We start from the raw sequence: 72089 nt of genomic DNA, 5'->3' as shown, positions 1-72089 counted from the left end.
TTAGATTGCCCTGAAAAAGAGACAGAAGGCAACTGAGCTGAACCCCTTTGTCTCTTTGGTGATGACTAGATTCAAAGAATGAGCAAACAGAGGCCACCCATGCTAAAAAGAAAAGCTGCCTCTGCCGTTAAGAAGAGCAAGAAGGCTGTCTTAGATACAACACTGCCCAGTGGAAAGGGAGCAGCTGTGGTTCTCGCGTGCCCAGTGTTCTTTGTGTGCTTGTGTGTTCTTTCCTCCCATTTATTACAGTGGGAAGAAGTGGGTCTGCTTGGGGAATGAAGCAGCTTCAGATCTACGAGGTCCCCCACTGCCCCGAGGCAGGCTGGTCTGCCCTCCCACCACATGGAGAAGATCTGCCCAAGCAGGTGCTACGTTTGGCACCAAGACTCCTCATTATCATGGTTCCTCACTTGATCAGTTCAGTCCATGAGCAGTCAGATCTCAGCTTTGGGATCTTAGCTATAAAGAACTGGTCATTTTTGTTCAGGAAATGGCATCTGCACGAGAATGGGAACTTGGTTGCTTATCACTAACCTACAGGTCCCAGTGACGCATCTGTACTTCACACTATAGTTGCTGTTAGTTACTTTATTCACTGAAGATGGCTATATTTTCTCAATGGAAAGGATGATGTGGACCTCAGGAAATGTCATTTCTATATAACATAAGGCTACCTTGAGGACAGTCAGCTAACATATTTTTCTATGTCAAATTATTTGGAATCCCAAATCTATACACTTTCATGAAAAAAATCCAGCAAAGAAAATAATAAATGGAGACAATAAATTCAAACTGAATGAAGACTTGAGGATTACAAGAGCCCATTTATCTTTCTTGCTTATTAATTTACATTCTCCTTTCCTCCAGGAGTTCTAGGCAGTATACATAGCACTGCCTTTTCCAATGTTATCCCCACAAAAACCACCCTAAGAGCTACCTACCTGACCACTGACCTAGGTTTTCCCAATTACACAGCTTGACCTGCCTCAAATTGGTTAACTGGAGATATCTAACATAGATGATCTAGCATAGGGATGGGTAGATAATGATGCTTTACATGCAAAATATCCGAGATTCAATCTCTATCCACTGCAGATCGGGCTAGGAAAAATGTTAGATTTATAATTTGGAGAGCTGTCTGTCAGTGAAGAGGCACCCTGAACTCAATGGACTAGTGCTAAGCCATGATGTGGCTTGCTTGTGTTTAGAAAACCAAGTATGGCATGTAAGCCATGTTTTATGGCTTAGTATGTTCTGCAAATGGAGCCCATTGTGAATTATTTGATAAATTGCAAAACAAACCATGGCTTAGTATGATGCATGAACCCAGTTTGTATAAGACAAATTGTTCTTTTATTTGGGACTTCATTCAATGGAAAATAGCATGATGGCCTGCAATGTTGGCCAGGTAGGCGGCAATGATTCCAGGGGAAAGTGACAAGCCTTCCACCCTCAGTCAGTGGTACGATTGCTGGCTGCTTGTGTTGGACACAAAGGATGGTGTCATTGGCCATCAATGTGCTGGCCAGCATGCTTCCTGACCCACACAGGGTGCAGGAAGTTATTATTTGTAGCCCTGACCCCACTGACCCCCTGCACCAAGTTCAGTCCTTGTTTTCATTTTCTGTTTTCGTTCAGGATGTTGCCAGGTTTTGACTTGCTGACCTTTTAAATCAACAGAGGGCACAGCTATTGCAAGCTATCACCTTTGGGATGCAAAATCCTCTCCCTGCCCCCCTCCAGCTCTGGGAAGAACTTTTCCTGTTTGGAAGGGGTGGGCTGACTTTGGTGATGAAAGAAGATTACTGCATTTATCAGGAAGCAGCACTTATGCAGGGAAATGAAATAGCCCCTGCCAGGGACGGGAGCACATCTTTTCTGATCAAATAATCTTACCTACCATTCTAGGTACTAACTCTCCATTCCTCACAGCAACACTCCAGATCCTATGCTGCTGGGTGGGGCAAACTGCAGGTGCTGGAGATTCGTGTAGCAGTTAAGATTTTGTAAAGGCTTGGCTTCACTTGAAATCAGCCTTCCTGAATCATACCTTGTTGTCAGATTCAACTCCCATCATCCCTGGCCATGAAACAGATGAGATTTTGAGTTATAGTTTACAACTGCATGGCCAAGTTTGGAAAAGGCTTCCAGCATTTTCAAAAACATTTGGCCAGGTTTCCTGAAACCCATAAAGCTTTACCCATATCACTGGGTGGGAGAAGGATGCTGGCGAGGACCCAGGAAGCACCAGGGCACTGAAATTAGAGGAGATAATTATGATGAGTGTTAATAAATGCTGTAGGTCAGTGTTTCTCAACCTCTGCAACTTTAAGATGTGTGGACTTCAACTCCCAGAATTCCCCAGCCAGTGCTGGCTAAGGAATTCTGGGAGTTGAAGTCCACACATCTTAAAGTTGCAGAGGTTGAGAAACACTGCTGTAGGTGAAATGTGAGGCAATTCCTGGGCCCAAGTCAACCTTTGTTTTTCATTTTAGACTTCAGCCAGCAGATGGCAACATTGGTTTTATTATGATTTTATTTATTTTTCATTATTACTATTATTATAATTTACCTTCGGATTGTTGTAACTTTGATCAGTTATTGGTTACTTTAATTTATTTATGTTTACTGTGGATGTGCTAAGTGTTATGGATGACTTTATCAGTTGTTTGGTAAACCGTCATGAGTACACAACAAATGTTATTTCTTGATGTCAATACTGAATTTCCAGAACTTGCCCCATCAAGTAATTTCATATGCACCACCATCACTGAGGGAACATAAAGTAGAAGCAATTAAGCATTATCAGATTATAACCTGGGTTAAAATATAGAATTCCAGAGAAATGGCTGTTAATGTAATCTGTTGGGGGTCAATTCAGTGGCACTCTAGCGGCACTCTGGGCTACAAAAGTCAGAGATATGATTCAGGAAAGCCCCAGTTGGTAACATCTCGACCTGTCAGTCCCCAGTGTTGGCAGTGACAAGCACAAGTTGTACTTACTGCTGGTGCCAAAAGAGGTAACGTTTTCATACTGAGCTGAGCAAAACTTCATGTGTTTTTCTGGCCACAATAATGCAGTAAATGGTTTGCCTCTGCCTTTCTCCAGGATGCCTTTTTGGCCTGCTGTCTAGCCAACAGCCTGGCATTTCCTGGATTCCTACTGCACAGTTACAACTACTGTAGCAACCTGATGGAAAGCCTCCTGTCTTATATGGCGGCCGGAGCTTTGAAGGACTGGTGATTTTTTTTCTACTTTAGTGATTTGTACTACTATTTGGACCTGGATGTTACTCTGAATTATTTTAAAAATATTATTTTGGGATTCTTAATATATTTCTGTCATCTTTCAAATCATTTTATATTTTAAATCATTTTATATGCAGCTGCTTTGTAGGTATCTAACCCATCCCCCTTTCAGCACGATTTTTAAACTTGCACATCCTCCTGGGCATATAGTCACCCCACCCTCCACAAGTCCTGTCATCCTCGAGAGAAACCATTTACAAAACATACCAGTAAAGCCATCGAGTCGAATTAGGGGGCTTCATTAATGGAGGGGAACGGGCATATTCTGCATGCCCAAAGCTGTTAGTTCAAGCTTTGGCGTGTCTACGCAAGAGGCGATGGCCAAGATCCTGGAGAGTTCCCCCCTGAGAAGGAGCAGACGCAGGGCAAGATCAGCAAAGAGGCGGCGCAAGGCTCATTCTGGAGTAAGCAGACTGACGTCATCGCTCCCGTAATACACAGTCCCGCGTCAAAGTCAGAAGAAATGCGTTGACGCAACATCCGAATAAGTAGGCTCCGATCGGCCCGGCGCAGGAGCGTCCCCTTCCATCCAGCCACAGAGCTCCGGGCTTCCGTGGGCCCTTCCGGTGTGGCCACCGGAGAGAGCAGAACCTGCCGGGCGACCCCTTTTTTTTCTGGGCCCCGAGGAATATTGACTTTGCGGAACCCCTTCCCCAAGGCTGCTCTGCCTCCCGTAACTGCTCGCGCGCGGTGGTCAAGGGCCCCGCTGACTACGCCCAGGCAAAGCCGCTGCGGCTGCCGAAGGAACGGGGAGCAGATCCTTCTCTGCCGCCTGGCCCAGCGCCGCCCTTCGCCTTCCCGTCCCCCTGCGCTCGCGGGGAAGAAGCGCCGCTCGTCCCACGGCCAAGCGTGGCTCCTCCAAGGCGCCTGCTGGGTCGGAGCCGCGCCGTTGCTTTCCAATAAGCGCGGAAGGGAGGTGCGGTGGTTTTGACGTCGAGGCTGTGTGGATGAGACCTTACCTACGCTTTCTCCCTTCTTTTTGGGACTCTCCTGGAAGAAGTGTGGAAATTGCAATTCTGGAACTGATGAGGGAGGGGAACTCCCGTTAAAAGACCTTTTTTCTCTGATCTTCAATTAACCTGTTTCCTGACAGTCTGACCAAAGACACATCAGTGTCTGAGGGGTTCTTTGAGTTGGTTTATTACTGATGTCCCCCTTTGGTCAGCTCATTGAGAAGGCAGGCCCGTTGCTGGAAAGAAGGCTAACGGGAGGCTGCAAGCCAGCCACCACGAAGGGACAAAAGGAAGTTAGTTCCACTGTCATATAGACAGAGAGAGAGAGAGGAGCAAACTAGGTCCTTGGCAAAAGCCTTTTCCGAAGATCCTTCTGACTGATGAAATGTTGCCTTAAAGAATTACTTGGTCCATCCAGCTTGAGTTTATCAAACACAAACACACACACACACACCCAAGTTTAAATCACTACTTTAACGTTCTAAAGGAGCTACTGAGGATCTGTGCTCTAAACCCAGGAACGTGCTCAAAGCACAGGCACCCTCTGGATGCTGCCCCCTCAGCGGTTTTCCTCCTCCTCCTCCTCCTGCTGTGGCTTTTGTACAGCAGCCTGGCCAGCCTGCCCTGATCTCTTTTGAAAAACCACACAAGACAGAGTCCAAGAGGAGTTGAAATGAAATAAATATAGGAGACTATATTTATCCCATGAAACAGAATTATATAAATTGGAATTGTACTTCCTGATTTATTTTGGCCACTTTTTCCCACTTGTATTTATCTATTGCAAATTCAGCCTCCAAGGCCATAGGTCATTTAAGAGATTTATGGCACAATCCTATGTATTTTTCTTCCAAAGGAATAACTAAATTTTCACTGGGGCTTACTCCCTGGCAGTTATGCATTGCATAGCATTTGCAGAACAGTGGTGGATAAACTTGTGGAATCCCCTTTGCTTTTACTAGAACTCATTCATCAAACAGAGCCTGGTAATACAATGGTTCAAAGGGGCAAATATATATTAGGAATTTAAGGTAGGAATAGGGTATTTCTTTTGTTCCAAGGGCTGAGTTAACTCTGAGAAAGCATGTTGGAGACCCCAACATCTTACTGCAGGGATCCTGCTGCCAATGCTCCACCAACCACATACAAACTCTAGCACATGTATAAACCAGTTCCTGATTTTCTTTCTCACCATGCCTCCCCCAGTGTCATAATGTGGCTTTAAAATAGCTTCCATTGATAAGAACAGAAGCTAATCTAAAAGCTTTTTGCAGAATGGAAGGTAGTGACACATCTCTGGATAAATACTGTAGCTTTAATTAGGGTTAATTAAGTGAAGTAGTTAAGCACATTGCAGTTGCTGTTTTAATTACATCCTTAGTAGTCTATTTTTGCTAAAACCTATGGTTGCAAATAAATGTATATACAATAGTAGTCTATCTACCTGCAGTTGAGTGGAGTACCTGATTTGAGGACTTGTAGCCTGATGTCCCAACATAAGGTCAAAGCAGCTTGTTTCAAAGAAAAGATGAAGATGGGGACATCAGACACATACACGCACAAAAACCCCCCAAAAACAATGCTGGGTGACATTTTGCTGTGGTTAGGTAGAAGAGGAGGACAGGCCAGTTGTCATAGAATAACAACTCCCTCAGAAGAGAAAAGCAGAATAATTAGCGTGAATGGTGTTATTTATTTTATTACACTCTTGAAAGAATGTAGAAGTGCCTTTCTAGCATCCAAGGTTCTGGCTGAGTACATGTAGCACCTTACCCAGGTCAATTAGGGAGCTGTTCACATGACATGCTTATCCAGATCAGGTAAAGATCTAGCCAGCTTCAGAAATCAGAAGTCTAGATTTGCCTTTCAAAACAGGAGTGCTTTAGCTATCTATAGCAGGTAGCGTGTGTATATGTCTGTGTGTTTTTTAAATTAATCCCCTTCTCCTGTAGGTGTGGGTTGTATATGCAATGGGGGCAGAAAAAAGTGGAAGAAGCTAACCCCCCTCCAGTCAGTGATAGCTCCAATTCTTATTAGGCGATTATGGATTTTTCAGGGAGTGTTTTCCTAAGAGTACCAAGGGAGAAAAGGAACTGCCATTTGCAAACAAGACTGAGATACCACCCGAGATGGCTGCTCTCCATTTAACTAGGGAAGCCCAGAGTTTTTTCAGTTGTTTCTTAGCAAAATAACAGGTAAATCTCTTCCTGTCCAGTAGCCTCGGATCCAGCTAGCATTTTCATATAAGCAGGGCCTCTGTTCCCCTCCTGTAATCCGTGGCATGGTAAACTCTGATCATGGAGACAATAAACTATGCTATGCTACGCTATGTTATTCTTTCTTATTCTTCCATTCTATCTCAGTAACTGTGGTTTGTAAACTATGATATGTATCTCATTAGATTATGTTACATGCAGCCAATTCTGATTAGTTCAGTAAATGGTCTTTAAAACTATTGCTTATTCCAATATGCGAAACTAGTTTGTGGCTGTGTTCAATGACAGACTGGCTGTGTTCATACAATACAGCTGCCCCAGACTGTTGCTGCCTCCCAAGCTGCCTCCCTGCAGTCAGGGATGCCTCAGGCAAAGGAGGCGCAACCATCTTACTTAAGGCTGCTACCACGAATTGCCAGATCCAGACAATCACTAGTGGTCATCCAGATGTTTGCATTCCAGACCTGGGAGTCCTAATCTTGCAGGAAGAGGTTCTTACTTCCTGCATTTTTTAAAATTAAAATAAATCCACAGTGACCTTATTGGGGTCAGAGTCCTTATGGAAAGAGTCAAGGGAAGGTTATCCATCCTGCTGCACCCCTTTCTGGTCTTGCTTCTTGGGGGTGTGTGAAAAGGAAAATAGAGAGGAGAAACTTTTCAAAAATCCCTGTTTGGGCTGAAGGGGGCAGGGTGCTGCTTTAGGCACTTGGTTTTGTACTGGAGAGTGTTATTCTTCTCTTCACAGCTGAACAGAGGATGTTTATTTACCTAGGCTGTTTTGGATTAAAACTGACCCTCTCTAACCCAACAGCTGATTGGGTTTAACTGTTCGCAGGACACAATAACCTTGCCTGTGAGCCAATTAGGTGTGTCATGAGAACACAACTGCTGAATTTCCTTTCTAAGTTAATGGAGACTTTGTGTGCCTCCATTTTACTGCCCCTCCCCAAAATGCATGCATTATTCTTCACTTAACTTCAAAGGCTTACCTGAGGCTAGATATTGCAATGACAGCACCTATCATTGTTGGTTTGAGAAAAAAAGGAATATGAAGCCAAGGTTTGTGGAAACCAACAATGGTGACTTATGTGATATACACAGCCATGAATAAGTTTCCAAGTTTGCTGTGTGATGGTGTGGGAGGAATGCTGACGTACACAACCCATTAATATATTACAGAGATGGTAATATAGCCAGCATAGGGTTATATAGCTATTTCAGAATTGCTCAGTTCTATCCAAACTGTTTCATTCTGGGAACAGTAAGACTGTCAAACTTCACAAAGTCACATTCAATTCTTTTTGGCTCCCAACAGCACACCAGTGGCAGATGGGCAATGGGAAGTGCATACTGTCCTTAAGAAGCAGCCAGCCTCTTGCTCAAGAAATTGGGTGGATCAACTTTGAGTCATTGAATTATGAAACCATTCACATCCTGTGGTTCTGGAACTTGAGTGGTTGAACCTAGCCTGGGAAATCATTCTGTCTGTTGACATGCCAGCTCTCTTCTATCTTGACATTACTAAATGACTAGGCTGCACCTCCCCTTCCATTACAGAGCAGTTCTGTGGGGGTGTGAGTGGATGGTCTGATCTCACCGCTGAGTGTGTGCTGAGGACTACATCTTTGGTGACAGCCTGTATTTGATGGGATCTGGATGTTGGCATGACACAAGCCAGCTGGCTTGGCTTCCAAGGCCACAGTAGGTCTCCTGCTGACCCTCCCCTCCCTGTACTGACCTGGAGGGCTTCAGAAACAGAACTTAAATCCCATCGATTCCCAAACCTTTGTCACTCAAAAGGCATGAGGAAGCTGGAAGTGATTGCCAAAATGAGTATGGGAAGAGTCTCTGGAAAAATATTGCAGGAGAAAATATTGTATAAAGTAGGATCTGAATGTTAGGTAGATACAGGACATGCCTTTCAGAATGGGGTAATTATAAGATCACACCCCAGCATCATTAGTAGGGAACACTCACTCCTCCTGTTTTTGCTCTTGTTACTCTTTAGAACATGCCCAGCTAGGTGGTAGCATTTAGTGACCTTAGCTGATCTCTAGGGAATTCTGGGAGTTGAAGTCCATATATTTTAAAGTTGCCAAGGTTGAGAAACACTGGCTTAAGGAAGTGGTTGGGACACTATCAGGAAATACCAAGGTGTAGGCTAGATGAGAATTAAGAAAAAATGCTCCTGAAAGAAGGCAATAAGCAAACTATTCCATACAGATGTTAAGAAAACTTTAGGGATGTGTCCCTGAACTCACCAAAAGTCAATCTCAACTTTGAAGGAGACGTCACTTTTTTTGGTTTGGAATAACCAGTTCACAAGGCCTGGGCAAGTGGTACTGATTATTGTCCTAGAGCAGTGTTTCTCAACCGTGGCAACTTTAAGATATATGGACTTCAACTCCCAGAATTCCTCAGCCAGCTATGCTGGCTGGGGAATTCTGGGAGTTAAAGTCCATATATTTTAAAGTTGCCAAGGTTGAGAAACACTGGCCTAGAGACTAGATAAATCATGTGATGCCTGGTGGTGGCAGGCTGCCTTGCCTTAGGCTCACCCCTTTGGAACTTCCACAAGAAGGCCTATCTTTCTTTTGCTCTTCATGGATGGTTGTCAGTCCAGTTCAAGTCAAGAGAAATGGGCCCTGGAAGGAGTTTTCCAATAAACGCAAGAGTTTCTTTAAGACTTTTGGATTAGTTTACTCAAACCAAGGGGAAATGTGTGGTTATTGATGCCTAAAACTGAGTCGGGTTTCCCATAATTGAGATAGCAGGTTATATGTATCAAGTTCCTCTTTATATTAGGAATGGATGAGCATAGCATGACTTCTGAGGATGAAATAGGCCTGGCAGGTCTTGGGAGAATGGGCATGGGCAGGGGGGATGTCACAGGAGGTGCCCCACTAAAGGTGGTCACAGAGAGAGGGAAGGCAGGATGCAGGCTCAACTGACTCGCCTGCTGGTACCTCCTGATGGTTTATGTCTGTGTTCTCATCCATTCTTTTCCCAGCCTCCCCACAATCTCTCACAAGCCGATGCAAATAAACAGTTCACACTAAACCAGTGAACCCTTAAATATATATAAGGTGACCTTTCTAATAGCAGTTAGTCATCGAATGACATGGATTTCTAAACCTTTTTCCCTCACATGAGCCTGGCTTGCACATTGAATCATAATGCAGTTAACTGGTTTTGGTTTAACATATTTCATGTACACGTACAAAACATTGTAGTTGATAAAACATAGTTTATGTTACAACATGTTGTGTGAATCCTGCCACTTGTGATCTAGTCAATAAATGATGGCTAAACAAACTCTGGCTTAGCCTGGTGTGTGAAACAGTCTTTTTTTGCTGAAAATTACTCCCCTGGAAAAAAAATACCAGTTCTGGTTTTTTTCCCCAATGGGAACTGGAAGGAAGAACTTTTAGAAGGGGGAAACAACTTGAGAGGAAAGGTTTAAGAAGACTTTTAATGGCATCATTGTATAAAAAGAAACAAGAAATCCATTAATTAAAGAAAAAGACGTGCAATTTATAGTTCTCAAAGTTCAAGTTCTTCAGTGAATAGAGAAATCCCAACAGGCATTCACTGATTTTGGAGTCATATTTTCCCCCATCTATGGTACTGACTAAATATAATTCAGTAGTGCAAAAAAGCACATGGGCTGGCTGCATGATCAAAGTCCTGAAATGCGTTGCAAGCTGATTGCTATAGTAACTAATGCATGTTTGTTTAGGAAATACATGAAAATTAGCGTACTTTAGTTCAATCAACTATTTAAATAGGTTTTATTTCATGGTGATTAGATTAGTGATGCAAAATTGCTTTTAGATGAATCCATTCTGTTTCCTTTGCAGCTTGAACTGCTTCATACTTCATTAAGAGGAACTCTGTGTGGGGGAGTTCCTAAGCACATAAACCCGCGTTGGTTGGGGTTGGTCTTGGATGGGATCACACGTTCACTCAGTGCTGTAGTTTCTTTTGTTTTCATTTATGACGATACCTAGCCAGTTACGCCCTATTCAACAAACCATGGCTAAACATGATGTATAAACCTAGTCATAGACTGATTCATACACCATGCTAAAATATAATGTGATTTGTTTGTATGTTTGATTGTGGTTTAAGACTAATGCATTTTGGAAAATTCCTTTGTCAAGGGCACTATAAAATGAAAACCCTATACGTAGCTTGCATATCTTTAAAAATATTCACATGTAAGATTTAAAAAAAACACAGTGTTTAGCATGCTATGTTGTTGGGAATTAACAGCAGAACAAATGTAATTTAAAAGTTATATTTTTAAAATTATACATATTTTACCTCTTTAATAGTAAAATCAAATTGGGAAGAAACACTACAAAAAATCAATATATCAAATCTCTTGGAGCTATCAAAAGCAGCCATTTCAGAGAATGAAATACCTAATCTGGGGGGAAGGGGAGAAAAATTCACTGATTTAATCCACATTTAAAATAGTTTTATTGGTTCATCTTCTTTAATTACTTTTTTTTTGGTTTTCATTCTCATATAAAACATGGTGGCCCCACAACATGCTGGGTCCCTAAAATACCTAAGTATTTTTGTGATTATTAATAATATTGCTTCTAGAAAATGTAAGGATAAATTCCTTCTTTTAAGAAACAGAATAAAGCCCCCAAAGGGAAATTTTTATCTCTCTCTCTTATCTGTGATTACTGGCTAAAATAGGCCAATTAAAGGATACTAACAGTTACTTTGAGAGAGAACTCAGCTGTTTTATCTTCTAGCACTGAGGGTTTTTTTTAAAGGGAGGTCAATTTCATATGATTAGTTCAGTGTTTTTCAAACTTGGCAACTTTAAGATGCATGGACTTCAACTCCCAGAATTCCCCAGCCCACTGGTCTGGAAACACTGGTCTGGCTGGACAAAATAACAAGGTTGGGAAAGCGAATTAATGCTGTGGGGGGGGCGGCAGTGGGGAGTGAAAAAATATTCTTGGTAAATACCTGGGGGGAAAAGGTGGGGAGAGGAAAGTTTTATTAGTTCTATTTTGTGAAGGCACATTGCTTGAACTAAAATCAGTTCTAACAATATATCCTTCAGATTCTTGGTTCTTCTATATGTAGAACATGGTAGTGTGTCAGATTCTAGTATAAGGATTTAAGCAAAGGTCAATGCCTCTTTATACTGTACTAACCTGCAAAACATGGCCAATGTCACTACACTGTATGTGATGTCCAGTCACCCTGTTTTTGTTCTCAGGTTATAAGAAGTTCTTCATGTAATCTATTTGCTTTTTCAGAATTGGCATTCACCTCTACTTAATGGTTTCTTTAGAGTCTTAGATTGAAATTGAAAATCTGCCTCTAAGGAGCAATTGTGTTCCATTTTTAAAATATTGTATAAATAGTAAACAATTCTTGTCTTGCTTAGGATGAGAACTATCATATTTATATAATTAGTTCCTGTCATGCTTAAATATTCTTGTTTTGCTTAAACATTCTTAGACCCCATACATTAATCTGATTCTCATCATATTATATATTAAACTGTATATTGGTATTCCATCTCTTCAATCATATATACAATATTTTAAATGTCAGATTCTTATTTTCTAATAGCAAAAGCTTCATCAATATTATTTCACCACCCTCCCAAAAGTATTCATTATGGGTTGGTAGTAGATCTGTACTCTTTTTTTGAAGGAGGACATATATAAATCATCTACTTCAGGAGCCATAAGTGAAGCCCATAGCTATCCCTTAGATTTGCCAATAATAGCTGTTTTCAAAAGAAAAAAAAATCTTGAATAAGTAATAGTGATAAAAAAATGAGTTGGAGAATGTTTATTTTCTCAGTTTTTTGCCACTGTTAGGTGAAATAATTTGTTCAAGAATTTTCATTTTGAAATTAAGTTTTATTAGGCTCCACCATGGCTGTTTCCATCTACAACGGTTGTACTATTTCTATTGCAAAATTAAACCATTATAGGATTTTCCAATCCATAAGAATGTTTATTTGCAGCAGCCACTGTATTTCATCCAGGGGATAGACAGAGACATCACTTATGGAGATTTATTATGTGTAATTGTATATATAATGCAATGTCCATATCACAAAATGTATGTGGTTAAGATTATTAAAGCCCTTAAAGTCGAGATTGAGGAAAAATTTGTTTGTTTGTTTTTTTAAATAGTAGGAGTCTCTTTAGTAAAGCATTTTATGGGGAAAAAAGATATCAGATTTCATTTTATGGGGAAAAAAGATATCAGAACTACATTTTTGGGCTATTCAACAAAGTAAAAATGAATTTTTTATTAAGAAATAAAATGGGTATTGTTATTAATTAGTTCAATTTATAGAGAACTACATTAAGACACCCAATATTTATTATTATTTGATCCTTGAAGGCTATAGTTTTCTTTCTCTTTCCCTGTTCTCCCCCTTTTTTCTCAAAGCTTTTACCAAAAATATTTTTCTTTTACAACATCAACAAAATGCGTTCATTTTCTTCCTGACTTTATTATTTTGTTCAACTAGGTATTTCAAGTCAACTTCCCTCTAAGAAAAGAATAACATTTTTATAGACTAAAAAAAACCACCCTTGTTAATGTCAAAAGATAAAACAGCTGCTTTCTCTCCACTTCTAATTTTTCTAATGTCCTTTAACTGAAATATTTTAGCTGGTAAAAAGATATAAAAACCTTTCCTTTTGTGGCTTCATTGTTTCTCTTACGTATTTTTTAAAAAAATCTGAAACCAGCCTTGTTAATAATGACAAAAATTGTAAAAATGTAGACATTTTCAGCAACTTGGTAGATACAATGTGTTTTATAAGGGAATGTAAAACATAAAAAATAATTATGGAGGATGAGCCCATAGGATAGGTTTAAATGTGGATTTAGTCAGTGAAATCTTCAAAAATTAAGCCTTTCATTCTTTAAATTAGTTGGTTTTGGTAGCTCCCAAGAGATGTGATGATATTACTTAGTATGTTTTCACTAATTTGATTTTAGTGTTAAAAATAAAAATATGTAGAGTTTTAAAATATTGCTTTTAAAATGTTTCTTTAGTTGTAATTCCAGACAATATGGTGTGATAAATGCTGGGTTTTTTTTCATCTTATACAATCATTTTTAAATTGTACAAGATGCTTATGTGCTTTTGGCTTTGTAGTGCCCTTGAAAAAAAGGATTTTTTTGAAATGCATTTGGGTTTCATACAATAAATATTTTTGTTACATTTTGGACATTCTCTCCTCCCACCCCCACCCCCTTTTTGGCTTTCAGTGCCTGCCTGTATGTTTGTTTTGTTTATGTTTTAGCATGTTGTGTGAATCCAGCCACTGTAGTTTATTCATCAAAATGTGATTAGGCAAATTATGAGTGAATACGATGTATGAATCTCAGCAGTATCTCATAAATGCACAATATATGAGTGATAAAAGAGAGGAAACAGAATCCCAAAGTCAGGAACGAATTTCTTAGTAGAGTTACGTGTTTGTTCCAGATGCTTGCTTATGACATATCTTACAAACAGATGATGTTGATATGCAAGACTCTCAGCCTGTATGGGACAGACCTGGTGCAATAAAGTGAGTGCTCTGCCCCAGTGAAAATAAGAAATCCACTGTAAGCGGCTGGCACGAAGCAACTTGAGAGTCCCCAAGGAGTGCTATTTACCGTTCTTTACCGCAGTGTGCATTTTTTAAAAATAAGGGACTGGTGCTTTCTAATTTTCACATCAAGTATGAACTTTTCTAAGATGGTGTGTGTATTGGTGGTTCCGAGCACCTTTAAATGGATACTCACTGGAATCAAAATAGGAACAATACGGTAGAAAATAGATATAACATTCAGAACAATGTTGATAGATTAGAGAAATCACAGGATGATATTTAACAAAGTTCTTTACATAAAAGCAGCCTATTCCAGTTCTGTATTCTATACTCCTACCGTGAGCCATCCTTACCTGTGGTTTACTCAACCCAGTTTTCTGGACTTGCACAATGTGCACTCAATACATTGAAAGGACTAGATTTACACAAACGCTTGTCTAATATATAGCCACCAGTTTGTAGTTCAATGTGTCATGCAAACACACCTTGGGTCAGTTTTTTAAAGATATATTTATAATTTTATTGAAAATTTTAAACACAATAAGACTAATACAAACTAAAAGAGAGCAAAAGAGAAAAAGGAAGAAATGGAAGAAAAAACTAAACGTGCAAAAAGAAAAAGTAGCAGAAAAATAGAAAAAAAGAAAAAAGATATAGAGAAGTGGCTTCTGATCTTCTTTACAGCAATTATAAATTGACCTCTCTCTCTAAAATTACATCATGACTCTCTTCTTTCTGTAATCTATCCTATCATCAAAACCATAAATCATAAGTTCACTTTTTTCTTTTTTATGCAAAAAGTCCATAAGAGGTTTCCAATCACCAATTAACATAGATATTGTCTTTTCTCTAATCCAACGAGTCAGTTTGGCCATTTCAGTGAGTTCTGCCGTCTTCACCAACCATTCTCCTGTCACAGGTATTGCATAAAAGTACTTCAAATTTATGCTGGAAATGTGAACAACAAGAAGGGTCATTTTATCATGTTTGGTGGACATGCAAAAAAGCTAAAAAAATTTGGGTTCAAATACATACAGTGATTCAGAGGATTTTAAAGATTAACATTCAACTGAAACCAGAACTTTTCCCCTTGGGATTATGGATAAGCAGTTGCAAAAAGGTCATGGAAGATTGTCTTTATAAATGATAATTGCAGCGAGATTATTGTATGCCCAAAGATAGAAAGATTTAGCAATTATTTCTGGTAATGTTTAAGAGTCTTTATTTTTCTGTAATGTTTAATTGTTAATTGGGATTAATAATTGGTTGCTATCTCGAGTGATGATTAGTGGTTAATCTTTTTATTCATTTGTAATGTTTAATTGTCAATTGGGATGAGATTTTGATTATTAAGAGAGGGATTGGGGGATTATGGAAAGGGGGATTAAATGCTTATGTTGCTAGTTATGTCCTTTACACCTTTGGTTGATTAATAAGGAAATCTGAGGATTTAGAGATGGGTTTATAGAAAATGGGGTGAAGTATGGAATGAAGATGTATTTGGTAGTATTTTAAGAGACCGATAAATTGTTAATGTTGTATATACTTGCTGGGGCTGAAGGGGGAAGTTTCTCCTTTTTATTACTTTTTTTTGGGTAGGGGATTTTTTTTTCTTTTTCTTTGCACTTTCTTATACTATTTTTAATGTATTTTTGTATTTACTTTTTGTATTAGTTTTATCTGTTTTATATAATCTTCAATAAAATTATTTTTAAAAATGTATAACATGTTTCTATTCTTTTTATTTTTAAAAGCCTATTGATCCTTTGGTAGAAGATCTGGTGTATGGGTGTGTGTATATACACATAGATATATAGATATAGATTCATTCTTACAATATGTATGTGAACCCTGGGGTCAGGACTATCCAGCAACATTGGTATTTTATTACAGTTTAAATTGTTCATGATGCAAAATGAGCTGATTCAGTCAATTGTTTTGGTTACAGGTATTTTGCTCCAATCTATTTGTTATTTTTAAAAGGGATTGGGAACTGTGTGGGGGAGATAAACTATACTCTACAAGGGCAAGAAATAAAGATGGAGAGCAATGGGGTCATTCCATTCCATTCAAGGTTCAAGGATAGAATAACTTACAATAATATAGAATGATTCTAGATAAATGTTAAGACAAAGGAGAAGAGAAAAAGTGATTAAATAAGTATTTCATTATAGAATTTAGGAAGAAGAAAGAAATGTAAGAAACCCTGGAAAATGAGTTCGTGCTTAAATATTTGTGTTACGTTCATTATAATCAAATGTTCTTGTCTTTATTTGCCCATCTATAAAGCCAGCCATCTCAACATGGTGTCATCCAGATCTTTTGGGACTATAACTCTCAGAAATACAAGTCAGTTTGAAAAAAGACCATTCTGGCTGGGAATTCATGGACTTGTGCTAGTGAATTTTGGGGATACCCATGTTAGGAAATGCAAATTGAAAAGAATAAATTGAGGAGAGGATATGAATCTGGCATTAGTAAATCTGCTATCTCTCAGCTGAAATACTTTCTAAAAGAGATCTGTATCAGTTTCCTTAGGAGCCTGGCATATATGGAAAGACAGGATACAAAATAAATAAATAGTCCAATACTGGTGGCCGTCCCCAACCTGATTCCACCAGATGTGTTGGGCTACAATTCCCAGCATTTCCAGCTAGCATGAGGGCACCATTTTTTGTATATCACTGTAGCCATGAACTACGGAAAGGCCACTTAGAAGGAACTGAGAGACACCAAGAGAAGTGGGGAAAGGTTTCTTTAGAGTGATGGTGGCCCCACTCCAGCCCCTCCAGCTATGAAAACAAAAGTGTCAAACTGCAGTGTTTTGACTGAGGGGTAAGTCCTGGGAATTGGGCTGGGGGTTACCTGCCCAAAAGAGGTCAGCAAGCCTTCACTCATGTTTCAGGATTTAATTATTTAATAGCCCATCTCTTTCCTCCTCATTGAACACTGAAGCGGGATTAACTAATGCTCTGCTGCTGAAGCAAAGTGACGGGATGGGTGTCAGAAGCAGAACTGAAGCAATCAACAGCCTGTTGTCCCAGGTGCTGCCCGAGTTCAAATTTCTGCACTGGGAAAATAAAGCACTATTTCCTTAGATTAATGGTCCTGTCCCCCCCCCTTCCTCCCCTCCATTCCCAAAGAAAGCAACACAACTGCACTCCTTCCTCCCTTGCAAGATAGACTCCTTGGGATTCAGGTTAATTCTCCCCTGGCAGACACAGGAGCTCTGTAGGGTTCACTGCCCGAGAAGCCAGTAGGAGGCACCTCCTTAAATGTGATGAGGCAAAAGGCATAGCTCTGGGGTAGGAAAGGGGAACTGGTTTAGGCACATGCTTAGGCTAATTACACGACAGAGCGGGGAGCGCAGGTTAGGGAGACGTTCTTGTTTGGATGATGGCTGCCACAGGCCTAGGCATATCCTGTCCCTTCCTTCCCATCTATGTGTGTGTGTGTGTGTGTGTGTGTGTGAGAGAGAGAGAGAGAGAGAGAGAGAGAGAGAGAGAGAGAGAGAGAGGATGATGTGAAGTGTGGAGCTGTTGAGACAATGGGCTTATTCAGTGACCAAAGGCTCTGTGGAACTGTGTGTATATAAACTAGACAACCTCGTACAGGCATCTGTTGCCCCAGCCTCTGCCCCCAAATTGCACTTATACCTCAGACGAAGTACAGAAAGGAGCCAGAAGGAGTCAATAACCTTGCTCAGTGAATGAGAAGTTGGCCTCCACAGAGGCTTCACTTGGTTTTACTTGTAATAAGAGGCTGGGCCCTTGATGCTGTTCCCTGTATTTTGTTTTCTGAAAGAGTATAATTCTGTACAGATTGTGTCAGGCTTGGCCTGACTCAGCTAGGCTTTGATCAGGGAGCAGAATTGCTCAGACTGCAGTCCCGAGTCCCATCTTTGTCTACAGTTCAGATCAGGAAAAGTCCCTTTGTCTGTGCTGTAGCTGCTGCCTTCCAGATATCGGGACTGAGGGCGCTAAACAGAGAAACACTACCACTTAGCCCAGTAACGAAGCACGGGTTGTGCTCTATCCAAAATGGGCATCAGCAGCAGCCATATCATTTCTTGCCTACCCTTTTTTTATTTTTTCTTCCTGAAGGAAAAGAAGAGTACAGTACATGCAGAACTTGGAAGAAGGAGAAAAGGGGCACAAGGAGGGAGAAGAGACAGAAAATGAGATGGTCACAAATGGTTCCGATAGGTAGATAAATTACCTTTATTCCAAGCTGGGGTAAAACTGGGTTCTGGTTCTAGAAAGGTGGAAGATTCCTACTCTGGTTGTCCCTTGCCTCCATAATGGGAACCCCCCCCTCTATTGAGCATTTGGATGTTAGCCGCTTACATACCCCCATGTAGCTTATACAAGCATACATGTATGTAGATTTTAAATTTGTTGATTGTGCAAGGAAGAATGAATGTAAACATTGTAATCCAACTAGCTTTTCCACTGCCTATGTATTATAAATGACAAATTATTTTGCAAGCTTTGCTGAAGGGCAGTCTAAACACCTTTTAAATAAAATACCTTATTGGCTTTTATCGCCCACGCCAACACGCAGTGCTCAGAACTAGTTAAGAGACCTTTGCAATTTCTTTCCTTCCACCTTCCTTCAAAGTAGGAAAGAAGCTGAAGTGACCCAAAGTTCTTGTCTTAACCTTCTGACAGCCACTTCACAGATGATATTTTTCATAATATGAACTTGGCTCTTCTTGTGTGGACATCACATGTTTATTTTGTCCTAATGACTTATGTGGAAAACCAGAGACAAGTAACTGGACAAAATGAAGACAAATGCATTTTTCTTATACAATTATCCTAATATGTTATTTCTTTTCCCCATAGAAAAATGCCATTCCCATTCTATGCGTACACAAGCTTTGAGTGACTTTCCTTGGCATTCCATGTTTTGGAATGGGGTCTGGCCTCAGCAAGCTTCTGCCAAGGTACTCCACTTCCGGCTGACAAGGGAGCAACTTTGATTGACTCCCCAAGAGCAGAATGATTGTGAATTGAAGACTGTGGCAATAGAAACTAGCCCCTGAGTCCAAAGATTTTCCTCCCTCCCCACTTAGTGAAACTTTCATAAGACCTCTGAAACTGTCAAATTCAGTCTATTGTATCCAATGATCCTGTCTTCTATGGGTCTAAAAGGGCTGCCTGGCCATTTCTCCAAGATAAATTAGCTTAAAAAGAATGGCAGTTGCTTTTGAAGGAACAGATGTGGGAAGGATCAACTGGAAGAAAGAAAGACATACATTATATATCATATATACGCATATATTATATACACACACATATATATATACACACACATACTCTGGACACATTCAAAAAAAGCCTGCAGTGTGATACAGGGCTCCATAAAGCCCAAACCCTCTTGCTTTAAGAGGGTCTTGGGGGAAGGGAAGGGTCCGTGGCCACTGCTCAGTAGGGCAGGAGAAGAGGGCATCTTCATAACCCAAAGGGTGGGCAGGACTGGCAGCTGGGAGAGTGTGTGTGTGGGAACCCCAGCTCAGGAAACTAGATGGATTTACTGGGCTACTCTCTAAATCCCCCCTCACAAAAGATGCCTGTTCAGTGGGAACAGGATTCAGCTGCATTTGTTTGGCCAGTAGAGCTGGGTGGATTAGGGACAATTGGTTCAGCCCTGACAGAAAATATCAGGAATGTTAAACAATAAAACGGCCTCCAGTTGTTGTGGGCTTGGAGGAGGCCCCCCACCCCCCACCCCAGGCTCCACATGTGCCTCTGGTTAAGAGTTTTTTCTCTCGGAAAGCAGGGCTGCATTTGCTCTTTTTGGTTTACTGATTATTTTGTAGAGTATGGGGCTGCCCCACCAACCATTCGATGGTCAGCCTCCAATAAATCAGTATATTCCTGTGCAAAGGATGGGAAAAGGGCTGTTGCACACCAAAGTTTTTCTTGGTAGGCATTACGTTACGTTGCAAGGAAAGAAGAGGAAGCTCCATCTCCTGCTAATCTGGGGAAGTTTGAGGAGAGCAGGACAGATTTTCTCCCTGGACTAGAGGATAGATATTTTCCTGTAACTGACAGAGAAATACGCTTGTTTTCATGTTAAAGAAAGGGCTCAAAATATAAGTAGCCAATGAATCTGGAGGCACCTTCCAAAATATAAGCTTAAAATGTTAATTTTTAGGTTTTTTTCAATTCAAAGAGCAAATACTCATATGTATGCATGTATGTACATTATGTCATATATAATTCTTCCACACAGTCAGGAATATTAAACTGTTTAGAGATGAAAAATTCAGTACATTTTTATTAATATCTGTTAGTTTTTAAGAGTCGGTACAAAATTATGAAAGTGATGCCCAAGTTACAAGACTTATACTACCAGCCAAAATAATACAATTCTTAGGTTAGTGCTAATAATGCTAGTACTTCCAAATATAATAGTGTGTTCTATATACAGAAGTACTGCAAATATTAATTATTAAATATTCAACGAATGCAAAATGAGCTCACTGCTTTGTGTATGTTTTGCACACATAGGCTCAGAATTCCTGGTTCCAGTCTTGGGAATAAGAAGGAACAGAAATCTCACCTTTTGCTTTGTAATCATAAACTTTCTAGGTTACTTATATTTAGGCTGCAATCATTAACCCAGTCAGACCCCCTTACCAGGGTGTGCAGGAGGGCACAGCCTTATTAATTACATCAAAGATCGCCATCTGGGGAAGACAGAGTCTCCACCCACTTCCTCGGGAAGTGCCAGGTATCCCTTGAGCCCTTCCATCAGGGCATCACTTTTGATTGATTACGTGTCATCGAGTCGCTTCGACTTCTAGCGACCACATAAATCGATTTTCTGCATGATGTCTGTCCCTAACTTGCTCTTTCAAGTCTCCCAACAGTGCACTCATTGCCACTGTAACTGAGTCCGTCCGCTGAAAATAGGCGCATGCAGCATGCTCAAGCAAGCTCAACCAAAATATAGTTTGTAGTTTAGTTGTATGGATCTATCCAATTTTGGTTTATTCAATAAGCTATGACTGAAACATGTTGAGGGAACACAGCCACTATATGACAGTGAGAAAGACATCTTAAAATACATGCTATTTCACTAAGCAATTGTAGCCTTAGACCCCATGGCTCTAAAAGTAGCGCACACATTGAAAGAATGCGAATGAACCTTACCATATTTTTTACATATAACATATAGTTAGCTTGTAGAATTTGCTACCGCAGGATATAATGATAGCAATCGCCATGGATAACTTTGAAAGAGGATTAGACAAAATAATAGAGGATAAGGTTGCAACAGCTGTTAGTCATGATAACTGTATTTTACCTCCAATATCAAAGGTAACATGTCTCTTAGTAGCAGATGCTGAGGAATAGGATTGGGAGAGCTACTATTCTTCTGTCATTCTTGCAGGCTTCCTAGAGAATTTGCTTGACCACAGTAGTAGAGAAAGCTGGACTTGATAAACCTTTGGTGGCCTGTCTTACGCTTTTAAATGAATATGGATAGTATACCACTATGAGCATTCCGTCCTGTTTGTCTACTAGCAAAACCCCACAAACAGACTAGATTAGATCCTGCTCAAAATTTGGCAGCATTAAATATTCAAGATATTTTTTAGCTGACTTCATAAATTGTCATTTTTTTCTTGACTCCTGACCACAGTAGCTGTTCAACTTGGAGTGATGAGCTTTGAGGATAATTGTATAAAATATATTGGTAAGATGACACAAAACTGTGATACAGCTTTGAAAGCAGTAATATAGTAAATGGATGAAACTATTTATTTAACAATTCATTTTCTATTTCCTCAGTTGAGATGGATAGTTACCATAGAGCTTATTCATAGCCAACACAGATCAAGAAGATATATTAGTCTCCCAAGCTGTGAGCAACAGATAATCTGCCTTGGACTGGGAGATAATTGTGCACTTACTAGTAAATTATTTGTGGACTGTAACAAGTTAGGTCTGTTTGGAGTCAGTGGTTTCATGGGAAGAAATTCCAGCTGTGTTGAGGCAGAGTTTTTCTAGCAGTCATTCATACCAGCTAGTCATTAATCATTTGTAGATTCAGCCTGGTGTCTTCTGGCATTATTTCTGCTCCTTGCTTCTGCAGAGAATTTAGGAATAACAGAATGGCAGGCAGTGCTATTTCAAGAAGGAACTGAATCACTTGGCAAACTTTTCCAGTCTTAGACTTACATAGCTCTACCTAAGCCTTTAATTTTCTAAAAACAAAAATAGGTCAAAGAAGGGATGGCAAAGGATATTAAAATGGAATGAACAGAAATCATATCAGCTGATAGTCTAGATTTTTAGACTACATTCTTCAGAATACCAAGTGTTTTGCAAGTGTTCTGAGAGCATCTTGAAACCATTGAAGGTCCTCACCCACTACAGCCAAGGCCAAATAGCAAAATAGGCTGAATGTTACACCAACATCGCTGGATGAAAGGTGGTGGGTGAGCAGGATCACATTCTTGCTAACTTTGCTCTTAGCGCCTGACTTCCAGAAGTTGGACAGTTTTTCTGCAGAGATATCTCCCACGCATACAAGCCACACAGGCATAGCCTTTGTACCTGTGTCTTTTCTCAAACTGAATTTACCAAACTCTAAAATGTGAGCAATATGCTGGTAATTCCGTAATTAGCTCTTCAATCCTTCCCCTGCCCCTCCCCCCTTACGCAAGTACTACTCTTATTTACAGAAATTACTGTTCACACCTCATTAATATTCTAAAAGAACTAATTGTTGCCTTGGAGCAGAAACGAAGGCAAAGGGACTTTGAACAAGGAAGCTAATTAGGTGTCCAGCTTGGAGCAGCTGAGGCTCCCTCTCTTCTGCTCTAGATGTGGCTCAGGGTCAGAGGATTCAGGGAAGGAACATCTGCTCCGTTTTCTGGGAGCTCCAGTGCTGCCCTGCTGAGATTAGGAGGAGCTCTTTCCTATCTCCTAGAGCTCTGCCAACTATTGTAATGTATCCTCTCTAACTGTACCTCTTTCTTAATGAAAGAACAAGCTGCTGGAATTGTTATCTAATGCCAGAATATACTGGCACATTGCTTCAATAATTTGGGTTAGCCTGGGTTCATATCATTCACTTTTCTTAGGAACTGAATCAGGTCTCTTTGGTCGTGGCTGGATTACGCTTCAAAAGCACTTCGGTTTTTACAGTTAAGAAGTTTAGGGGTGGGGTGGGAGATGAAAATATCTGATTTAATAAGAATAAAAAATGAACGTCTGTTTTGTATACTGAGGAAACACAAATATTCAACATTCCAAGACATTTTGAGCATCACGTCATTGGATTTCCTCTTCCCTCCCCCATGGATTCCTTTTTCTTAAGTATACCTATTTTTCGGTGTCATTTTATGTCCTGTTTTATCACACTGAGAGGGCCATACTGGTTTTTCTGTTCCATTTCACTCTTTACAAGCACAAAAAGGCAAAGGATCTCTGTTGCCAAAATCAATACTTCACATCTGTGCACAGGGGGCAGGTTTCATGGCGCCGGCAGGAGCTTCGATAGTATTTCTATTCCTGGGCTGGTGGCAAACTGCCTTCTATTCTGAGTCCCGCAGACACACAGGTTCCATTTCAGTCCCAGATTGTTGCCTTGGGCCTGGGTGGGCTGAGCTGCTCTACCATCTTCAGTGGAGCTCTTTCTCCAACATAGTTCCTGAAAGGCATGGCCTGTGAGGGCTAAGAGGGGTGAATAGAGGAGTGTAAACACACACATCCAGTTGCTCAATTTAGGTGGCCTACAAGTTTCTCACATACAATTTCCTCCTTGTCTTTCTCCACCTGGCTCAGAGCTTGAGTTCAATATTAATGAACTCTCCTCCTTGCCTCTGTAATTGACTGTGGCACTGTTTTCCAGGAGTTTTGGCAAGGCAGAGAGAAAGGGAATGTGCGGGGTAGGGGGGGTGAGAGGAAAAAGAAAGCAGTAACACAAACCAACAGGGTGAGAGGAACAAGCTTCTGAAACCACATCCTTCCCTGAAATAGAGATCATTTATTCACCTGGGCCCACGCAAGGCTGGACAAGACAGCATCACCAGGACCTGCAAAGAGCCAAAGGCACGGGGATACTGATACCTCGTGGCACCAGAGAAGGGGAAGAGGTGTGGGACAAGGTGACGAGCCCTGGGACTAGGATGGGATTTTTTGCAAAGATGGAGTGCTGAGTGAGATGCATACTAAGCTGTCTCCTTCCCCACTGCCTCTCTTCTCGTCATGCATTAGTTTATTTATACAGAAATGAGACAGAAAGCCCCAACTCCCTCCCTAAATCCTGAGTGCCTGAGCTTGGAGCAAGCTGTTTGGAGTGGTTCGAGAAAGCCCCTACTGGCAGCAGGGTCTCCAATTCTGCTCAATGGACTCATTCACTGGCTGTGATGAATTCATTGGTTCTGGCACATTAGCAGGCAGCTGGCCTTTTTCCGTGGGCCACTAAGACTTCTGGAGCATGGTAGGATTCACACCTGCTGGTGGTCTGTTTGCGTATAAGGGGCATTGGGGAAGGGATCTTTGGGTCCAGAGGGAAGACTCTTCAGTCCACAAGGACCCATACTATGGCCCCATTCCTAGGTCGGAATGGCCCTACAGGTACAGATGCTCCTTTGGATGCTCTGAACGGTTGCTCCTTCTTGCCTTTTCTTCTATATACTAGCCTGTTTGCTGGGTTAGTATTTTTGTGGGAATCTGAAATCTGGCAGAGCTACATCCTGGTAGCTATTTACAAAGACAACATACTGTAAAATGCTGATTGTACAATCACTGTAGTAGTGCCACCTTCAGTATTGTTGGCAAAATTCTAGAATCTTTCAGTTTTCTAACACAGGGACTCAATAGGAGTCCACAAAGTTGCATTGTACCTCCCCTCTGCCACTGAACCTGCAGTGATGCAGCAGGAATTGATGCATGCATGAAGTAGCTTCTTGCAGCATCAGTGCAGCAAAATGATTTACACCCAGTCAGAATCTTTATTATGGAACCTGGGAGATGTAGAATCTGGAAAAGATTTTGTTGAGATGGAACAATAAATATTTCAGTAAATTATTTACTGAAATGTTTCATTAAAAATTAAATTATTTGTAAAGCTGGAGGTTCTCTCTTTCTCAGCCACAAGACATAACCATCAAACAAATGAATAAAGCCCATAAGAAAGGACTATCAGTTTTCAAGAACATTTAATGTACTTGGAAGATGTAAGTTCTTTTCAGCTAGATGCATAGGTCTATGACTGAGTGGAAAAAAAATTAATGTGGAATATTTGTCTTGGGGCCTATTAGCATTTGCTCACCTACAGAGAGATCTTGCAATTGGAAATATGTTCCATGTGACTAACAACATGACATAAATACCTACAGTACTGCTATATCTTGCTTTAAGTCTTCAGAGCTGTTGGCGAACACCAGACCTGGATACCACCCAGCTACACAGGTTCAGAGTTCCTGGTGGGTGGCATAAACGTGTGGGTTCTATGAATCAGCTTTGTTGTGCTCTCAGCCTTGGTGATTCTGTGCCATTCTATTTTGGGTTCCATCCCTTCCAATAATAATGTCTTCCAATGCCAATGATTCCCAGGCTTTTAGCCAAGGAAACCCATCAATATATCGTGGTCCTGATTTAGCATCCAGCTGTCAATTTTAAGTATTGGCCCCAGACCAAAGCCCTGTAAATTTCTTGTGTCATCTGAAACACCCACTGCTTGCTGGCAGGTTGACAATCTACCACAACCTATGAGTCCCAGCTGGTCTTTTGAATGGCTTTGTGGTTTAAGGGATTGGCATCGATCAAGCACAGGATGCTAGACTCGCCTTCTCTACATAGGTTTTTGGACCTCTTGTCCCAAGAGGGCAAGAAAGAAAGCTCATCTTTCAGAAGCTCTGTCAATTACATTTCAGATAAGTTATAATGCTTTGGGAGAAAAAGCTATGTAAAAACTGTTAGCATCTGAAGAAAAGGCCTCTGAGGAGTAGTAGAAGCTAGTATGATCCATATTGAACGGGGTGAGAAGAGTCACAGGAAGAGCAACGCTTGCCAGTTGGGTCATCCTCTGCTTATCACAATTATTTAGAAAAGTGCCAAATCTCCTTTGCACCACAACCAGGCAGATGTGTGATAATCTACCCTACTATGGTCTCATTTTAACTCCCAATAGTTGTCTGGAAACCCTTAAAGGAGACCGAATGCTCTCTAGCATTAGCTGTTCCAACTTGGATCTTGCTGTTCATTAAACTGCCCTGAACCGTGATTCTTGTGTTTTTGCTTTTGGCTAATTTGAGAACCTCAAGTTGAGCAAGCTAATTACTAATTGCAGATCTGTATGGATCCAAGGACCTTGCAAATTACCAGTTTTACTAAATGCTGTAACTATTTTTTTGTTCTATTCAAAGATTGCCTGATCATAGGGGAAATGGGACATTTGTCCTAGGTAGCATCTCTCTTGGTCCTATGGAGTTAAGCAAATCCATTCTAGTATTCTGGACCACTGGGTATTGACAAGTGCTAAGTATTCATGCTGCTGCAAATGGACAAGCAAAGCAAATCTTTGGATAGCCCAGGAACTGAATTCTAGTCCTGCCTTAGACACAAAGCCAGTGGGTGACTTTGGGCCAGTCTCTCTCTCTTAGCCATAGGAAGCAGGCAATGGCAAGCCACTCCCAAAAATCTTGCTAAGAAAACTGCAGGGACTGGTCCAGTTTCTGGGAGTCAACACTGACTGAAAGGCAAAACAAACAAGCAAAAACCCCTGAGGTTATAATCATATTAACTGGGATATTTCTATGAGAAAATATTATCCACAGGAGTAAATTAAAGGCCAGTGATTGGACTGCTATAGGTATGTCCAGTTCAGCCGTTAGAAAAAAATCCCCAATATTTTCCCCAGAATAAACTAGGCAATTAAATTTTATTTGTATCAAATGTTGCAACTGGAACGACAGAAGCACAGTCAATTACAAAAGTACTTCATTTATTCTGATCATAATACTGAGAATTTTTCTGATTTTTAAAATTGGGCAAAAGCAAATGATAGGATTATTATACAGGAGAAATATCTGGAGGGCAGGGGGATGTCATAGAAATCTGACTGGATATTTCTTACAAAATCCTGTCTCCTATAGAAAAACGTGTCTTCTATAACGGAAGAAACATTTTCCTAATGTAAACATTCACAAACATCTGTATAGAATGAAGTTGCAACCATGCATGAAGGACAGTAATTGCTATGCAGACTTCTATGCTGCCATCCAATCCAGTTTATCATTGATTAAAGTTGGCTCCGCAGAGCTGTGCTTCTTGGAAAACGAAGTAAAACAAGCTAAAACATCCATCATGCCAGTCTTCATGAATGGGCTAAAAAAAATTATTAGATTAATGTGACTCTGGAAGCTGCTAATAAGAGAAGCCTGGGTTATATTACCTTAAAAGTGCAAGTGGTCTATACTGGTGTACGTGCAGGACTGAGTTTTAAGCTGGTAACAGAGGGAACCGAAAGGATTAGTGGCAACTCATGTCTATTGCACCTGCTGCAGCATCTCTTCTGTCCTTGGAAAAACTCTTGCGCTGCTCTTAAGAGTCTGCAGCCCAAGATAAAGCACCTCTGCCCACCGCAATGACTGCAGCATACAGCCACTTGCCCCGTGTCATTGCTGTATATTACTTTGCAGAAAAAGGAAATGCAGAAGCGCAACAGCTTCTGGAGAGGGGAGGGAGGCTACAATTTCTCATCCCTTCACCCAGCTGGATTGGAATGGACTACAGCTGGGAAGGGAGGAAGCAACACTGGGGAAAATGGCCCATTGAAACCCTATCCCCACTGGGATGGCAGGGGCTACAATTCCTTCACAAGATCTCTTGTGAAACTCTAAACCCAGTAGATGGCTTGGGGGGTGGGGAGGAAGAAGAGAGACAGCTGCAGTTACCTCCTGGGGCTGATCCCATGTTTTGGGCCATAGTTCAGTGGTGGAAGGGGGGCACAGAAATTAAGATATTTAATAGGAGAAAGGGGGCACAACCAGAAGGAATAAATGTTTAAATGTTTCTCCAAAATACCTTTGTTCTGTTTTTTGGTATGTTAGATCCTCTGGAATCATAAGTAGGAAAAGGGAGTATTTTGATATTGATTGGCTTCAGCCAATCACTAGGAAGCAAACAGGGTGGCTGTTTGGGCTGGGGGTGGAATAGTCCCACTGGACTTTGCAGTATCCTGAGACAGATTCCCAGGCTCTGAAAGAGTGGCCAGTTGCTGGATCAATTTCAGGGAGATGTTGGTTGTGGAGTTCATGGTGGCTTAAATGGAACAGCAGCTAATGCAGAACAGATGGGGGGGCGTGCTTTGTGTGTGAGCAAACCAAGTAAGAATGGACACTCCACCATTAGCCTTCCCCATACTATGGTGAAATACACAGGTGCACATGCTATGTGCGCAAGCAAACCACACAGGTGCAGGTGAATGTGTTTAGTCCTTTCTGGTATCCAATCCATTTCTTTATAAAACACAGAAACAGCTGAAACTCTACAGGCTGGTATAAATCTCATGCATCCCCTCAATTACTATCCCTAAACTGAATCAGGGCTTCCTGCTAGCAGAGAGTTTCCAACAAAAGAAAACATGTGAACTCTTCCATGGCACAGAGATGCCTTCTTCGTGCGACCTGGTATCCTCCAGATGTGTGAAGTTGACAATTCCCATAGTTCTCAGCACAATCGTGTTGGCTGTGGATATTGGACACTACAGTAAGTTCCACACATCTGGAGAGTGCCAGGTTGGGGAAAGCTATCACAGGATAAGTTGAGTATGCTATACCCGAAACTTCCTTGTATTCTCCTTTTGTCTTTTCCAGCAAATGATGAACTTTTTGGGAAAATTGCAAAGTTTGGAATAACCATGCTTAGGGATGGCCTGATAAAATATCTGGCCAGGGTGGTGATGCCTGTATGTGAGATGTGAAATACAGAACCTGCTGAACATTACATCAAGCCAGAAACAAAGGATCTTGTGGCCTTTAAGAATAGCAAAATTGTTAGGGCAAAGGATTTGATGAATTATCCTCCACTTCCTTAGTTAAATAGTTCAAGATAACAATTCCTTCATTAGATGAGATGGGCTATGCTCACACAAACTCATACTATAATAAACATATTGAAATTTGAAGTGCCACAAGATTCTCTGTTGCTTTAGCTGCATAAGACTAACAGTGCTCTGCCTTGAAAATCCAATCAACTTCTCTTCTACAGATCATGGGGGTGGGGGGGGGGGGAAGCACTCAGACTAGGCCAGCTGTTAAAGAGGAAGTTTAGACACATAGTCCCTTCCTTTCTAAAGTTCCACCGATAGACAAAAACCAAGTTAAATTGCAACATTTGACCTTCGCATGGAGATTTAGGCATACCAACTGAGGCCAAACTAGTCTGAGCAGTCATTCCAACCATATGAACCGGAGAGACACAAGATCTATTTCCCCAGGAGTTGCAGGCAAAAAAACAAAAACAAAAAAACCACAAACCTCCAGGCAGAGGTTCTACTCCAAAAAATAATTTATGGGTGTGGGTAATTCATGTGCATTAGAATTGATATGTACATAAATATTTCTCTCTAGGGTTATGTACAGAGGACAGCAGGAGCCAGAAGGAAAGGTCCATGTCCTACGTAGGACATCCTTGTGATTGTGTGTCCAGATAAGGATGAGACTGCCTGAGAAAGCTGGCTGACTCCTGCCAAATCATGAAGTCTCTTTAAAGTATTATTAAACTGGGAATGGTATCAGAAAAATAACCAGGTTACCCTGTGGTGCTCCTAAGAGCTCCTGCAGTTAGAGAGTGCCTCTCTCTCTAGGATTTTACTGGAGTTAACATTAGTCCCTATTTATCTGGTCTTACTTGTCTTCAGACAGCTGGTTGCATCGAAGGCTCAGCTAGAGCAACAGCTTTGAGGGGACCTGAGATTACGGGGTGTAGAAACATCAGTATTAGTGCCTGGAGCATCTGCATACATGTGTGAAGAAGGCATCCAGTCCTTGCCAGTGAACTTTGGGCAGCAGATGTCCAGCAGGCTCCAGAAGCTTGATGAGACTTTCAGTTCTTGCTAATATAGCTCCCAGTAATTTCTTCCACCAGGGACATTTTGAGAACTTCAGTTCTCAAACTATGTAATCCTCTAGGAATGAAGAAAAAACAAAAACGCCACCTTCCCTGGTGTCCTCATGTCCTCACATTGTGATAAGGGAAGAGGCAAGGGGTAATTGGCAACGGGTCATGGGTGAAGACGGAATCATCAGAGGAGCAGGTGCTGGTGGTGTCTTCACAGGATGGGGAATACTGTTCAAAAGGCATTGACAGGTCCAGATACTGAAAAGAAAGAAAAGATACCCTTCAGCATTCATGGGGATGAAGGCCCAATTCCTAACAAACCCTAACTTTGGTTGCCAATAACTAGCTGTTTATATATCTGCATCTGAGCCATCCCCTGGGAGTTCAAACTTACCTCTTCAGAGACAGCAACCAGGACTTTATCCAGTCCCTCCACTAACTGCTTAAAGGTTGGTCGTTGGGAAGGCACAGCATGCCAGCACTCTCTCATCATCATGTACCTATTTTGGAAAAAGAGAAGCCCCAGGCATCTATTTTCCATTGAAATCTATGAATATGGATGCAATGCATTTGGAAAATAGCAGGCTGGGAAATACGGCTTTAGGAGGCACAGTGCTACTTACAGTTCATGGGTACAATTGGAGGGCTTGTCCATTCGGTGACCTTCTTTCAGGAGTTTGAAAAGTTCTTCCACTGGGATGCCAGGATAGGGGGAGCCACCCAGTGTAAAAATCTCCCACATCAGAATTCCAAAGGACCACCTTAAAGTGAGGAAAAAAGGTGGAGAGAGGGTAAGGAGGCTATAAAGGTTTTCAGAACACATACATTTGGAAAGCAATCTATGTGGCAAGCAAACCTCAGAAAGGGTCCTTCACACTGAAATGTGGAAAACTATTACAGATGCTTACCAAAATTTATTTGCAACCACAAATGTAGTGCACAGGAGATGAAAAGTGTTGACCATGCACAAACCAGGGTGGAGATAAAAATCTGTTTCAGGGAGGAAGTAACTTTATGCTGAATTGATCTTAATTACAGATAGTTTGATGGAAACACTGCTCTGGCTTTGTGATGAAAAATGTGGTTCATCCACTAGGAATGCTAGGGAACTGATAAATAGACTCAAGTTACTGTATTCCCCATATTTCCAGGATATTCAGGCAAGAGTTGCAATATGCTGTGTTAGAGACACATCTGGCATGCAAAAAGGCCCCTGTTCAACCACAGTATTTCCAAGGAGAGCTGGGAAGTAACCTTGCCTGAAACACTAAAATGGGTTACAGCCAGTCAGCGTAGATATTATGGATCTAGGTGGACCAATAACATCACTCCAGATAAGGTAGATTCCTATGTTTTTTTATAGGTGAAAAATCAAAGAGATGTACATGAAATTGTTTGCAATATTTTTCTGTAGCTTTGCAAAGCTTTAGGTTTGATCCCCAAAAGGTGCTGGGAGCACCAACATAGAATCTATTTACTACATCCTACACAGTTGTGCCTCTTTTCCTGAGGCTGTACGGTAGGAGCTGCAATATCCTGGAAGATGTGCAGCTGCTTTAAGGCGTTGCAGACAGGTACTAGGTCTGCATTCCAAAACACTTTTGGGGAGTAGGTCCAAAGTACTACAGATAATTCTCGACTTACGACGGCACTTGGGACTGAAATTTCCATTGCTAAGCAAAGTGGTCGGAAAGCGCAATCACATCGCTTAGCGATGGCAATCCCTGCAAGTCCCAGTTGCCATTGTTAACTGAATCCCACGGTTGTTAGGTGAGGCAACTTCCTGCTGACTTCTCACAACCAAAGCCAGTGGGGAAGCCAGCAGGAAGTTGCAAGACCCAGGTCCGCAGGTAGGTAAGTGGCTGCTGCCGGGTGGGGAAGAGAGCAAGGGGGTGGGTGGGGGTTTGGGGTAGGGTGCGTGAGGATGTGCAAGAGGCACTATGTGCATCAGGGAGGGTGAGCGAGAAGCGCCATGCGAATTGGGGAGGGTGCATGGGGGTGCGCGAGAGGCGCACGGGTCAGGGAGGGTGTGCAAGAGGCACATGTGGGTTGGGGAGGGTGCATGGGTGGGTGTGAGAAGCACACATGCATGTACAAGAGGCACTGAACATGTCAGGGAGGGTGTGAGAGACACCATGTGTGTTGGGGAGGATGCACAGGGGTGTGGTCCAGGTTGGGGATGGTGTGTGGGGGTGTGCAAGTGACTGGTGCGAGCGCAGAGGGGCTGTGGGAGGGTGCGCATGTGGGGGAGACTTACCTCAGTGACTTGCGATCGCTGCCAGCTTTCCCTTTGACTTTCTGGGGAAGCCGCCATGCAAGGTTGCAAATGGCGATCCTGTGATAGCTGGGCGGTTGGCAACCGGTTGTAAGTGTGAAAGGGTTGCCAAGCACCCAGATTGTGATCATGTGCTGGGTCAGTCACAACTTTGAGAATTGGTTGTAAATCTCCTTTTTCAGCACCACTGTAACTTCGAACGGTTGCTGAACGAATGGTCATAAGTCGAGGACTACCTGTACACAGCACCACTGAGGTGTTTTACCTGGCACATTTCTAGCAGGTGATTAGATAGTGAGAATCATCTAATCTTGCAGATTCATACTTACACATCACTTTGGTGTGTGTACACTCTGTCAAACAGAGCTTCTGGTGCCATCCATTTTACAGGCAAACGACCCTGCAGGTAAACATGAGAAGCTGTCAGTTGACTGCTACTTTTTTTGTGGTGACAGAGTGCCTCTTACAAGTTCTCCCCTCCTCCTTCCAATGAACAGTATTCGTACATACTGTGCAACAGAACTGACCACTAAGTGAAGTGGTCACTAAGTGAAAACACGACTGTGCTTATAACCTTATTTCAGCTTTCTTTTGCTTTACAGACCTGCAAAGGTCATAAATGTGAGGGCTGGTTGTAAAGTTACTTTTTCATCACCGTTGTAACTATGAACGGTCGCTAAATGAGGCAGTTGCTAAGAGAGGACCCGTAGAATCAAATAACCTTCACTGATAGCACTCAATTTTCCTACCCTTGTTCCTATTCCTCTTAAAAAAATTGTCAGTTGCCTAGACAGTCAGATCTTATTGGTGGTTCTGGCAGTGGACAGTCACATTAACAGCCATCATTTTTAGAACAGAAATGTCTTCCACAAGGGCATCATAAAGGCATTATAATACATAGTCCTTGCATCAAGAGAGTCCTGGAAATGTTCCACTGCATCACTACACCCGTCTCCATTGGCTGGGCAGGAGCCAATGGGCGTGGCATGGCCATTCCAGGCAGTTGGTGGTCTGTGCTGCTGGGGCTCGATGGTGAGTTCTGTAACGGAGAAGCTTGCTTTTTCAGCCATTCTCTGTCTTTTTTTTCTTGCGGGGCTATGTAGACAAAATCTGGCAGTTGACTGGGTTTTAGTGTTCTAATGGCATGAGTGATTGGATGGAACTGGTTTAACTTTAGGTAAGACTGGTTTGTTTTAGAATAAATACATCTGGAATTTAGGTTGGGTTGGACCCTTGGGTTTAGATGACTGGGTGACCCCTTCTTGCTATTCCCGTAGTGTGCTGTTGTGGGAACAGAGGCACTTAATATCCTAGTTTGCCCATATTCTTTCCTATGACGCTTTACATTTCCAAAGCACCTCAGCAGGATCCTGTCCCAACCCTGTGGCCATCAAATGCTTTTCACTCACATTGCTGGTTTTCTTATAGTAGTCTATATCATGAACGCCACGGGCCAAGCCAAAATCAGCAATTTTCATCACATTCTCTTCAGTAACAAGTACATTGCGAGCAGCCAGGTCCCGATGAATGCACTGGAAGGAAAAAGAAAGAGAGATGTATGAGACTCCAGGGACCCCACTCTAACCTCAATGCCAGCATAGATTAGTTTATTATTCCTTCTAACCTAAACATGAGCAGGGGCTTTTCACATCTCTCTAATGCCCTTCAACCCTTCCCTTTTTTAAACACCCCAGGCCTGATATATACGACACTCTGTTTGTCCTTGGGTCTCAGGCAATTCAAAAGCAAACTTGATACGGAGTGGAATGAAGAGGCCAGAGGACTTAGTCAAGCATAGAACCATATAATCTTTTCTGGACCAAGGACTTTTTTTGGTCTGAGTCTCATGCTAAGGAATGGTCTCACTCCCCAAAGTGGTTGGATCCAAGTCAGAGAACTTAACTGAATTTAAATTTAGAAACAAATAATATGATTACTCCTTATCTATTTAATAATTCTCCTCTGCCACAAGAAAAATGATAATTTGGTCACCACTTTGGGAGGAACTTTGTGGGCCCAATTCAAAGCTTTTGTGGCTGAGACTCAAATTATGTATCTCTGGATTAGAGTTCACTGATACATTCAAGGGGCTTTACTAAGGCGGCATCATGACAGATGGCAGTGGTCACTACCTGACCAGATCCCTCTTACCCGCTTGGACTCCAGGTACTCCATGCCACGGGCCACCTGGTAAACACAAGAAACCAAGTCTTTGAAGGAAAGCTGCTCCTCTGGCATCTTGGTAATGTCAAAGGTGTAATCAGGTGTAGGAGGGCGGCGAGCACGTAGATATTCCCGCAAATTCCCCTTGGCAGCAAACTCCACAATCACATAGAGAGGACCTGTAGTTAGATGCCATAAGTCACACTTTGTCCTCAGAAAATGCCTCAAAAATGTCATAACATTTGCTCCCAACTCCACTGAGTACCCATGTTCATATTCAGCATCCTGTTAGATCCTGCCATTGCAATACCCCATTTCCCCCAAACAGTTCTGCTTCATTTCAACTGAGCCACCATTTCTCAGCCCTTTGCCTCTCAACCATCCTGTCCTTTCCAGCAGTGTCCACTATATGTTCTGCCTTCTAGTCAGAAATGCAATCACTTACCATCTTGGGTACAGACACCCAATAGGTTGATGATATTCTTGTGTTGGTCCATCAGTTTCATCATCTCCATTTCTGAAATGAGGTCAGCCAAGTCTTTATCTGTAGCATTATCTGATAAGGCAAAGAAATAAGTGTATATGATTCCTGGGATTATATGAAGATCCATGGTCAAGAATACCACCAATAATGAAAGGACAGAAGTCAAAAGGATGAGGCTTTGGGCCCTATAAAATACATTTACCTTTCAGCATTTTGACAGCAACAGTGATAGGCCGTTCTGGCCGTTCTTGATCAATCCCATAGGCTTCTGCTCTCACCACCTGCCCAAAACAGCCCTCACCTAAGGGCTTGCCTAGGACCAGCCTGGGAAAAAAGGACAACTTCAGAGTTGGAGAGATGTGACAAGTCAACAATGTGCAGGGCTGCAACCTTGATGAAAACCTGAACCAATTTTAGGCTCATCTGTGAGTTACCGAAGTCATGAAGTACCAGCATCCCTGGGGTTTACCATAGATCATGCAGAACATTCATTAACTTTAGGAAACAAGTTCTCAAGAAGACATAGTCCATGCTGTCATTTGAGCTCCACTGGGGATATATAGAGTCACCAAAGGAAGTTTAAACTTCTGAAACCCATAATGGACCTTTTCAGCAGTGGAATATCATTCTTCCAGATGTGAGACAGGTGCTGATATTGACTAGCTTTCAATAACAGGTGGCAACGTTTCATTTTCAACACCTTTCAATTAACAGATGGGCCTATATGCCAGAAAGAAATGACTGAAGGGCATTTTTGACATGGACAAATGTGGTTCATTTGACTGCCCTGGGATAACTGTGACACTTGACTTTTTAGTCTGCTGCACACATTGTTGAGGAGCGGTGTTTCACAACTGAACATCCAGCTGTAATCCAACACATCTGGGAGGCTTTAGCTTGAGGAAGGCTGCTGTAAAATGAGGAGGGAAACATGGGCTCAATTTACACAAATGGTAATGATCTGTGCTTACCCTCCTTTGACTGGACAACACAGATGCGTAATAAAGCAAGTGTATTACATTCCTTGCTTCGTTTGCTGTGACTGGGGTAGCCATTTTGGAAGTATCATGTTACCAATATTTACCAAGTTCTTTTTCTTTATGAACACAGCAAACATTCACAGATACAGCACAGATATCTATGGATATCTGGATATAAAAAACTTGGTAACAGCACAAACTGTAGGAACCAGTCCTTTGTAGTATAATTAATAGCCATCCTGATAAGGAATTATAGGCAAATTTTGCCATTTTATCTTTTAACAGCAGCTTCAGTTTGTTAAGATACTTTAAAACAGCTCTGCTTCCCCAGTGGCAAATGCAGTGAAAACCCACCTCCTAATATGCATACCTGTCCCGTGGGAATTCCCACTTGGAGTCCAATGGCAGTTCCACTTCCATAACTCCAGCTAGCATGGGTGTACAACTTGAGGAGAGGCGAGTAACACGCATTAGTGATGTTGTGGACTTCCCTGAGGAACTTGATTCCAAGGAGAACTATGAGGCAAACCAAGGACACATTGGATTGGCCCTTGAATGTTGTTCTGTTCCAGAGCAGCAACAGACTGGACACAGGTCTGATGCGATTTAAGTGACAAAGTTTAACAGGTCTGGTATAGTAGAATAGATACATCTAAGACCTCCTTACACTGTATAAGTTCAAGGTCCATCTAGTAATATTCTGTCTCTCCAAAACTGGCCTGACTCTTACATGAGGACTACCCACAGGAGATCAGGAGATCTATCTTAATGGATATTGAGAGATCTTTTGGAGCTCCTTCTGATGTCGGGACTTATATTTTATTTATGTATTTATTTAACTTCTAAAGCTGCCCATCTCAACCAAGTGACTCTGGGCAGTGAACAATTCTATCATTTTACAATCATTTGGCGTACCACAGATTCCTATTGTTTACAATCACCTTTTATTCCGAGCTTATAGATAGCTTTACTCATGATTGGGAAACTTGAAAAATAATTCAGTGAGATAATTCTGATTGTCCTGTAACTTCAATAGATCGATGGTTCTGCTACATACCTGTCGGATAAGAGGAAACTTGGAGAGTTTGTGCACAGCCATTGGTTCCAGAGGCTGCTTGCTTGGCTGGATTTGCATCCGGCATAAAACAACAATGACAATAGCCATAGCAATTGCTAAAGACCCTGAAGTGTAGATAATGATGTCAGTGTATCTGATTTCAGGGGTATCTGCATCTTGAGCTTGTTCTTCATCTGCAAACAGCAAATAAATCTTCAGTTAGTTAATTCTACAAATAAGCTAACGTTGACCACTGCCATCACCTGAATATGTTCCTGGAGATGTTGGCACATCTTTATCGAAAGAGTATCGAACTGTATAGTGTGGACAGTCTCCTTCAAAGGCAGCTGTCTGGAGCTGCTATCAAAGTCACATATAATTCCCTTTTTCTCCGAGAATGGGATCTTACTTAATAATTACATTTATAAATCTAAAGAAAAACCCAGAAGTGTGCACACATTCATATACCATTTATTATTGCTGCCAATCATTTCTCTGCTAATGTATCTTAAAATATAAAAGAATGCACCAAAAAGGTCAGCCTTCTACAACAATAATTTATATGCTCCAAATATGACTATTTGCAATGTTTGCTAGGCCTTAGATATACGTTCACATTCAGATTTTATTCCTTTCAGTATCAGGAATGTACCATGCTGGCAGACAAATTCATAACTATATCTATCTATATTGTTTTTCACTTTAAAAAAATATACTATGTATTCATATAGCAACATCATGATTTATCACATTTCCTTTGTTATCTTGATTAGTATTTTTCAAATTCTCTAGCTCTTGAGTAATCCTACACATGTAAAAATTTTCTCTTTACAAAATGATTGGCAATGTTGGTAATTTACAATTTCATTTTAAAGAATTTCTAGGGAAAAAGATATTTATAAAACCATTTTAAGGCAGAAAACCAAGAATCTTTCCTCAATGGAAAGTTCCAATTTTTTTAGCAATTTCATCAATATCTCCTTTCCATTTAATTACATGTGGTTTGGTGACAGCATAATATATGTTTATCAATATCTTTTGTCTTCTTGTTGGAAATAATTTTAGTCTTCTTCAAAATTCTTTAATTTCTTTTTCTTTTCTTTATACATCTACACTGTAGCTATTGATAAATTGTACCCAGTTGCTACTCTCATTTTCATAATTAACTTGTATCATAACAGGAACTGCTACATAAATCCACATAATATTGTTTTCTGTCTCTGAAAAATTCCAAAATGTTAATTTAATTTAATTACAGTAATGTAATACAATTAACATTTTATTCTAATTTTTATAGCCAAAACCAAGGACAAAATACCTTACTCTATATTGCATCAGAATGAATTCTCAGGTAATCTTGATCATCTTATTATCTTCTTTCAAAATGTCATAATTAAAGTGAATATAAAAATAGGTTCTAGCATGCTGCTAGAAGAGTAACAGTACAGAATAGCAGTAAATTGAAACCAACTAATTAGCATCTGGGTACTTTTAAAAGAAAGATGTGGGGGAAAAAAGAACATATGGTTCTTAACTAAGTGGTACTATGAGGTTTTCAGCAAAATTTTTTCCATACTACTTTACACCTGGTAATTTAGTAGTAAACCTCACTCTGTTCAGTGGTGCTTACTCTCAGGATATTTTGCAGCCATCCACACTGGCCTACAATATGTTTACACAATTCAAGTCCAATCTGCTTTATGTGATCACATACCGTAAAGGAGTACTGCATATCGTGAAATATGAAGGAAGAGGAAAGGAGGTTGTATGTGGAAACAATAGATTGTTCTTCATAGTTCTACAATTCATTGTTTGCCACATTGAGAGAACAGCAATTTACTGCAAGTGATCTATTATTTCTCTACAGATTCATCTGATTAATTTTCAGCCTTTTTAGAAAAATAGTTTTAGTGCTTTTAGATCCATGCAGGCATTTATTCTACTGCACTTAGTTTCACACTATGTTGAATCTGTCCTGGTAGATCTCTTTATCTTGTACTTTATTATATTAACTTGTATATTGTCCGTGAACTAGGTTTACTGAGTGATTCAAAAAAAGAAAAAAAAATAGATTGCAGGGGTTATACTCCGACAACCCTATTATACAATGAAATAATAAGTTAGTACAATCTATTAAACACTGTTGCTCATCCCATATTCAACTACTACTTCTCCAAGAGAAAACTGTTGTTTCTCCAGGATGGGCATATGAGTAGTTTCTCACCCTTGGTAACTTTAAGATGGGTGGACTTCAACTCCCAGAATTCCCCAGCCAGCATGGCTGGCTGAGGAATTCTGGAAGTTGAAGTCCACCTGTCTCAAAGTTGCCAAGGTTGAGAAACACTGCTACAGAGAGTGAGCTCCTGGTAAGTTTCCAGGTGTTCTGAAGCAGACACCAATAGTTTACCAATTACAGCAAAATGATCTTTCTTCAGCTAAATTACATTCTCTAATTCCACATATGTGGATGTGTGTGTTTTGTAGTACGTTCCATATCAAGACTTTACTTTTAACAAAGCAACCGTAAACAATTTCTTACATGCCTGCGATGCGCCACCCCTGCTGTTTCTCACCTGGAAGCACGGTAAGCCAGGCTGACTGGTAGGACAGGCCAATGGAATTCCCAGCCAGGCAGGTATATTCACCAGCGTCCTCCGTGGAGACATTGTGCAGGTACAGGACTTCCACCTCCGAGCTGTTAATATCTGCTGTCTACCAAGGCGGATGCCAAGCAGGGGGAAAAGAGAGACAAATATTAGTTGTGGGCAACACAAGAGAGTTGTCCAAGCATGTTTGGTTGAGGAATAACTTACCTGCTTCTAACATAGCTATCATATGTAGGTGATTACCTTAGAAAGTCCACATTTCCGCATCTCTGATGAGGGTACACTCTACATGCATTATATTTGTTGCTAACTTTTATTGCTTATAATGGAGCTTTTTTACGGAAAACCGTGTGAGAATCGAGTTTCCAGCTGGAAAAGTGCTAAACTAATGACAGTATTTTTTGCCACAAAAGGTTTTGTTTACATTTTTCAATACAGCCTACTGACAGTTAATACAAATGAAAATATCACCGTGTCTGTGCTTGGACTCTGTCTCTCTTTTGGAGGATCAACAAAGCTATCATCTCTTTCTTTAAAAGGAAGTCACTGTATCACAATGACTGTATAATTACACACTGCAACCTGGAGTATGCCTTAATTTTCAAGGTTATAGGTCAGCAACCATTTCCAAATTAAAGCCACCGAAATGTAACAACTTCCTTCCATCCTGGCACTCCACGGCCAGCCGTGAAGTGAAAGAGAAGTGGGGGAAGTGACATTTGTGGCAAGAGAATTCTTTAGCATGGATAGAGAGTAAGATCCTTGCCTACAACCCCTCATTTCCTTCTCATCTACTCCTTGAGGAAAACCAATTACTGATTAACATCCAAATGGTGAAGAAGCGGTCTCCACAGCCATGCCAGCTCCATGATGTTATAAATATCAATATCACTGAGCAACATGGTTTATTGTTTTCCATTCCCACTTCCAAGAAAGCTGATCTGGTTACCTTAAGGATCTGCACATAGGGGACTCCATCTGGACCAAAGCTGCTGCCATTCACTTTGATGTGTTTGAGCCACTGGATGTGGGGCTGTGCATCGCTGTATACCTTGCAAAAGAATTCTACATCACTGCCCACCACTGCTGTGGTATTGGCAGGCAGCCCAGCTTGCAAGATAGGTCTGTGTGGAGACCTCTCTGCCAAGAAACAAACAGGAAAAATGTTCAGTTGTCCGGTACAACTGAAGGGTACCAGATCTCTCAGACAGGTTACAGCCATGGTCTCCAGCACATCAACCACTAAACATGAACTGATCATGATTCAGAGTAGGCCAACAGTAGAAAGGCAAAAGCAGCTAAAATACACCAATCTTCTTGGCACGGCACTACAAATGGTCTTGCCCCAAAACTTGGTGGGATCGTACTTCCTTCCCCAACGTAGACCAACAAACCTTGCTGTGCTTCTGATATTACATAATACCACAGGCAGAACGCCCGGCCAGGGCTGGCTCCAGAGTCTCTTTCTGGCGATTAAGAGTAACCTTAGAGAAGACCGGTAATGAAGGACTTGGAGATAAGGAAGCAAACGTTTAAAGCTCTGCCTAGTGATTCAGGCAGGGTTAATTAATTTCATCTGACTTTATGGCCCAAGAGATCTTTGTCTTCCTTTGAAGCTGGCAGACGGTTCAGGGTTTTGTTTTGTTTTTCCCCTATCTGGGGAGTCTGAGGTCAGGATGGTGCCTCTGCCTTCCCAGAGGAAAATGGCAGCCCGCCAATATCTGGGTTTTGGCACCCCCACACAAACCCAGAAGCATTCATCAGCAAAGGAACCAGGAGCTCTGAAAGTGGAGATAGTCCACTTCATTTTTGATTGTGTTCCAGTTTATATCTTTGAATTGGTCTCCCTAATATAGAGTTTGAATCTTTTCTTATGGCCAACACTGTTCCCTTTACTTTGTGTTTGCCCTCCAACTCGCCATTAAAGAGTACTAGAATCCCATTCAAGGTTTGTGGAGGAAGACCTTCTCACCCAGCACATCCAGAAAGTAGCTGTAGCGAATGCTGCCAAATTTATTCTCCACCAAGCAAGTATAGTTGCCTCGATCTGAGGGTACCACACTCTCCATGACCAAACTCCAGTGTTGATGCCTGAGCTGGGAATAGAGAAGATGATGCAAGCTACTGTTACCACTGGATCTTTTGTTTTGCAGGGCTGTCAATTTTTCCTGAACATAACTCTAATAGAATCCCATATTTCAGACATGGCTACTTCAGCTTATGGCAAAGTTAGGAAATATTGTTTTGGGAGATTTAGGACAGGAAGAGTAAAAGAGGGAACAGGAGTAGAGCAAGTATTTAAGACTTTAGTAGTTCTCTTTGTAGAAATGACATCCATAACTACACACAAATGCTAATCCCATGTATGCAAAGGACTGGGAATCTATAGCTAAAACATGGTTCTGCAAGTGGCTTTCATAATGAATAGTTTGGCTTCCTCTTCCTCTATATTACATGTTTCTATTGTTCTCTCCACCCAAAGCCCTAATTCATAAAACCTGGCGGGCATAGCTATTATTGGTCTCAGCCTAACAATAAGCCTAATGGAAGGAGGAGGAAGTGAAGGGGAGGAAAAGTACAGTCCAACATTTAGGCCTTACCCGAATTCCTCCAATACGGTGCTCCCCACGGAATTCCCGCCCATTCTTCAGCCAGCGGATAGATGGGTTGGGACTTCCTGAAGCTGGGCAGCGGAACTTGACGGTATTTCCTGCTGGGACTGCATGCAGCTTCTTGTCCATTCGATGAGGATGTGTCCAGTAGGGTGCTAAAAACAGAAAACTTGACATGATCCATTCAGGTTTTAGTGAAGGCTTAAGTAGTGTTCTGGTCTTGGGAACAAAGGAGGATTTTGTGCTATAGCTGGGACAGGGAGGGGATGAACCATGAATTGCCTTCCAAGAAAAGAAGCAACAATACAATCCAAAGAGTTTAAGGAACAGAAAATGTTACACAGGCACTAAGCAATGTGCTGGAAAGAATGACAGCACTGAACTCATTCTGCCTAGAATACTCAACCTTCTGAAAGACACAAGGGCAGACCATGTCATGCTCCATCCTTGGTAGCAGACTGAAGATAATAGCTGGCCAACACTTTTGGGTTCCTTGAGATTTGTGCAATGGAGGGAAGATATCTGGCTATAGTCTTCCTTGTCTTTGCTTCTAGGAGGCTACAGTCCACAAGACTGAGTACAAGCTAAGTGGCCCCAATACTAACCTCGATGGGCATGTACAGGCTCCTCATTAGAATCAATATGGGCGCTCTCCACATCACTGTCTTCATCATCGTCCCCTGATGCCAGTGAATCTAAAATCAAAATGAGCAGAGATGACACCTTGTACTAAAATACCCCCAGATAACTATGGGAGAGTGAATAGATGCCACATAATAAGATTGTTTTTGACTGTTGTGCCAGCATTCTTCAAGAAGGAGAACAGGCAAAATGTTATCAGGTAGGTGTAGGGAAGTTACAAAGGGCAAATGGAGGGGTTTGGCACTGCAATCCTAGGTTTGTACAGCAAGGGTTACATTGTAGATGTGGATCTGCAAAGGAAGCTCCACCTTCTAGCAATCCTTGTGGTTTGGGAAGATGTCTTCCGAAGGCCTGGGGTTAGTGTGCTTGTAGAGCCCCTGCTGTGTTTTTTAGTTATGGTTGTTTTTTAGTCCTAGTGATTATTATTTTGCTATCATGTTTTGAACTGTGTAGTTCAGCGTTGGAAGCTGCCCAGAGTTCCGTAACACATTTAATAAATAAATAAATACATAAACATCTGAGACAGTATGTTGGTTAAATAGTATGATGTGTGACAATGCACAGCCTCAACCCCTGAGCATCTCTGAGCAAGGGTGGGAAAGGCTCTGACCATATCTGCTGATTATATACTGAGTTCAGTGGTCTGACTGAGCACAGATAAGGCTGCTTCCTATGTTTCTTTGAAAACCTTAAATCTCTTTGAGACATTTTGAAAACGAGTTAGAACACTGCAGTCCTTCCTATCCTTTTCTCTTACCTACAACAGAGATAGTAAAATTGCGCAGACTTTCTCCAGTACTCCGTGCATGGCATGAGTATAATCCGGAATCTTCGTAGATGACTTCAGCAATCTCCAGCAAATTTTGCTGAATGTGGATGTGCTCATTAGGGAAAAGTTGCTTAGCTTCCTTATACCATGTGATAACAAGACTGTGGTTGGTGCTGCAGTAGAGCTTCAGCAGGCTCCCTGGATCCAAAAGCAGATGCTCCTCTTCTGTCTCAACCATGTGACTGTCAAATATCTCTGTCCAACATAAAGGAGGGACAATCAGTGCAAATGACAGGGTTTTCCTGCCCTAATGCCATTGTACAAATACTTTGAGAGATGGAGTGAGCCATAACAAACACTACAAAGCAAAGCTGCTTTTATCCAACATCCAAATCTTACATTCCTAGTGTATCATCAGAAGGCATGATTGTCATGTAGCAGGATTTCCCATTATATGTGCCAGGCTTCTCCAAGCAGGTGCCCTTCAGATATATTGAACCTGACTACTGCTCTCATAATCTTCAGGGAGTGCAGCCAAAAGCTCAAGATGGAAATTTGGATTGTTACAGTCTCAACAGACTCGGAAAGCTCCAGGCTGGAGAAACTCAGCTTATATACTCACTTTTGTTATTTCACTGATTCCAGGATCAAACTTTAGATCTGCAGAAAAATCTTAAGCATAGCTGCGCTTAAAACTGCAGCTTATAACTTCTTTGTCCAGATTAAACATGGTATAGAAGAAAGTTTCAACTGGCTGTATTAGTATGACATGCTTGTCTAGGGTTAACTGAACTGAGATTTACTCAAGGACTCTCAGAACATTCTGAACCATGAACTAACCACATGAGCATCCTAAGTTAAAATGTGGTTAGCTAGTTTACAACTCAATGTCCTGTGTGAACCTTTCTAATGTCAGCACTCTGGGAGAAACTGATCAACAGAGCAAGATTTTGCTCTGGAGCAGATCTAGGAGGGCAGTCCAATGTGGAAATCTGCCCAGCATATTGCTCCTGAAACTGATAACAGGACTGTTGCACAACGCAGCCTCTGACGCCACTGGCTTCAGATTGCTGTCTTCTGTGCTGCAGAATAATCTGATACAAGTTTGAAAATAAGCACAGTCCAAAGGACTATTAAAAAGTAGCAAGTGGTGTCAATCTTCTTCTTTCAATTCATGCAAACCCTTTCCTGAAGTCCACAGAGCTCAGAGTAAAAGTACAAAACAAATTATGCATCTAGAGTAATAGAGACCTGTTTATAGCTTCTCTTTAATTTTTTCTTATTTTTAAAATGGGCATAAAAGATGTACTTAGTGCCTTAGGATGTAACAGCTCAAACTTAATACATATTTGTAGATATTGTTTTAATAAAAGCATTTACCTGACAGCATTGTTTACATGCTAAATTTCACATCATATATTTTGCATTCTTACATTCCATTTTTCTTCAGATCCTTCTGCTCAAATATACTCCCACCCCTGTGCTTGAACATTTGTAAGCATCTTCCATTTTTACTTTAATTTGGAGTATTTCTAACAGATCTGGAAGATAAAATTTGGGATGCAGGGAGCAGACTCACAGGAAGGATTCACACGCAAAATATTCAGGAGCCCATCTTTCCCTTCTTCTACAATCACTATGACTTTAGAGGAAAGCACTTGACTTCTGGCTTGCTCTATAGCAAACCACAGGGTGAAGCTAGCCAAAATGTTAGGTTACACTGGAAAAATTGTCTCTTCACCTTCAACATTTGTGACTATGAATTAAGCACACAAGCCTGTGATTGTGCACAGATTCTACAAATCTGTAATTTGGAAGGAGAAAGTAATATCAGGTGTATGCATGTATACGAGCCGAAGGCTTACTGGGTGTTTTGCTGTTGTTTTTTTATGCTTACAGGCGAAGTGGGAGTTTAAAGTAATAGATGTGAATCATCAACAGCAGGATTGAGGGAAAATGTTGCCCAGTTCCACTCCTTCCATCTTGGGATTCTCCAAATCGTGTCCATAAGCCCTTTTGTTCTGCATTCCCTCCTCTGCCCCAGCAATGATGTCATCAAAAACCCTTTCCTGCCAGTCCTGGACTGGAGAAAGGATCCCCGGGAACACTGAAGCTTGACTTTCGTGCTCAGAACTCCCCCCGCCCCACAGTTCTCTCTGTGGGAGCTCTCAATTGAGTGGTCAGCCCCTGAGCCCAAGGTGACTGTTTTGACAGATTCCAAAATGAACATGTCAGGAAGCCCGGGACCACTGCCCCTTCCCCCATTGTCCCAGCCCCACAGCTCCTTTCCCGTGCTCTCCTTGCCCCAGCTCACAATAGGGGCCAGCCCCTTTTCAGTAAAGGGCTCTAGCTCTCTTCTTAGCTCTTCCTCTGCTTCTACAGCCTGGGAGGTGGGGGAGAGAAGAAATGAGACAGAGTCTCCATCATTACTCCTAGTTGTGTGCATGCACACATACACATGCACGCTTGTAAGTCACAAGGAGGAAAGCCTCTGCTTTAAATCTGCAACTTTGTCCCCAGCTGCACCCATTCCCTCCTGGCCCCTCCCTTCCCATTTAGCTTCCTCCCACACAGCCTTCCCTTGGCCCAGAGGCTTCCCCCCTTTCTTCTATGGCATGAGTGGGAGTGAGAGGTTTCACACTTAGTTGACTCCACAGCTTCCCGCCTCCCTGTTTGTCTAACCTGGATTTGAACTATAATTGCTTTGGTGACCCATCCTCCTCCAACATTAGCTCCAATTGTAGGAGCACTGCCAGCTCCCCCTTCAACCACCTCGTTCCTGAAGCAAGTCTGCTCTCCCTCTCTGAAGCCTGGTTAATGCCAACCCACTTAGCTGATAACTCTCCCCTCTTCTCCTGAGGGGACTGAGCTCCAGGGGTGACCCACCTCTTTAGCTCCAGAAAGCAAGGTACGTGTCTCAGCCTTCTCTGCCAGCAGCAGCTGCCAAAACCTGCTGTTTCCCACTCTAGGTAGCCCACCACTTCCCTCCCCTCCCCTCCCACTAGGCCTCTGAGTCAGAGGAATTCCTGCAAATAGTGTGAATTGCAAGAATGTCCAGTTCTTTCTCCCTCCCATCTGAACTTCAGGGTGAGCTCAAGACTTTTACTGCCTGAGGTAGAATGGCCCACAGTGCCTTCCGTTCCACTGCAAAGGGTAAGGCAGACTACATTATATCAGTGCCTGAGGCAAAAAGCCTTACAAACTGGGAGTAAGAATTACAACAGAAGTAAGTAATCAGTGATTTGCTTCCCCTTCATGAGATTAGATAGATGGTCCATGTTAAAGTCTAGGCCTTTTTTTTTCAAGTTAAGAGGAATCTTAATTCCCAATTAAATGGCATGCCTGTATAAATCAGTCGCTGGCCTTCATCCTCAATATGGGAGTCTGGTCTTCAGCAGAGGGGATATTCCCTTGCAGCTGTTCTTTACTAAAGAATCACTTAAAGTAATTGCCACAGTAATCAAATCATTTGCTATAAATCTTCTGTCCGTCTGAGAAAACCATTCTGATTGGAAAGGAAGGAAAACCCTCCCTTTGGGAGAACGTGATGAAGTCAGTTTGATTAAGACCCTCAGTGGCCAATCCATAGCAAGCAGTGACTCTCCAGAGAAGGGTTTCAGATGATGGAAAACACTGTACAAATTATGTAATTTGAACCTTGAACAAATCTAGAATACAGTTGAAGGACCCAATTATCAAATTGCCATCCTTTCTTTCCTTTTCCAATTCCTAACTGACAGTTTCAGGTTGGGTTTATTAGAGTTTAAGATCTTTCCAAGTGCTTTGAAACACCTCTACTGAGCAAAAAAATAATTCGAAGCTAATATGAATTCTGGTAACCCTACCAACTACAACAATGTCATTTATGGGACCTGAAAAGGTGTCCTGTCATCTTGCCAGGTAAGCAATGGACTTTGATAAGTAGAATCAGTGCTAAACAAATATCTAACACCTTCTACTTGGGAGTAAAGTTCACATTCACTGTGAGAAGACTTATTCAGAAACACTGAGTTTGTCAGTAGGTTCTCACAAACACTATTTCCTTATTCTCAGCTACTATCTACATACATGCAGGACCTAGTACCAAAACTAGATTATCTGAACATAGGCAGAAGCTCCAGATTAAACCAGATTATATAGGTAGAAGCTCCAGACTTCATCTTTATTCTCTTGATCTTTTTTCCTTACAAGCACATATGGTGCCAATCCCAGAAGAGATGGCAAAGAACAAACTCTATGCTAGCCATCACTTTGCTTCCTCAGTCCATTAGCACAGATAGCTGGATAGGTGACAGCAGCAAAGTGCAACGACTAGGATGATGTGGCAATAGCCTCAGAAGCACCCAGGCAGCTGGTTGGCACAAATAACAAATATCCCATCTGTTTCATAGATAGGCCAGCCAGGGAAGAAGTATACTTTTCTCAAGCATGAGTGAAAGTGCCAAGCACCTGGCATGGCACTTTACTCTTATTCCACCAGGGAATCCCGGAAATGCAAACTTAAATGAATTAGATTATTCAGTGGGGTCAGTAAGAAAACCTCCAAGGTGCTGGCTACTTAATGCAGAAGTAACTCCAAAAATTTCAAACTATAACAATATATATCTAATACATGGAACTCATTCTTAAATACATTTGCATAGGCTTTGGTCCCACACCACTGGTACACACCCAGAATTACAATACACATTTCAACAAACATTACATTTTACTCATGTAAGTGATAGCAGTCCTGCAATTTACTCATGTTATGCTTCTGTCAGACAGATCTGCATTTTTCCAATTGACTCAGGTGTGCGTAGTTCTCTCCCACATTACCCACAATTAAAAAACACCTCTTTCATAGTCAAGAATTAAAATAATCAGGAGGCAAAGCGAGAAACAGATGCAGAGATGACTAACTAGTAAGTCCCCATGGTAAAATGGGAAAGCAAATTACCAAGATGCATGACAAAGCAGCAGAAATTTGGTACAATCAAGATCTTGCTTGTGAAGAAAACTTTCCTGGTCCGGCGCTTAAAGAGAGACAATATGTAAGCTGACTTTGCAGAAAATCTGCACGTAAATTTTACACTTGCAGTCAGAATTAGGAATTTGCTATGTGTTAGAACTGGAGTAGAAAACACCTATGGGAGTCTCTCTTAAATTTCAGGGAATGGGAAGACTTTAGGCTTATAGGACCTATTTTGATTTTTGTTTTTACTAGAATTTGAGATCTACCAGCTGGAGCCAGATGGAAAGTAGTCCTTTATAGAAAGCAGGTGAAGAACATCCTTTTGAAATATAGGAACACCACGTCTCAAAGCAATTTGCTTTTAGTACCAGATTATTGCTTAGTTACACAGAAATCCACTCCAGATTTTTCTCCTGAATTTCCTTTCATTTCAACAGCCTTTTTAGAGGATAGAAGTCACCAACTTTTGGCAGTCTAATCACTCAAAGTTTGTAATAGATAGATAGGTTTATATTTCATCTTTCCTTCAGGAACAAAAGGAATGTACATAGCATTCCTTATCCCAATTTTCCCACACAACTACTCTGCAAGGTAGGTTGGGCTAAGAAATGGCAACTGGCCCATTTGCCCAATACTTCCATGCCTGGGGACATAGTCAGATTTGTGTCTCCCTGGTCCTAGTCCAACTCTTTACTTAACTGCTACACCACATTGGTTACTTACCAATAGATTCCAACTTACTTCACAAAGCTCTTATTGTACGAAATCTTCAGAACTAACCTTAGATAATAGATGAAGAATTGGATTTGGATCTTAGAGATTTCTATTTCTTGCCACTGACTCACTACATGCCTTTGAAAACCATTAATTCTCTGTTAGTGGTAACTTACTGCTTTCCATCATGAATTTTTCTTCTCAACAAGAAGAGTCCACAGAACATGAAATATCCTCAATAAGCTAAGAGTGATTAAAGGCCTCTGCTGCTGTCCACTAGTTTGGAGGACAAATCTCAAATTCCTCATAACTGGCCATGATGGCTAGGAGCTTGTAAGGGATGTAGCTCAAAAGATCAGACTGCTTCTTCTACCACATCTTAATACCATATCTCATATTCAGGCACACATATTAACAGCAATAGTTCCCAGTGACTCTCACCTGGCTCTGTGGTTCCTTCTGTGGAAGCAGATGTCCAAGCACATATTGTTGCTACCACCAGGACCCTAAGAAGGTCACACAACTGAACTGTCATCCTATTATCTTTTCTTCTTCACTCTGGCTCCCAACTGGACCTTCAAACACTTAATTGAAAGAGAAAAATGAAGATCACTCTTTTGTCCTGTAACACACGATCAGTATGTCCATAACTACCCAAATTTCCTTCCAAACAGTTTAGAGGTCATGTATGGGTACAGTTATTAGAGTTTCAGATTGTGCAAGTACTGCTGAACATTATCTTGAAAGAAAGAAATGGCAGGGAATGGAATACATTGATTTGCTAATTAATTCAAATTTAAACATTTTCAACACTATATACAAACAACCTATTTATGAAATGCTGTCAAGAAAGTGAACTAATTTTTTTCAGTAATAAATGGTCTATAGCTTATTACAGCTTTAAAATACAATACTCACTTTGAAAGTTAGGTAGATTCTCAGCAATCCTGTCCCCACAATACAGTTACCTATGCTTAACTGAACCCTGCTTAATGGAATTAATCCATTATTTAGGATAATTATCTGACACAACAACCATAAACTAACCAAGCTGGCTTCACATAATACAGTAAACTCTGTGTGTGTGTGTGTGTGTGTGTGTGTGTGTGTGTTAGTTTATTTACAGTTCAGTCTGTCTTGTAGACACAGCCAACAACAGAATTTAAGGTGTTATTCTAAGCTGTAGTTCTTTGAGCTCAAAGTTCACTAGACAAACTTAAGAACTTCTGTTTGTCAGAGGAACCAAGCCACTAAGATCACAACTGGCAATTATCCTGCTATACTGTACACTGAATAAATCCAACTATAATTCCCCTCTTTCACAAATCTCCACAATACATCCCTCTCATGTGGCTATCCAGGACTTGTGCTGAACCGATCTGGGGAAACCGCTTTGGCCCATACCATTAAAGGAAAATATGGACCCCATGCAGTACCTTAGTCAGTATTGGGGGGGGGGGTAAATGGAAGAAGCAAGGGGTTAAGTTTCCTCCCACTGTGAGGATTTAAACTAACATCTCAAATTATGCAGGTTTACTTCTACTGAAATGTACGGATTTAAGTACCACATAGGAACCTAAGCCTCGTTCGCTTAAGTGAGATTTTGGACTATGTTTGTGAAAAAGTTGCGTCCGGCCGCAGGTGAAGCGGGTGTTCCAGAGAATGAGCGCGCTTGTTTGAATGGTGCGGGTGTGCCTTGTCACATCCATGCGGCGCGTGTGGGCATTGTGTACGTTTTCAGCGCATGGCGTGTACGTGGGGCGAGGGAAGAAGTTGTGCTTAAGGATGTCCTCCCGAGAGCAGCTTAATTTTTAAACCGGGGCGACAAAAAAGTTTCTGCGTAGCCGGACGGTTTAGTAACAGATTTACAGACCTTCCGGCCAAAGTCCACCACATCTGCCGCCCCAGAGAGCCTCCCGGGTTCCCCTGGGCAAGATCCCGGAGTTCTGCGCCTGCCTCTCGCACCGCTGTCCGCTTCGGGGAGAGGAGCGCTGACTCTCTGCTTCGGGGCCATCCCCATCCCTGGTGCCTCAAGCCACCAACCCGGGACCCACCTTTCCTCCTCCTGCCGGCTTAGAGGTGTCCCACTACTCCGTGCTTCCCGGGCTCCGTCCCTCGGAGGGTAGGAAGAAAAGGATGCGCCAGTCTCCCGGTTGTTGTCCGCGGCGCTTCGTCCCGCGCAAGCATAAATCCGGCAAGGCGCTGCTGCCGCCTTCAGCCTTCGGCGTTCTCTGGCTCTTCCCGAGCACCCAGAAGCGAAAAACGCGGCCGCGTTACGAGCCGGATTCCCGTTCCCGAGCCTTCTGTCGGCTTCGGCAATAGGCGCTGGGACTTTGTAGCGAAAGCTCTCAAGTTACACCCCCGCGCAGCGCACAGCCGGCCCGCTCCGAGCCAACAATGGGCCGCGAAAAGAGCCAGGCCGGAGGGGGAGGATCAGAGGGGCCCTGCCCCGCCCCCGCCCGGTCCCCTCCCTCTACTGCCTCCCCGGCCAGCACCGGGGCCTTTTTACACTCACATTAGCTAAATTCTCTCCCCCAAAGCTCCGGCAAAGAGATTAAGCAGAGTTCAATCTCGCCAGCCTTTTGCTTCCTCTCTGCTTATAATGGTAACTAGAGATACGACTCATTAAACTTCGGCTCAAGGAAAACTCACCATCTGAAGACAAAAGGTGGGCGGGTGGGGGGAACTTAAAAGCCCGTGGAACAGGGAGGAGAAAGAAGAGAATAGTTTAATCCAAATTATGTAGAATTTTAATTTATTTGAATGCATACATCTGACAAAATGAATATTAATTAAAGAGGCATGATCTTGCATCTGTGGAACTCACTGCTGCATGAAATGCTTCAGATAAAGGAAATTAACTTGCTTCATTTTTCTGTCTTCCGGGTTGTCAGTTTCTAGGATCCAATGAGCAAAGATTCACCAACTAGCTCATTTATATAATAGGTAATTTAAGAAAGAACTTAATGATCTGTCACTGCAATGTCACTACATCTTTGCAGTCAGACTGTGAGACTTCTAAATGTTTTTCCAGGAAAAGACATAAAAATAAGACAAAAAAGTGAGTTTGGTTTGCTGCACCACACTCAGAGGACTTGTCACAGAACATGTACCACAAATGTGGGCCAAAAATCATTAAAGGAATTTACGGGCCACTTCAATCCCTGGGATTAACAGGACTTTATTAAATGAGTCTTTCTGCAAGATCTCTTGTCCTCCTCCTCATCTTTGCTACAATTTTCATCATCCACCAGTTAACACTGGTGGGAACGACAGTCTAATGCAGTGTTTTTCAACCTTAGCAACTTTAAGATGTATGGACTCCAAAGTTGGAGTCCATACATCTTAAAGTAGCTGAGGTTGAGAAACTCTGGTCTAACACATCTGGGGGAGGTTGTCAAATTGGGGAAGACAGTCTAGATTGTACAAGATAAGGTCTGGGGAGAAAATGATGGTAGGATAGTGTGCAGAACGTAAGGCAAACGTGAGGAAAGAGTGTCTCAGAGCATATTCAAAATGGTGTTCAAGTAACGTCATCACAAGATATGTAACTGAGGTAAGTTCTCTTAGAACAGAATATATTTTAGTTTTCCATCTCCCTCCCCCACCTTTTTAAAGTCACATGCAACATCTAATTAAAATTATCTGTGGAAAGTTACCATATATTGTGTTTTTTCAAGTTTTTGTTTTTTCATGAACATGCTTTAACCATATACACATGACGTACCTGAGAACTAAGCTTCACACCCTCTCCAACTATCAAAGTGGGCACAACATTTAGAGAAGCCCAAGGATTTTGGATGGTTTTTACTGTGAAACCTCTCTGGAAATCCTTTCTTCTGTCTATAGCAACCTCCCCCAAACCTTCCCCCCACCACATATTGTTCCTAATCAGTTCTGGCAACTGGGAAAGGAGGGTCTAGGAAAATGGCTAGGAGATTCAGATGTAAGCCTGCTGCAGGAGATAGTGAGATAATGGTGATGGTCAATCCTCCCCATTCTGCACATTTTTAAAAGAACGAGAACAACAATGGCAGAGGTTTTCCCTGAGGCTCCGTCACACCCGACAATGTTTGGAGGAGCCAAACTGTCTGTGCATCTTATCAGGATGTGTGGAAGGTTATCCGCATTGGCCTCATCTCCCTTTCCATGCCATCCAGCAAGAAGCCTTTCATTTTAATGCTCCGTGCGTTATTTTCCTTTGCAAGACGGAACTGATTGGTTCAACCTTGGGAAGAGAATATTTAGGCCATGACAATGGCTCATCTTTCCAAGCTAGCTACTAGAAATACCCTCTCAGGTCTCTTTCTAATATGCTCTGGGCTACCTTGGTGCATTAGCCATTATCTCCTGGCAAAACCCCTGAGTGGACAGATGTGGAACAGTTGGGAAGGGGTGGTGAGCCAGGAAGGGCACACCAGTTGATCAAGGAAAAATGTACGTACAGGCTCCAAGAAGGGCTGATTAATGGAGGGCAGCCGCCTCCCAAGCCAATTTTCCATGCTGGACAGGGGCTATTGAAACTTCTGATTAAAAACCTCCTCCTTCAAATGAAATTGCATCCCAACAAACTCACATTTCCAAAGCAAGCACTGCCTCACCCCTCCTCCAAGCCAGAGCCTCCTCAGTGGAGTATCTTCCTTTCAGATAAAGTTCTCCATATCAATAGGCTCCCAGAATGGGGGATTAGCCTTGGCTCCTCCGTCTCCAAGTAACTGTGGTCTTTGGGTTTTCTCTGTTCATATCCTGTTTTTCTCCTTCTGGAGCTGCAGGACCCTCTTCTCTCTACTAAGCCATATCTCATCATTTCTCCTTCTGTAGACTTAGAAACTAAGCAGAGTGGGGCCCGGTAAGTACTGAAATCAGAGAGCTCCAGGATATGGGAATCCCCAAACCAGATTGGGAAGACAAAAAGCAAGGATGAGACCCAGTATGGTATAGTGATTAAGATGTTGGACTGACACCAGCAACACCCAGGTTCTACACCACTTTCACCAACAGAAGCTCACTGGGTGACTTTGGACCAGTCACTCTCTCTCAGCCCAACCAGTTCATAAGGGTGGTGGCTGCGGGGAATAGCAGCAGGAAGGAGTGCAGTGTAGACTGAACAAAAGGCAGGATATAAAAATTAACAAATAAAATGCATGCCCACATCACGGAAGAAGAAGGAGGCAATGGCAAAGCACCTCTGTAGCCTTGCCAAGAAAATGACATTAAGTCCTTTAAATTTCAATAGAAGAGAATATATGTAGCCCAGGGTTGAACTGTGGAGTCCTTGGTGCTCTCTGAGCTTGGTTGTTTGCTTGCAGAAGGTTCATTACCTGACTAGGTAACATAATCAGTGCTAACTAGCAAGAAGAAAGCCACACCCCCACCAACATTGGCAGGGCAAACTACTGTATATAAACAGGAAGCAAACCCCACCCTCACTCGCACTGATGATGTTACCTAGTCGGGTAATGAAACGTCTGCAAGCAAACAACCAAGCTCAGAGAGACCAAGGACTCCACAATCCCTTAAATTACCAGGAGCTTGGTAATTTAAGCTTGGTTCAATCACAAACTGTCTTGTTTTTTTAAAACGGAGTGATACTTTTAGCTGGAAAGAGTATGGAAGCAAAGAGAGGGAAATTTTGTTTTTCTTTCTGCCTCTTCATATTCTGCTAAATTCACAGATCATATTTAGATAATGCTAAAGAGCACATGTATTCACAGAAGGCACATCTGAGTGTGAATTAGCATGAAACATACAGATTTAATAAATTCCTAGTTCACCAGCAAGTTGCTGCTGTCATTTTGATGCAGTATGTTTGGGGTCAAAGAGATGCCCTGAGACACCAAAGCCACTGGCTTTTCCATCATATATACATGAATCGGCAGCTTTGCGTGTGAGGCTCTTACCACAGTACTTGCAACATCCAGGTTGCCACTATCCCCTTCTTTCACCAATAAGTAAATAAGAACAGATTAAGGGTGCAGATTAAGGAGTACTACTATTGGAGGGGGGAACGCGGTGGCGCAGCGGCTTAATGACGCTGAAAGTTGCCGGCCAGAAATGGTCGACGCTTCAGCGGTTCGAGTCCAGCCTTCGCGTTAGCAGGGTGAGCTCCTGTTTCCTCCCCAGTTCCTGTCAACCCAACAGTTCGAAAACTCACGTGAGTAGATAAATGGATACTCTCACTCCGGTGGGAGGAAAAATGCTGGCAGCGCCTTGCAAAAAAGGAGTCGGGAGCAGTTGCCGGTAAGCGTGAAAAACTGCGCGCGCCCAAAAAGGGCGCGAAGCAACGGAAACCCCGCCTCCTGCGCTCGCCAGCTGGGCTCTGCTCTAGGAAGGAAGCTCTGGCAAACCACTTCCGAAACAATTGCCTTGAAAACTGCAAAAGGACTCGTCCAAGCAGTCACTGCAGAGTCAGTAACGACAGAGCGCAGATTAAAAAAAAAAAAAAAAAAACACCTATTGGAGGAGTGTGGACAAGCATTATATTTTTAATGATTATTTTCTTAAATGAAGGATGGGGACAAGTTCTGCCCTTTTGCTTATATTTCCCTACTGCGTTTATTTCTGCTATTGGCTTTTTCTGTAGATTGTACTTTATTTTAACTGTCCAGGAATCACCAGGCAAATCACTCAACACCTTTCATATAAACTGCTGTTTTAAAATAGAGCTTCGGGGGCCATGTTTAGATTCCATCCTGTGTATCATTTCATTCGCTGAGCACCACTTTGGGGAAGCTTCTAGGAGATTTCAGCGCTTGCCCCACAAAGAACAAAAGTCTCCCAGCTTTCTGGGAGGGACGAGCCTTCTTGATGCGAGTCCTCAACTGCAGCAGCTGCCTGATGGACATGGATCCTAGGCCAGGCGGATGGTGTAATTAGGCTGAGCAGTAACAGAGGCAGAGAAGCGTATAATGTGCTCATATTCATCGCCAGGACTTGTTTGCTTCAGGAAGCTCCATCGTGTCCTCTTCTGCCTTGCTGTTGGCCTGGCTTTTGAATTCCAGGGTGGCTCAGCTCCTCTGGTAAACTGTCCACTCTGGCCAGTGGCCCCAAGGCCACCCGAATTTACAATGTAAATCATCTTGCAGGTTATGTAAATGGTGTTCCCGGAAGGCCAGCTGGATTTGCTCCGATCCCACAGGAAATGCTGAGTGGCCAATCTGGGCCTGGCACTCGGAGATCCGTCCAACCCAAGTTTGGGCTGTACAAATGTACAGATGACATGCAAACATCGCGGCAGCTCCCAGGGCTTCTCCTGCGATTGGCACTCAAGTGGCACCACGCTGAAGTCTAAAAGGGCAGAGAACTACAATAATCAAATCAAGACTGAACAGAAAAAAGGCAAACGTGGTGGGGCTGAATGTAAATTCAGAGGAGGGAGTGAATGGATCAAGGTCAGGTAACCCAGAAGGGCAAGGATGGGCTCCAAAGAGAATTACAGTGGAAACCATGGTAGGAAGACCAGGCTTCCTGCTACTTGGCTAAGTAACTAGGGTGGAAAATCTCAAGTGTATAAACTGTTTGACATTGGAACGACACAACACCTCAGCAAATGCATATTCCTGAGCAAACATTTATATGGAGAGCTATAATTACTTTGAAATTAAGCACCTCTTACTCACATGCAGACATCAGGCGTGCTGCTTGCAAGCTTTGCTCCCTCCAGAATAGAAGCACTATTTAGGGAAATGTTCCAGGCAGGCCCTGGAGTTCAGAGCCTTATCTCAGCAAGCTCTCTGATGGCAGGCAAGGCTGTGTGATCTTTAGAAGCAGGGCGACCTGCACACGGGAAGCACTGGGAGATACAGTCAGTGCTTTGTTATTGTTATCAGACCTTTAGGGTACAGTACAGCCATTTAAAGGGACTATCTGAGCTTGATCATCTGCCAGAGCCTCCGGTGGGCCCTCTTAACACAGAAAATGGGAGGGCATAAATGTCAGCAAACAAACATTTTGAACCTGGCTTCATTCTGTTCCTGCAATGCATTGTCCACTTCTGTCCACATCCAGGACAAAACAAAATGAGCTTCTCAGTGTAAGTGATGCTATAGGATATTGCTCAAACTGCCACTCCAGTTTCTGTTCTATACATCTGCAACTGTTAGCAGTTTGCACCTATGAATCTGATCTGAAGTGCAATGCCACTTCTCTGTTTCCAGGAAATCATGCTCATAGTTCTGAGAGCGTGCCAGTGAATAGCCCAAAGTCACCCAGTGAACCCTAAACTAAGTCCTATGCTTTAACCACTATACTATCCTGGCTTTTGTTCAGAGCTCCTGGAGGGCACCAGACTGCCTATCCCTAGATTGCAGTTGACTTTAGAGAAGATGTGGGCCCCTCCTTCTCATTTGTGGGACCCCAGCACCCTGAGATCGTGCCAAAATGTTGGGTGGCAAATGGCCCCATTTCAGCCATGTGATTTTGGCAGGGTGAGTTTGGCCCATTTGTGGGGGTTGGGGATGGTAGTGATTTGCCTTTCAGAGGCCCAGTTAGAGTCCTGCCTTTAAATTCCCCCACATCCCCCCTCCAAACTAGTTGAAAATTTCAGCCATGCTGTATAGCTTTTTGCAGCCAGAAATCTGAGAGACTGTTGCAGCTCCTAATCCTTCAGAAGTTGCCCACCCCTTCTAGAGTCAAATAATCCAGAATTTAGGAAGAATTTGAGGACTGACAAATTATTTATTCTACTTCAAGAAGTAGGTGAAGCCAGGTGATCTTAGAGTGCTTCCAAAAAGCCATAATACAAGTTCTGGTCTTGAGGGAAAAATCTAGAAGAAATAGCTTGAAGAATAGAATGGAAACTATTTCAGACAAAGTGAGCTACCTGGTAGACAGGCACTGTACAGCTGAGGGGTACAGAAGTACCTTGTCCACCAGAATAAAGTGCTAGAGTCTCCCCCCCAACAAAAAAAAAGTTCTTGAAAGTGGACTAGATCAACAAAATGGCTTGAATGTCAAGGTGAATGATTAGGAATATATCTAAGGTCTTTATATCAGGACAGCTTAGGTGAAGGAACCAGCTGACCCAACAGAATTAACGGCCATGGATAGTCATTCTGGATCGGAGGAACTTTTATGTGCTTAAGGGAACTCCATCTAAATATGTCTGGGCTACAGCCTGGCTTTGAAATCAGGTTATAGGGCTAAGCTGCGATCTAAATTTAGCCATGTTTTCATATGCGTTTACTCCACTTCAGAACCAGTATAATCCATCCCAGTTCTATCTAGGAAGAGCTGCCCCAAGCAGAAGAGCAAGAGGAATGATTTTGGCAGAGTGCACTGTCCACCCCGCCCCCGCCTATTTGCTCTGGCTCAAGGTCTCCCGTGCTGCTGGGCATTGCTAGTGTCTGCCCTGCCTGTCCTTAGCTGAGTGTCCCTGCCAGGGAGGCAGCTTGCTTGCAAATTGCTGCTGTAATTAGCTGAGGGTTATCACTGCCAGCAAGACCATAAAGTGGCTGCCACCCTCATTAGAGCCCTTTAAAGGCTGTCATAAAAAAACAGGCAAATGTGGAAGCCCGGGGTTAAGCAGCTCTAATCCCTTCCCCCAGTCAACACTTCACTGCTGATTTGCCGTCCCCGCGCCTACTGCTAGTGCTCCCTGCTTGGGCTAATTGGACACCGAGGGTGGTGGGCAACCCTTGAAGCCTTTTGCAACCCAGCCCATGTTTCAGTCTCCTCTGCAATGTCTCTGCATGCCGCAGAACAGTTTTTCTCCATCTCTTGCCCTCCAGATGCTTAAGACTTCAACTCCTTCCATCCCCATCCACTTCAGAGAGTGATTGTACTTGAATATGTTTGGAGAGGACCAGGTTAGAAAAGGCCCCTATAAGGTAAAGCAACGAGACAGGCTCACTCAGTACCTTAGCAAATGCTGGGAGCAGATGTTTCAAGTTTCCTGGGTAACTTCTAGGTAAGCTGAGCTGAAGCATACATTTTCTTCCAGGGAGTCTCACTTTGGTCAAGAGATCTTACAGTAGATTCATAATGCCCTTTCACAGATTTGTAGTCTGAAAAGATTAGGCTATTTGCATATCAGCCCCACTAAGTAGATCAAACCAGGGAATCACCTCCACAGGAAGGCTAGAACTACTTTTATTGAGACTGGCTAAAAGAACAGAAGCTTGCCAGTCAGATTGTGCTGGACCTCCTCCTCCTTATAGTTCTGTGAATAAGGGAGGCATCTTCCTGAGGGGCTTCCAAATGTTACCTCATTCTGGACTTAAAAAATCCATCAGCCCCTTTTGCCGAAGTAACAATTCCTGCATATCTCTGTCAAGGTCATCTTCTTTACTCTCTACATTACCTTATTGCCAAGTCTGGCTGGTAAGCTGTTCTTAGTGTTCTGCAGAAATAGTTGACTCATCCATAGTTTAGTATGAGGCAAAGGCAGAGGTTGCTAGAGGAGGGGGAAAATGAGTTTGCTGTGCAATAGCAAGATTTCACCCCTGAATCCCTTGAAGTTCTGTGATATGTAAGGTCCAGAATATAAAAGCAGAGACATTTTGTAAAGAGTAAGGAAGATGACCTTCACTGCAATATGCAGAAATCACTACCTAGGCAAAAGGAGCTGGAACAAGGTTTAAGTCCAGAGAAATGAGATTACATTTGGAAACAGCTCAGGCAAACCCTGCCCTGATTCACTGGAGTATAAGAAGAAAGAGAAGGTAACTTACAAGATTCTGTCATTATAGCTAATCTCAATCAAAGTAGTTTTAGTTTTCCTCTGGAGTTGATTTCCTGATTTGATCTATCTAGCAGGGCTGACACCTTTCTCTGTAGTTATCAATAGATGAGCTTAATTCAAGGGCATCTTTATCTTTATCTCAGTCTAATGTTTTCAAGGAAAACAGCAAAGTCCATTCTGAATGAACAGCAAAGGTCATTCAGGTCATGAAGCATTCTACTGGTTGCTCCTTAGGAGAGGTGGGGTTTTAATATCTTTTTTAAAAATCTGGATTTTGGGTTAACTATCTTTCTCCTCATCCTTTGCAAATAAATTCATTATCTTGGGTTGGGCTGGCTTTTTTGGATGGGTGTCGATGAGTTGTATTTTGTACTAAATTTAATTTTTTTGCTCTTTAATCGGCATCCAAAGAAGAGGAGCTGTGAGAATGAAAGAATGCAGTATGAGGCAGATTAGCCTAAATTGGTAAACGTCTGGTGGAACTGTGATTGTTGAGATGGGGAATTGTTTTCCCAATCTGGTTTGTTCAAACATAACTTCATGATCAGAGATAGCAGTATTTCTTGTGTGCAGATAGGCTATTTTTTCATTGCCTGAAAAGGAGGAACACACTGCACATACACGAAAGATGAAAGAGGAGACAGATCCGAATATACAGTGGGAAAGGTTGTTGTTGAATGATTGTGAACCTGCTCTGTTTGGCACCTAGGTGCTAACTGCAGATGGCATCTTCATCAGCAGATGAGTAACCCTAACTCATCTGCTGATGAAGATGCCATCTGCAGTTAGCCTTGCTGAAAGACAACTCTCTGTACGGTGGCAATGTGTAGGTGTGTGATGGTGGTGGAATTAATCCTCTTGGGCAGGGAATAGCTGGCTTGAAGCTGATAACCACTGTCTGGGAAAAGGACCATAGCTCAGTGACAGATTATATGCTTTGCATGACCTGAAGTCCGTAGGTTTTAGACTGGACTTCAATGAAGATAATACTGAAATCAGACTTTTTATGTTCCACCTTGAATTGTGCATGGCATGAAATCAGCAGCTGGTACACTAAGGATACATGATCCTAAATGTAGGCATAAATACTGGAATGCAACACAGAGTTTGTTTTCACCCAGCCTTTATTCAGCTGTTCCAAACTGGAGGTATCCACTCCTGACATCTTTCAGTGAATAAATAAAAATTACGTTTTTTTTTCAAATTTTGCTGTGTTATATATGATCTTCATCCAATCTCTCCAAGCATTTCCCAGTTTACCCAATGATATAGGGTACCAATTAATAATGGCATCCTCTCTGATTCCCCAGGACCAAGGCCTGAGTAACCTCTTGGCTTAGCATCAAGATCTCTATTCCCAGCAGCATCTAAACTGCAAGGAAATACTCAGGAATTGTTATTCCTGGGCTCCCTGGGGAGCCGCTTTGTCTCTGTCCTGAAACTTTGAAGGGGTTTAAGAAGAACGAGAAGTCTGGGTAGCTGTGTCCAGTCCACTTGTTTAATACCCCTCAAATTGAAGTGTTTGTGTGCAGTTTTAATAAAGCTGCTCAGATCAGTTGGGATACCAAAACAGATCAGAGATAAGGCAAATGTTGAAAAGTAAGAATTACATAATAACACACAGTAGAACATAAATACAGTTTTCCTGTTTCCAGGCAGTCATTAGTATCCAGAATTCTGGAGATACTCTCCTTTATTTTTCCTGAAAAAGTACCTATCAGAGTTACTCTCTTTCGAGATTAATCACCCAGGATCAAACTACATTTTATACACAGATAGGTACAGATAGCAGACCTTTCCTCCTCCTCCTCCTCCAAAAAACATCCCCCAAATGAAGCATTTTGAGTGAAAAGTCTGGGCTTAACTCTTTCTCTGTTGTCATTTCTTTCCCTTAAAATTTTCCTGCCCTCTCCACTTCTTTGAAGTTCCAAGTTCACAATTGCTCTGCTAACTATACCTCTGGAATTCTGTAGGCAAAACAGCTGGAATGCAGGTTGAGTTGCCAGCCAAGAAAGAAAGAAATTCACTCACAATCTATTCACATTTTTGGTTTAAGCCACAATATGATTGGTTTGGTTTTCACTTATCTTATTGATTGAACCTTATCTTTATGGTTTGTAACTGATTATTTCACATGTGCAAGCCAGAAAATTATGGTCTATTCAACAAACCATGGCTGAGCAAACCACAGCTAAGCACAGTGTGTGAACTTAATCTTGTTGTCTCCCACAGTAAGATTAACCCACTATGTGTAGTAACAGTTCTAATGCAGGATTTGGAAGTCAAAAGTTCAAATAACTGTTTTAAAATTTGAAACAGAGCTGAATGAGCAGCTGCAAGTAAGAATTTTGAATGTTATATGTTCCTGCTCCTCAAAATAAACTTTGGATTACTCTGTATCATATATCTTCATGCATAAAGGTTTGTCCTCTTTAAGATCCACAAATGTTCTTTTCAATCTGGACTATTATTTTTGTGTCTTTAATGGGTACCAAGGTTAAAGCCAACAAAGAAAAAAATGTTCTATGTGGACTCCAAAACTTGGGTTACCATAAATCATATGCCCAGGTACTTCAGACAATGGCCTCTCTGAGACATCACTGAAATTCAGGACTGAAAACTCTATTGTCTGCTTGCCTATAAATGCCACTGCGTATCCAAGATACATATACATGGCATCAGTAGAGGTGTGAGTGGATGAATTGTTTCTGGTGACTCCCTTAGCTACTCTTCTGTGCAGACTAGAAAAAAGGCATTATTTGGTTAAAAGTAGCAGGACTCAGGGCTTGAAGATTTAGCAAACGCTCTTAGATATGTTGGATGGCAGCACCCATCATCCCTAGCCAACCGTGGATGATAGGATTTGAATCTAACTCATCTGGAGGTCAACCACTTGGGAAAGGCTGTCTCACTGAAATCTTACGCCAAACGTTGTCCAATCCATCAACAGGGCAGGTAATAATGGCAGGAGTCTGGACAGTAATGAAAATAAATTATATATTTGTTCTGGAAAATGTGTAATAGTACAGCAGCAGCCCTGGAGCCTTCATGCCAAGGTGAATGAAATATTGTGCCAGGATGCTAAGGCTCTGTTTATGGAACATACAAAGCCAAGATTTGCTCAACCCTGAGTTTCAGAGTGAGCCTCGTTTGACTGGGTTTGTACAGACCACTAAGAGACAAACAGGCTAACCTTTATTTTGGGTATTGCATTGCATGAATCCAGCAAACAACATAGCAGAAGAACATGTTTGGCTATGTGATCAGGCCTGGGGGTCCCAGGGGACCAGGGAGATTTTGCGATGGCTCCCATACTATGGTTAATATCATCCTCTTCTCTTTTGTGGGGTTTTAATAGTCTTTATGGTTTTAATGATTGTTTTATATGTATTTATTGATTCTTTTTAATTGATTGTTATATACCACCCACTCTCTTGTGAGATGGGCGGCTATGCAAATATGATCAATCAATCAATCAATCAATCAATCAATAATTTTCACATACATTCTGTTCTAGATGAGAGAGGAGGAAACACCCAAGCCCCTTTCCTAACAGCGTATTTGTTGAAGGACAGGAAATCACCTGATAGCTGGTCAGGCTATTTGCCCATATAGACTAATGACCCTTCCTGCAGCTGGCAGCAGCTCTGCAGGGGCTGGAGGTAAATCTTTAGCATCACTTGGTACCTGTTTGCTCCTTGAAATGCTGCAGACTCAGTTGGGATTCTCTACATGAAAGTGGACACTCTGCCACTGGGTTACGGTCCCTTCTTTTCTAGAAGAGCAGCCTCTGAGGAGGACCAGGAAGGAAAACAGGCTTCTCTTAGCAACTCCTTTTTGCCCTTCCGTCTGTTGACCTGAAGTATCTGTGAGTCAGCAGAAAATTATATACCAGCATGAGGTTTGCTGTCCCTATCGCTGGTCCCCATCCTGCTTCTACAGCCTCTGTTTGAAACCCCCGCAGTCCCCTCACATACCCTAACAGATTTTACATACCTTGAAACTACTCTTGGATGGGCCTGGCTTAAGAGAGAAATGCTAGTGTCATGGCGGCGTAGTTCAGGATGACATCAACCAGTTTTACTGAGGGGTTGGACTATGAGGAACGCCCCATCATGCGAATACTGAAAGCAAAAAAAAAAAAAAAAAAGCCAGGGTATGCATGTCATGGCTATGTGCAAGTGTTGGAAACACCTTTGCTCTTTCATCAATTGCCACTGAATTCCAACAATTTCCAACAATGACTTCAGTATCTCTGCTTCATGTGACTTTCTTTGCTGCATTTGCGCACTCTTCTTTCCACTGCACCTTTGTTTGTTTATACAGCATTTCTGTCCCTGAGCATGATGCCTATGGCCACCCCATGGTTGAAAGCATGGCCTAATTTGCCAGACAATGAGAAAGCCACAGCAGGGGTGCTTTTTCTGGAGATTCCTGTAAGGCAACCTTCTCAACCTGGGCCTCCCCCAATTCTCAATGACAGCCCTGCTGGCTGGGGAATTAGAGGAGTTGAAGCCCACACCTGTGGAGGGCCCTCACGTTGAGAAAGATTGCTGAATGTTTTGGCCCTCTGAAGTTGTGGCTTGTAGGACAGTTAAGAATCAAACAAAAGTCTATGCCCTTTGAATAGAAGACAGACAGTTTGGAACGTTATTGCATGGTGGGAGAAAAGTACTTTTCGGTTAATGTGCCTTAAATATATGGAGCTCTCTCATTCTCTCCTTGGTTGTAGAGTCTTTATCATTATAGTGATCCATTGGGGCACAATCCCAAGTAAGCAAGACTTCCCCAAACCAAACACTATATTATGGCTGTGGTCTACCCAGTGCCGCTTAGTAGAATGGAACAATCATGTGGAGATGATATTTGGAGGCCAGGCTCAATATATGCCAATATCTATCTATACACATGTTTATGGATATGAAGATTACTAGCACTTGTAGCCTAAATCTGATGAAATCAAGGTAGAGAATGGTTTGTGCCTAGGATCTCATGGTAGGCTTATTTTTATCCTCAGCATACAAGGGAGTTTTAAATGAACAGAAATGTACACAAAAGCCACAGTATGAATGTTCTTCAGATATTTTCCTTTTTCTGTGAGTTACCAAGGAAGGAGGAATGACAGCTCTTCCATTCTTCAACCATGATGCACCAAACCATACAAATGAGGAAGTTCTGCTGGAGCTGACAACAGAAAATCAGGAGGCTGCACATATTCTCTTCTATAGGAGGCTGTATCTCATTGCATGATGTGACTTAATAGGATATGTTGCATGATATGTTCTGGCCTGCAGCTTCCATGAATTGCAGTCAGTCTGAGCAATGACAAGGGATTGTGAGAGTTGTAGTCTTGATGTTCTAACAGGCACTGGATGACTGCTAAGCTTTAAAGTGATGTTTGAAACCAGCCATACTTAGTGTGTCCAAAGGCTCCATTGCAGAGTTGCCTTCAGTCCAGTTGTTAAACTCAGGCTTCAAGCTTGGCCTGGAGAGTTGGAATTAACAGCCATTATAATGGTGCTCTACTTTTTCATGGGCTGTCACTTCTGAAGCTTGGTGAAGCCAGCCATGAAGACCTGGCCCTTCCCAAGGGCCTGTCCTGCAAAGCCGAAGGAAACTATTGCTGTAGTCTCTCTATCAAGCAGGGAGCATAAGAAGAACAAGCAAGCCCTGGTGTTTGCTGAGGGGCTGTGGGAGGGGAACCTCTTAAGCAGGGTGGAATTTGTTTGATTTGGATGGCTCAGAGCAAACAGCTAGCAAGGGGGCAGCTGACTTTGGGAGGAGGGGGAGGTAGGAAGGGACACCAAAAGCCACACGGGCTTGCACAGCGGAGCTCTTTAAGGCCTTTCTCATTCCATGTTATCGATCCATTCTCCATTGGGATGGAGATGAGAGTGTACAGCATGTGATGGAATGCAGGGCCCAGTGGATAATCCAGTAGGAATGAGCCTTAATTGGTACTCCTTCAGTAGTTCTATTTAAAAAATGGATTCCCCAATTTGAGTGGGGGGGAGAGGGGGCGAAGTGGAGCCATTCAGTAAGATGACTGAGCCAGTCCAAACCTCCTGCTGGGAACAGAATCTTCTCTGTGTTTCTGGAGCGTGTTGCATTTTGCATGTACGTCAGACAATCATGTCCAGTGATTATTATTTTTTTAAATTAAAGCCAGCTGCCTCAGGAAGCTGCGGTTTTGAGTGGAAGAGTGAGACTTCTTAACTTGTTTTGACAACAAACACATACCTGAAATCATGTGTATTCACAAGTGTGTATGCTTAACTGTATGTGTGTATGTGGGTGTGGAGGGGGAGATAATGAATAGGGTTTTGAATAAAAAATGGACATCTGGGAAATGGGATAAAAAGCACCACCCCCAAGCCATTATTGTTTCTTCAGTAATCTTGTAGTTTCCTGAGGCTGCCTTGTAATTTTTAAAAAATCCCAACTTCATTTATATACATTTGTTGGTAATATGTCATTTTGCCCTTGCCTTTCAGTGGGAGTCCGCCAAGGTAGGTTAGGATCCATACGACTACTTGAATAGAAAACTCAATCTTCCCTGTGCAATTTATGTTTCCATCATCACCATTCCAAGAGCAAATCCTAAAATCATAGTTACGCTCTCAAACACAGTGTTGTTGAAGATAAACATGTGGTTTCTCTTCTCTGATCCCATCTGCTCCTATCTTCCATGTCTTAATAGGGATATCAGTTGCAGTATTATAAAATCTTGATTTAGTGTGAGGAAGGCATTTGCTCTGCAGTTCAGTAATTATTGCAGTAATCTTTCCTTCCTTCCTTCCTTCCTTCCTTCCTTCCTTCCTTCCTTCCTTCCTTCCTTCCTTCCTTCCTTCCTTCCTTCCTTCCTTCCTTCCTTCCGCATCAGCATAATAGAGGAAGGCTCTGCACTAGCTGGCCAGGATAGGAACCAAGCTGAAGCCATTCTACCATTGTTTTCCTATTAGCAAAAGTTGGGAAACAATCAGAAAACCGTAAAAAACAGGGTTCCCTCTGTTCATCCCAAGTTTCCCATCTGCTGATCCTTGCTGAACATAAGGGTTTAATGAGCACTTTGTTCCCGTTGCCAAGCAGCATCCTAGAAGGCAAAGTAATTTTCATGTATGATGATGTCATCATGGTGCAATACCGGAGTTACCAACTTGTGAGTTAATAGCTTGCATCTTATGTCAATAGCTGTTTCAAACCTGGAATTGGGACAGTGGAACCCACATCAGGGTATGAGGAATTGAAAGCTGAAAGCAGCAGTAGCCTCCTTGTCACTAACTGCCTGGTTCCCAAAGATGTGGGGTAAGACAGAGGAAGATGTAGATTGGCTGGGGCTAACACTTCCCCTGTTCTTTCTGCCCCACAGATGCAGAGCTACAACCAAAACAAGTGTTAGAGGACCAGAAACAGCGTCATTGGTTGATTTGTGTCTCCTCTACTTAAAAAAAAAAATCTTTTGGTCTATGCAGAGAGCAGCAGATGTGCCAGTCACTGCCCTAAGCCGGCACTCTGACCTCAGCAGAGCAAAGGGCAGGCAGCTGCTTGGGCAAGTGGATGGGGTCAGAATGGGGGGAGAGTGGGAAGCTCAACGCTCAGGGTTGGCTGGCTTCTGAAGTTTGTAGGGCTTAGAAGGTAGTGGGCAGCTCAGGGAGGGCAATGTGGGGCCCAGCGTGCCAGCCGCTGTGCTGTCCAGCTAGAACACACAGAGGGTTGGGAAAGGACCCACAGATAAAAGGATACTTGGGGATTTTTCTTAGTCCTGCAGGACTCCACACAGAGCGCCGGGTATGAGTCCTTTCTTCCTGGGCTGAACTGCCTCTTCCCCAAAGATCTTCCTCGGAATGCCTCTGAGGACAATGGATCTAGCAGAGAGGACCTTCCACCCCACAAAATCAAATTCCAGAAGGCGTTGCTTAAGACGCAGGCCCTGCCTGCACACAGAGAATAAAGTAGATCAGATCTGGGGAGATGCCTGTGGAAGCCTGGTCTCCTGGCCTGGTCAAAGCACAATGCCTTTGGACAGAAAGGACAGGCGGCACCCACTCCTCTACAAGGGAGAATCACACCACTTTGTTAAACATTAAACAAGTCCCACTGATCTCAGCCCACCCTATTCATTGGCTCCAGCAGGCTCTCCTTTTCTTTACTCTGGAGTAGGTTTTTCAAAAACAGAAGGCCTGATGATCACAGACAGAGTAAGTCTCTATATTTACTTGGAGAGAAGAAAGGGAGGCACTGTTTGTCAGAAGAGGAGAGAAAACAATACGCATATTTCTATGGGAACATAGCTTTACTTAGGGGAAAACTTCATGAGTAACTTTCTCCAACAGCAGAAAAAAACTATTTCAATGAAAGTTGTGGGATGAATTTTCTCAGTGTCTCTTTTTAAAGAGAAATGCTGAATAAGCATTCAGCATGGGAGACTCTGCCAATGGCCTGTAATTGGACTGACTCATCATTAAAATATACGTAGGCTTTTAGCTACACTATCGTCTAGCATCAGAATAAAAATAAAATTAAGTAATATTAGATGTTGGCTGTGGTCACTTGGATAAATTTGTAGTTTTGAATTAGATGACCGATTGGAATATTTCCTCATTTCTTTTTCCCTCCACCAATGTTATTGTGGAACACAAGAAAGCTTATTTTTATGCACACACACATTATCATCAGCACTTCTTTCCCACTCAGGTTACAGAAGCGAGAAACAAATGTTTTAAGACCACAAAAATTTGCATATAGACATGGGAGCAAATCCCACTGAAATCAGTAGCTTAGCATCATAGCATATAGGAGCAGGAAGGGATCTTAGAACTCCCTGATCGCCACAGGAATCCATTAAAACATTCTTGAGAAATAGCCATCCATGCTCATTTCAAAGTCACCAACAAAGCAGCACCTAACTACTTTTCTAGGCAGATCATTCCACTGCTTAGCCACTGTACTTTCAGGAAATCCCACCCCTCATATGTTTCATCTTATCTTATTTTTAATTTCAGTCTGTTGGTCCTTGTCCTGCTCTCAGTTTTAACAGAGAACAGACCCACCCTTAGCATGTGACAACCTTTTACATATTTGCTATCACAAGTCTCCTTAGATTTCTCTGCTGCAAGCTACAGTAAGTATCCTCAGCATCCATAGGACTCGATTTCCAGATCCTTTATCATTCTGGTCGGTCTCCTCTGAACTCTTTTTCAGCTTCTCCATGTCCAGGAGTTCTCCAGAAATTTTCAGAAATCACAGCAATTCTGATACCTGCCAGCTCCTTCAATACCTTGGGATGTAAAATAATTCATCTTGTTCTGGAGACTTGAATTCATTTAGAGTAGCAAGGTGGGTTCTTTCCTCTGTCATTCCTAGACTACATTCCGCAATCATATTAAGAAGGGTTTCCCTCTTTTGAGAGAAGAAAGGCCCCCAAAAAAGTAATGAGCAATTTTGCTTTCTCTTTTCCCTTTTATTATGTTCCCACTTACTATGCACAGCAGAGCAACAGCCTCCTTGATTCTTCTTTTTCCTTGCAAAACCTTCCTTATTGTATCTTGCTTTCCTCACCAACCTCATCTCATTCGTAGGCTATCTTTCCGAATTCCAGTTGGTATTCCTCCTTACTTATAAGGCCCTGCTTTGATTCACATCCATCTCCTTTTTACTCCCAAGCTTTTCAATGAGTTTGCTATTAAAGGCTTCTTAAAGCTTTCCCCATTTTTCTCCTCATGAAGGTTGTTTGTGCCAGGGCTTCCAGAATCTCCTTTTTCAGGCTATTCCATCCCACTTCAGCTTGTTCATCTTTCAGCAAGGTACGCCATGGTTTAAGAATCCAAATCTTTCATGATAACACCATCTTCTTAGTCACTTGTTCACTTCCAGAATCTTACTTGTCCTTCTTGTCCCTTAACCACCAACTGGGAGGATAGTTGAAAGCACTACTTGCACCCCCAATTCCTTCACCTTCCCATCTAGGGCTTTACAGTTACTTGTAAGCTTTTGAAGTGTTTGTTCTCTTCTAGCAGTGTCATTTGCCTCCAACCGAATAAGCGGGAATGGATAGCAATCAGTTAGTTTGATGAGCTATATTAATATTTCTATTTTGTTTTGAATATGTGCATTAGGAAGATGAACATATCTTTCTTATGGTAGCTTGTCTACAGTTTTGCTTGGTCCCTTGTGATAGTAAATCTCATACCACCATCCTCTTCTTTTTCTCCTTAATGGAGAGATTTGATTTTGTTAGTCCCAGTGAAGTTGAGAGCTTTGTCCATTGTTCTGGAGAGGTTGTTATGATACTTCAGGTGGTTGGAGTTCACCTTTCATATCCAGAGCTTCAAATCACTTGGTCAGTTCTTGTGGCATGGACCACCTACTGCTCCATCTACTCACTTTGCTCACTGGATATTTTGTGCCTCTTGGGGCCTTCTCCTGTTTCTTCTGCTCTTGGATAGCTTCCTGTGCTATGTCTTCCTTGAAGGTTTCATTCTGCTGGCCTTCATGGAGACCTTTTTGTGTGGTAACATTATGCTCTTCACTTTCTCTGATGAACGTTAAAAAGAAGGCTTCAGATAAGCCAACAGACAAACATGACACACAGGCAAGTCACTGTTGCTGCTCCCTCAGTGTCCATTGATTTGGCAGGGTCTGAAGTTGGTGTGTTCTCCCTACTGTAAACGACCTTACAAAACTCCCTGTTCCTATCTGTGAACTCAGGTTGAGAACTCCCAGCTGCCTATTCTCTTTCTAAAGAGTGCCAGCTTACTTCTGAGTAACTGAGAAAATGGCTAAAACTTAATGATAGAGCATTTGTTAAACATGCAAAAGGTTTCTGACATTTCCCAGTAGGGTAGGGAAAGATCCCATCTGAAGAATTCTGAGGAAGCATCGACAATACTGAGGTAGATGGACCAATGTTCTGATCTGGTATAAGGCAGGTTGACATGCCTCAAATGACATGTCATCAAGCTTTCTGAATGCCCATTTCTGAAAGTGGTCTCACTGCCTGTCCTACCGTAGCAGACGTGAATCAGATTCTTCAGACAGCGAAATAAACTAAGGAATCTTTCTTCCTGGCTCTGACAAAATGCAATCCTTGGTGACTCCAGCATAGAAGGCTATCTGAGATTGCACAGCAGTTGTGAAGGGCAGCCGCACAGTGCCAGGAAGAGGCATGACAACGTTATGGACTTGCAGAAAGTGTCTAGCTTGCACCTCTGCATGCTCCACAGCACCATTTTGCCTTTGAAACTGAAACACAGCACAGCTCCCCTACATCTAACCTCCAACTACCTAGCTCCAGAAAAAGGCCCAGCTCTTGCCACATTAGTGACCCCACTAGCCAAATCACTGTGGCCCTTGGCTGCTTGATTTTATGGGGTGGGTTTCAGCCCGACCGGGCTTATTTTAAGGAAAGTCCGATTACTGTGGACCCCTCATTATTGTGGACAGCTCAATGGTACCAGTTGATGGATTTGGCTTTCCAGTGGACTTCAGAGGTGCTTCAAAATTAAGATGTTTTGCCATTCTTTGTGCAATTCATTGAAGAGGATAACATGGAATAGCTGCACAATCTCTTTTGACTGAAAGCATCTCCAGACCAAACCAGCTGTCATCTACCTCTGCCTCTGTGCCCCTGCGCCCTACGATTTGTAAACTGCGCTGTTAACTGCCTGGCATCAGCAGCCAAGCCCTTCTCTTCCAGAGGATAATTGGGGCCTGAATACTACTGCCGCTCCCAGCGCACTGCCAATTCAGGAGGGGAAATGAAGGGAGCATAGCTATTTGCTCCAGGAAGCCAAAACACAAACCAGCATCTTTCCATTACAATTGCCTGTTCTGTCAGCCTGTGGCTGGCGCAGTTTCTGCCTGAAGGAGGATCAGAGTCTTCCTGTAGGGAGCTGCCAGCAGCCCTGCTTGTCTCTCTCCCATCCTGGATCCAAGTGGCTCTCAGCAGGCGGGCCCCTCCTCCTCCCCCCTATCCAATTA

General features: G+C 42.2%; 1 protein-coding gene across 1 annotated transcript; it reads right to left on the bottom strand.

Moving 5' to 3' along the window:
* Positions 1 to 25288: 25288 nt before the first annotated feature.
* Positions 25289 to 51833, bottom strand: FGFR4 (fibroblast growth factor receptor 4). The gene is made up of 18 exons (XM_007430537.4): positions 51484 to 51833; positions 49871 to 50013; positions 43750 to 44016; positions 42956 to 43045; positions 42339 to 42505; positions 41711 to 41834; positions 40688 to 40878; positions 39706 to 39844; positions 37133 to 37326; positions 36446 to 36591; positions 35298 to 35419; positions 35057 to 35167; positions 34600 to 34790; positions 33858 to 33980; positions 32778 to 32848; positions 30797 to 30934; positions 30568 to 30673; positions 25289 to 30431 (listed from the first exon to the last, which is right to left on the bottom strand). The coding sequence occupies exons 2-18, from the start codon at positions 49962 to 49964 to the stop codon at positions 30285 to 30287; spliced, it is 2421 nt and encodes an 806-aa protein (XP_007430599.1). The 5' UTR covers positions 49965 to 50013; positions 51484 to 51833; the 3' UTR covers positions 25289 to 30284.
* Positions 51834 to 72089: the final 20256 nt, after the last annotated feature.

The sequence above is a fragment of the Python bivittatus genome, unplaced genomic scaffold (assembly GCF_059951505.1).
Source record: "Python bivittatus isolate LINGU-HERP-01145 unplaced genomic scaffold, Pbiv_v1 ctg000080_np1212, whole genome shotgun sequence".
Classification (NCBI taxonomy): Eukaryota; Metazoa; Chordata; class Lepidosauria; order Squamata; family Pythonidae; genus Python; species Python bivittatus.
This window is presented reverse-complemented; position numbering and strand designations above follow the sequence as displayed.

Coding starts and splice junctions, on each gene's coding strand:
- FGFR4 (XM_007430537.4), bottom strand. CDS start 49,964: ATGACAGTTCAGTTGTGTGACCTTCTTAGGGTCCTGGTGGTAGCAACA. Junction 42,506..42,955: donor GCCTGTACATGCCCATCGAG/GTTAGTATTGGG, acceptor TTCTGTTTTTAG/CACCCTACTGGACACATCCT. Junction 32,849..33,857: donor ACTATAAGAAAACCAGCAAT/GTGAGTGAAAAG, acceptor GTTTACCTGCAG/GGTCGTTTGCCTGTAAAATG.